Consider the following 72,089-nt stretch of genomic DNA (forward strand, 5'->3'; position numbering starts at 1 on the left):
CAGACAGAGAGAACACTTCCCGCACATTACAGTCTATGCCTTGTATGCCCAGTGTACACAGACAGGGAGAGCACTTCCCGCACATTACAGTCCATTTATTGGATGCCCAGTGTACAGAGATGAGAGCACTTCCCGCACATTACAGTCTATGCAATGGACGCCCAGCGTACACAGACAGGGAGAACACTTCCCGCACATTACAGTCTATGCCTTGTATGCCCAGTGTACACAGACAGGGAGAGCACTTCCCGCACATTACAGTCTATGCATTGGACGCCCAGCGTACACAGACAGGGAGAACACTTCCCGCACATTACAGTCTATGCATTGGACGCCCAGCGTACACAGACAGGGAGAGCACTTCCCGCACATTACAGTCCCTGTATTGGATGCCCAGTGTACACAGACAGGGAGAGCACTTCCCGCACATTACAGTCTATGCATTGGACGCCCAGCGTACACAGACAGGGAGAGCACTTCCCGCACATTACAGTCCATGTATTGGATGCCCAGCGTACACAGATGAGAGCACTTCCCGCACATTACAGTCCCTGTATTGGATGCCCAGTGTACACAGACAGGTAGAGCACTTCCCGCACATTACAGTCTATGCATTGGACGTCCAGCGTACACAGACAGGGAGAGCACTTCCCGCACATTACAGTCCATGTATTGGATGCCCAGCGTACACAGATGAGAGCACTTCCCGCACATTACAGTCTATGCATTGGACACCCAGTGTACACAGACAGGGAGAACACTTCCCGCACATTACAGTCTATGCATTGGACGCCCAGCGTACACAGACAGGGAGAGCACTTCCCACACATTACAGTCTATGCATTGGATGCCCAGCGTACACAGACAGGTAGAGCACTTCCCGCACATTACAGTCCCTGTATTGGATGCCCAGTGTACACAGGGAGAGCACTTCCCGCACATTACAGTCTATGCATTGGGCGCCCAGTGTACAGAGACAGGGAGAGCACTTCCCGCACATTACAGTCCATGTATTGGATGCCCAGCGTACACAGATGAGAGCACTTCCCGCACATTACAGTCCCTGTATTGGATGCCCAGTGTACACAGACAGGGAGAGCACTTCCCGCACATTACAGTCTATGCATTGGACGCCCAGCGTACACAGACAGGGAGAGCACTTCCCGCACATTACAGTCCATGTATTGGATGCCCAGCGTACACAGATGAGAGCACTTCCCGCACATTACAGTCTATGCAATGGACGCCCAGCGTACACAGACAGGGAGAACACTTCCCGCACATTACAGTCTATGCATTGGACGTCCAGCGTACACAGACAGGGAGAACACTTCCCGCACATTACAGTCTATGCCTTGTATGCCCAGTGTACACAGACAGGGAGAGCACTTCCCGCACATTACAGTCTATGCATTGTACGCCCAGTGTACACAGACAGGGAGAGCACTTCCCGCACATTACAGTCTATGCATTGTACGCCCAGTGTACACAGACAGTGAGAGCACGTCCCGCACATTACAGTCTATGCATTGGACGCCCAGTGTACAGAGAGAAGGAGAGCACTTCCCGCACATTACAGTCCATGTATTGGATGCCCAGCGTACACAGATGAGAGCACTTCCCGCACATTACAGTCTATGCATTGGGCGCCCAGTGTACAGAGACAAGGAGAACACTTCCCGCACATTACAGTCTATGCATTGGACGCCCAGTGTACACAGGGAGAGCACTTCCCGCACATTACAGTCTATGCATTGGACGCCCAGTGTACACAGATGAGAGCACTTCCCGCACATTACAGTCCCTGTATTGGATGCCCAGCGTACACAGACAGGGAGAGCACTTCCCGCACATTACAGTCCATGTATTGGATGCCCAGCGTACACAGATGAGAGCACTTCCCGCACATTACAGTCTATGCATTGGGCGCCCAGCGTACACAGACAGGGAGAGCACTTCCCGCACATTACAGTCCATGTATTGGACGCCCAGTGTACACAGACAGGGAGAACACTTCCCACACATTACAGTCTATGCATTGGACGCCCAGCGTACACAGACAGGGAGAACACTTCCCACACATTACAGTCTATGCATTGGACGCCCAGCGTACACAGACAGGGAGAACACTTCCCACACATTACAGTCTATGCATTGGACGCCCAGCGTACACAGACAGGGAGAACACTTCCCACACATTACAGTCTATGCATTGGACGCCCAGCGTACACAGATGAGAGCACTTCCCGCACATTACAGTCTATGCATTGGACGCCCAGTGTACACAGGGAGAGCACTTCCCGCACATTACAGTCTATGCATTGGGCGCCCAGTGTACAGAGACAGGGAGAGCACTTCCCGCACATTACAGTCCATGTATTGGATGCCCAGCGTACACAGATGAGAGCACTTCCCGCACATTACAGTCCCTGTATTGGATGCCCAGCGTACACAGACAGGGAGAGCACTTCCCGCACATTACAGTCCATGTATTGGATGCCCAGCGTACACAGATGAGAGCACTTCCCGCACATTACAGTCTATGCATTGGGCGCCCAGCGTACACAGACAGGGAGAGCACTTCCCGCACATTACAGTCCATGTATTGGACGCCCAGTGTACACAGACAGGGAGAACACTTCCCACACATTACAGTCTATGCATTGGACGCCCAGCGTACACAGACAGGGAGAACACTTCCCACACATTACAGTCTATGCATTGGACGCCCAGCGTACACAGACAGGGAGAACACTTCCCACACATTACAGTCTATGCATTGGACGCCCAGCGTACACAGACAGGGAGAACACTTCCCACACATTACAGTCTATGCATTGGACGCCCAGCGTACACAGATGAGAGCACTTCCCGCACATTACAGTCTATGCATTGGATGCCCAGCGTACACAGATGAGAGCACTTCCCGCACATTACAGTCTTTGCATTGGGCGCCCAGCGTACACAGACAGGGAGAGCACTTCCCGCACATTACAGTCTATGCATTGGACGCCCAGCGTACACAGACAGGGAGAACACTTCCCACACATTACAGTCTATGCATTGGATGCCCAGCGTACACAGACAGGGAGAACACTTCCCGCACATTACAGTCTATGCATTGGACGCCCAGTGTACACAGACAGGGAGAGCACTTCCCGCACATTACAGTCTATGCATTGGACGCCCAGTGTACACAGACAGGGAGAACACTTCCCGCACATTACAGTCTATGCATTGGACGCCCAGTGTACACAGACAGGGAGAGCACTTCCCGCACATTACAGTCTATGCATTGGACACCCAGTGTACACAGATAGGGAGAACACTTCCCGCACATTACAGTCTATGCATTGTACCGCCAGTGTAAATGAGAGATGTGAGCACCTTGTCCCAGAGATTCCCACCATTCTGACCTTCCTACAAGTGGGACTTTACCAGAATTTGGCCATAAAGTTTTATTAAACCCCAAAACATAAATGGTCATATATCGCAGCTTACCAATCATTAGATGTGGCGGCTCCATTAGTTTTCTTTTTTTTTAATGTTTTCCCCTCTGTTTTCACCTGGTGATCTGGCCAGTAAATCTGTTACTTTTTAAATACCTTTATGGCTTCCTCACACCATGGTGCCGAGATGTCAGTTTCTCTGCATTGTGTCTCTGACACAAGGAAATCAATTGTCCTGTTCACACCACAACATGGCTATCCTGCGGATTCATGTGTATAAAATCCATGAAGTGCTCATGGAAACTGATGTCTCTGCAAGTGCAATCTGCATGTCAGTTCCCATCAGTTGTTCTGTACGGTGTGAAGGAGCCTGAAAGTGGGACAGGCAGGGCATGCAAATCCTCTAGTGCAGGAATGTACACCTACCTGCCTACTCACAGTCCTCCGCGGAACGTACACCTACCTGCCTACTCACAGTCCTCCGCGGAACGTACACCTACCTGCCTACTCACAGTCCTCCGCGGAACGTACACCTACCTGCCTACTCACAGTCCTCCGCGGAACGTACACCTACCTGCCTACTTACAGTCCTCTGCGGAACGTACACCTACCTGCCTACTCACAGTCCTCCACGGAACGTATATCTTCCTTCTTACTTACAGTCCTCCGTGGAATGTACACCTACCTGCCTACTCACAGTTCTCCGTGGAACGTATACCTACCTGCCTACTCACAGTCCTCCGTGGAATGTACACCAACCTGCCTACTTACAGTCCTCCGTGGAATGTACACCTACCTGCCTACTCACAGTCCTCCGTGGAATGTACACCAACCTGCCTACTCACAGTCCTCCGTGGAATGTACACCTACCTGCCTACTTACAGTTCTCCGCGGAATGTACACCTACCTGCCTACTTACAGTCCTCCGTGGAATGTACACCTACCTGCCTACTCACAGTCCTCCGCGGAATGTACACCTACCTGCCTACTCACAGTCCTCCGCGGAATGTACACCTACCTGCCTACTCACAGTCCTCCGCGGAATGTACACCTACCTGCCTACTTACAGTCCTCCACGGAACGTATACCTTCCTTCTTACTTACAGTCCTCCGTGGAACGTACACCTACCTGCCTACTTACAGTCCTCGGTGGAACGTACACCTACCTGCCTACTTACAGTCCTCCGTGGAACGTACACCTACCTGCCTACTCACAGTCCTCCGTGGAACGTACACCTACCTGCCTACTCACAGTCCTCGGTGGAACGTACACCTACCTGCCTACTCACAGTCCTCGGTGGAACGTACACCTACCTGCCTACTTACAGTCCTCCGTGGAACGTACACCTACCTGCCTACTTACAGTCCTCCGTGGAATGTACACCTACCTGCCTACTTACAGTCCTCCGTGGAATGTACACCTACCTGCCTACTCACAGTCCTCCGTGGAATGTACACCTACCTGCCTACTTACAGTCCTCTGTGGAATGTACACCTACCTGCCTACTTACAGTCCTCCGTGGAATGTACACCTACCTGCCTACTCACAGTCCTCTGTGGAACGTACACCTACCTGCCTACTTACAGTCCTCCGTGGAATGTACACCTACCTGCCTACTCACAGTCCTCCGTGGAATGTACACCTACCTGCCTACTTACAGTTCTCCGCGGAATGTACACCTACCTGCCTACTTACAGTCCTCCGTGGAATGTACACCTACCTGCCTACTCACAGTCCTCCGCGGAATGTACACCTACCTGCCTACTTACAGTCCTCCGTGGAATGTACACCTACCTGCCTACTCACAGTCCTCCGCGGAATGTACACCTACCTGCCTACTCACAGTCCTCCGCGGAATGTACACCTACCTGCCTACTTACAGTCCTCCACGGAACGTATACCTTCCTTCTTACTTACAGTCCTCCGTGGAACGTACACCTACCTGCCTACTTACAGTCCTCGGTGGAACGTACACCTACCTGCCTACTTACAGTCCTCCGTGGAACGTACACCTACCTGCCTACTCACAGTCCTCCGTGGAACGTACACCTACCTGCCTACTCACAGTCCTCGGTGGAACGTACACCTACCTGCCTACTCACAGTCCTCGGTGGAACGTACACCTACCTGCCTACTTACAGTCCTCCGTGGAACGTACACCTACCTGCCTACTTACAGTCCTCCGTGGAATGTACACCTACCTGCCTACTTACAGTCCTCCGTGGAATGTACACCTACCTGCCTACTCACAGTCCTCCGTGGAATGTACACCTACCTGCCTACTTACAGTCCTCTGTGGAATGTACACCTACCTGCCTACTTACAGTCCTCCGTGGAATGTACACCTACCTGCCTACTCACAGTCCTCTGTGGAACGTACACCTACCTGCCTACTTACAGTCCTCCGTGGAATGTACACCTACCTGCCTACTTACAGTCCTCCGTGGAATGTACACCTACCTGCCTACTTACAGTCCTCCGTGGAATGTACACCTACCTGCCTACTTACAGTCCTCCGTGGAATGTACACCCCAGATCTGCCTACAATTACCTGTGTGTCTATGTCACCTCTCACCTGACAAGCCGTCCAATGTCTGGTGTCATGGATGATCACATGTGCAGCAACATGGCAACTACAGATCACACAGAGGCTAAGATGGCCACTTCTTTGACTGTAAAGGTGAGGAGGGTTTAGTTCCACTTGAAGAAGTGTTAGCTGGAGTTTGGCTTTCATACTTTCACACTGCTGCAGTGCAAAAACACGGTGCTGGTCTAACACTCCCCTCCCCCCGACTGATAATGCTGCTGTCCAGAGGTGTCCCCGTTGCTCCTCCATCCAGAGAGGAGACACCATAAGTCCGAAAATGTGTTACTGACCAGATCACTGGGAGAAAATACAGGAAAGAAAAGCCTGAAAAACAAATGTAGTCATCAAATAAGTCAATGACACTCCTGGGATATGGATCTGGTCAGGGAAGTCGCAGAGGGGGTTGTTCATCAGTTTCAGCTACTTTGGTGTTCATGAAATTACCAACAGGGGCACTAGATGGGCAACAATAAGGCAACCCCCAAAACAGGAATGGTTTTACAGGTGGAGGCCACTGACATATTTTCCCTCCTCATCTTTTGGTTTTGCATTTGGCTCGGGTCAGTGTCACTACTGGTAGAATGAGGCCATACCTGGACCCTACAGAGGTTGTACAGGCAGCCCAACTCCTCCAGGATGGCACATCAATACGTACCATTGCCAGAAGGTTTGCTGTGTCTCCCAGCACAGTCTCAAGAGCATGGAGGAGATTCCAGGAGACAAGAGCATGGAGGAGATTCCAGGAGACAGACAGTTCCTCTAGGAGGGCTGGACAGGGCTGTAGAAGGTCCTTAACCCATCAGCAGGATCGGTATTTGCTCCTTTGTACAAGGAGGAACAGGATGAGCCCTGCCAGAGCCCTACAAAATGACCTCCAGCAGGCCACTGGTGGGAATGTCTCTGACCAAACAATCAGAAACAGACTTCATGAGGGTGGCCTGAGGGCCCAATGTCCTCTAGTGGGCCCTGTGCTCGCTGCCCGGCACCATAGAGCTGGATTGGCATTGGCCATTGAACGCCAGAATTGGCAGGTCCACCACTGGCACCCTGTGCTTTTCACAGATGAGAGCAGGTTCCCCCTGAGCACATGTGACAGACGTGAAGGGTCAGGAGAAGCCATGGAGAATGTTCTGCTGCCTGTAACATGGTTCAGTATGACTGTTCTGGTGGTGGGTCAGTGATGGTCTGGAGAGGCATATCCATGGAAGGACACACAGACCTCTACAGGATAGACAATGGCACCCTGACTGTCATTAGGTATGGGGATGAAATCCTTGGACACAATGTCAGACCCTACGCTGGTGCAGGGGGTCCTGGGTTCCTCCTGGTGCAGGGGGTCCTGGGTTCCTCCTGGTGCAGGGGGTCCTGGGTTCCTCCTGGTGCAGGGGGTCCTGGGTTCCTCCTGGTGCAGGGGGTCCTGGGTTCCTCCTGGTGTGGTGTGTCCTGGGTTCCTCCTGGTGCAGGGGGTCCCGGGTTCCTCCTAGTGCAGGACAATGCCCGGCCACATGTGGGGAGAGTATGCAGGCAGTCCCTGGAGGATGAAGGAATTGATACCATTGAATGGCCCCCACCCTCGCATGACCTAAATCCAATAGAACACCTCTGGGATGTCATGTTTCAGTCTATCCGACGCCACCACCTCAGACTGTCCAGGAGCTCAGTGATGCCCTCATCCAGATGTGGGAGGAAATCCCCCAGGACACCATCCGTGGTCTCCATAGGAGCATGCCCCAACATTGTCAGGCATACATACAAGCACGTGGCGGCCATTCAAACTACTGAGTTGCTGCAATGAAATTTCAGCAACATGGACTCACCTGCTGCATAATTTCTTCACTTTGATTTTCGGGGTGTCTTTGAATTCAGTCCTCTGTAGGTCGATCATTTTCATTTCCATCAAACGATGGGGTGTCCTTATGTTCCTAACACATGACCCCGTCCATGTCAGTATAGAGATCCAGAAGGAGATTTCTCCCCATTGAGATCTGATGTTTTTTCAAAGTGTTCCTTTAATTGTTTGGAGCCGTGTGTTTCATTTTTGGGGTTTAATATCAATTGAAGTATTCTCAGGGAACAGGCTGGCCTTGTCCAGTAATTCCAAAGGCCTCTGGTTGGCTTCATTTTCCTGTGTAAAAACCTTTATTGAAGGTGTTTCTCGTATTAGACAACCATTACTATGTGCTTCCCTGGGATCCTAATTTGGTTCTCTGCAGAATCCACCCTCTGAATCCACCAGGGAACTCTCTTTGGATGATCTTCCCTGTGGAGCGGCCATCACATCTATTAGATGCGTCTCTGAACTATCGGCTCTCTACTGCAAGGAGCCATTCCTGATCCTTCACAAAGACAAAGTAGTCTTACACCCAAGACCATCCATTCTGCCTCATGTGGTGTCCAACCTCCACCTCTGTCCTTGTTTGTGCCCCACTCCTAAGCCCCCCAAAGAGATTGCTCTTCATTGGACGTTCTCAGAGCTATCCAAGTTCGTCTACGAGCCGCAGCTTCTAGAAGAAAGACAGATTCTGTCAAGACCTTGCAAAGGACTTCCTGCTCCAGAATCACTATTGCTATGTGGATTAGACACTCATGTTGTTGTTGTTGGGTCTGTTGACCCCTTTTGTTGTTGGGTCTGTTGACCCCTGTTGTTGTTGGGTCTGTTGACCCCTGTTGTTGGGTCTGTTGACCCCTGTTGTTGTTGGGTCTGTTGACCCCTGTTGTTGTTGTTGGGTCTGTTGATCCCTGTTGTTGGGTCTGTTGATCCCTGTTGTTGGGTCTGTTGACCCGTTGTTGTGTCTGTTGATCCGTTGTTGTGTCTGTTGGCCCCTGTTGTTGGGTCTGTTGACCCGTTGTTGTTGTTGGGTCTGTTGACCCCTGTTGTTGTTGGGTCTGTTGACCCCTGTTGTTGTTGTTGGGTCTGTTGACTCCTGTTGTTGTGTCTGTTGATCCGTTGTTGTGTTTGTTGACCCCTGTTGTTGGGTCTGTTGACCCCTGTTGTTGTTGGGTCTGTTGACCCCTGTTGTTGTTGTTGGGTCTGTTGACTCCTGTTGTTGTGTCTGTTGATCCGTTGTTGTGTTTGTTGACCCCTGTTGTTGGGTCTGTTGGCCCCTGTTGTTGGGTCTGTTGGCCCCTGTTGTTGGGTCTGTTGACCCCTGTTGTTGTTGTTGGGTCTGTTGGCCCCTGTTGTTGGGTCTGTTGGCCCCTGTTGTTGGGTCTGTTGACCCCTGTTGTTGTTGCTGGGTCTGTTGAACCCTGTTGTTGTGTCTGTTGACCCCTGTTGTTGTCGGACCTGATGGCACAGTCCCTTTGCCTAGTTGTTGCCCACCCGTCTCATTCATTGCTTGGGGGCGTCCAGGGTCTATGAACACCCAGCCGTTGTCCTGTTCTGTTCCTCACTGTATGTAATCTACAAGGAAAGTGAAATTCCTCCTATTTATTATTATTACAGATATACATAATAGGAAGCAGCTCACCTACTAGCAGTGTGGGAGGAAACCGGAGTGCTGGCAGGAAAACCATGCAGAATGAATATGCAAACTCCATGCGGGTGGTGTCTTGGTCGGGGTTCAGATTCAGGATCAAGGTACTAACCACTTAGCCATTGTTCAGAGGAAAACAAAGTACCGCCTGATGGTTACAATCCACAAGGGCAATTTTCCCCACAGCTCCCCATGAATTACCTAGCTTCTCCCCGGCTTCCTGCCTGTCAGGAGAGATGTGGCTGATTTTGGGGGCTTTCGATATGGGGGGGGGGGCAGCACCCTACATGACACCTCTGGCAGAACCCTAATGTGTGTCTCCATGACGAGGGAGCCGGAAGGAGCAGTTTTCGGTTGGTAATGTCACCAGAGAATGATCTGTAGAAAGGTGACAGATTTAGGACCATTTCTGGGGTCACATGATCCCATATTCTGTATATTCAGAGGTGACCCCACATTTTCCCTGAAAAAATACAGAAACTACAACAGAGATTTTGTTCTAAAACTTCAGCATTTTTATTGTCGCTGAACATCTTCATGTACATATTATCTTTTCTAACGTTTCACAAAAAGGAACACTTGGGGGTCGAGTTATAACATTTTCTGGACACAGTCATTCGCCCCGCTGTCACCAATTCTCGCTGTATTTTGTCTAACATGATTATTTCCTATCACCATCAGTGCCATCTAGTGACCATAATTTGGTATTTTCCTCAACCAAACTACAGTGAAGGAAATGCGTATTTTCTCCCATGCTGATGTTGAATGTTCGCCCACTCAAAAATAAATGATCGGTCTAACAATGGAATGTTCCCCCTCACACAGAAATGATCGGTCTAACAATGGAATGTTCGCCCCTCACACAGAAATGATCGGTCTAACAATGGAATGTTCGCCCCTCACACAGAAATGATCGGTCTAACAATGGAATGTTCGCCCCTCACACAGAAATGATCGGTCTAACAATGGAATGTTCGCCCCTCACACAGAAATGATCGGTCTAACAATGGAATGTTCGCCCCTCACACAGAAATGATCGGTCTAACAATGGAATGTTCTCCCTCACACAGAAACGATCGGTCTAACAATGGAATGTTCGGTGTAACACTGAGTGACAGAATACAACAACAAATTCAGCAGAAATGCGTCTAACAAATGACGGATCTGCATGTTCATGAGGGAAAGAAGGATTTGATCCCCTTCACAAAACATGACTTAGTACTTGGTGGCCAATCCCTTGTTGGCAATCACAGAGGTCAGACGTTTCCTGGAGTTGGCCCCCAGGTTCGCACACATCTCAGGAGGGATTTTGGCCCACTCCTCTTGGCAGATCCTCTCCAAGTCATTAAGGTTTGGTGGCTGACGTTTGGCAACTCGAACTTTCAGCTCCTCCACAGATTTTCCATCGGATGAAGGTCTGGAGACTGGCTAGGCCACTCCAGGACCTTAATGTGCTTCTTCTTGAGCCGCTCCTTTGTTGCCTTGGCCGTGTGTTTTGGGTCATTGTCATGCTGGAACACCCATCCACCACCCATTTTCAATGCCCTGGCTGAGGGAAGAAGGTTCTCCCCCAAGATTTGAGGGTACATTGCCCCGTCCATCGTCCCTTTGATGCGGTGCAGTTGTCCTGTGCCCTTAGCAGAAAAACACCCCCAAAGCAGAATGTTTCCACCACCATGTTTCACAGTTGGGATGGTGTTCTTGGGGTCATAGGCAGCATTCCTCCTCCTCCAAACACGGCGAGTTGAGTTGATGCCAAAGAGCTGGATTTTGGTCTCCTCTGACCACAACACTTCCCACCAGTCCTCCTCGGCATCATTCAGATGTTCAGTGGCAGACTTCAGACGGCCTGGACATGGGCTTTCTTGAGCAGAGGGACCGTGCGGGCACTGCAGGATTTCAGTCCTTGTTGGCGTAGTGTGTTACCAATTGTTTTCTTGGTGACTGTGGTCCCAGCTGCCTGGAGATCATTGACAAGGTCCTCACGTGTAGTTCTGGAATGATTCCTCACTGTTCTCATGATCATTGACACTCCACGAGGTGAGATCTTGCATGGTGCACCAGACCTAGGGAGACTGACACTTGTTTTGTGTTTCTTCCATTTGTGAATGATTGCACCAACTGTTGTCACCTTCTCACCAAGCTGCTTGGCCATAGTTTGGTAGCCCAGTCCAGCCTTGTGTAGGTCTACCATCTTGTCCCTGACATCCTTGGACAGCTCTTTGGTCTTTGCCATGGTGGAGAGTTTGGAATCTGATGGTTTGATGGCTCCTGTGGACAGGTGTCTTTTATACAGGTAACACAATGAGATTAGCAGCACTCCCTTTAAGAGACTGCTTCTAATCTCAGCTAGTTACCTGTATGAGAGACACCTGGGAGCCAGAAATCCTGCTGAATGATAGGGGATCAAATCCTTCTTTCCCTCATGAACATGCAGATCCGTCATCATTTGTTAGACGCATTTCTGCTGAATTTGTTGTTGTATTCTGTCTCTCAGTGTTACAATACACCGAACATTCGATTTTTTAGACCGATCATTTCTTTGTGAGGGGCGAACATTCAACATCAGCAGGGGAGCAAATACGCATTTCCTTCACTGTAGATGGTGTTGACCATAATTCATAATCAGGAGAATACACCTAAAATTCGTTACGGCTGGGCGAATGTTTGTGACGTTCATCCAAGGAAGTTCTTTATAAACAGACACCTTTGAGCAGGTTTGGATTTAAATTTATAAATGTTTCTTTTTATAACAATTTATAGACACATACTAATGAAGGAATCCCAGAGCTCTGCTATTGGCCACAGCATCACCATTCCAGGGACGCCCCCTACTGAACCCCAAGAGCTATCAGCAGAGACCAGACTGCTGGAATACACCCACTTTCCTGACTCTCAGCTACCATTGTCTAATGTGGCCAGATTGTAGCCAAAACTCTTTAATTTCATTTTCGATGGAACAAGGAAGGGTTTGTCAGGTCATTACTGCTGTGTCCCCGATGGGAAGATCTGTAGTCACTTCCTGTCCTAGTGAGCACACAGGAAATCTTCCCAACAAGGACATAGAGACAGGTTGTGACCATCCTGGCTCCATCCATAAAAGTCAAGTCTTATGTCTGGAATTCTACTTTCATATTTGAGGGTAGCTTTAAAGGAAACCTGAAGTGAGAGCATATGTGGTCGGCCATTTCTGACTCCTGAGAATGCTGGTTGCCTGGCTGTTATGACCCTGAAGCTTTGATGTCTGCATTACCTGATCTGAATCCAATGTGCAAATCAGTTCTGGGATGTAAATGAAGGCATGCTTGTTCCAGGTCAGCCAGTCCGAGCTGAACACAAAGGCAGCCAGGGAAGTTCTCCTCTGCATTTCTCCCAGCACTGGTATCCCTTGTTGTGGCCACAGATGGCAGATCTGTTGAATGGAAGATTGAAGTAGCTGCTAGTTTTATATAATGATCCACACATAGTAGCGGTGGCAGAAAATTCTCTCCACAATGTTCCTTCTGAATGGACATTCCACATTCATGAATGGACCTACCATTATCATGAATGGACCTATCTATATTTATAATTGGACTGTAGCATGTTTATGAATGGAGTGTACCGTATTCATGAAAGGAGTGTACCATATACATGAATGGACTGTACCGCATTTACGAGTGGAGTGTACCGTATTTATGAATGGAGTGTACCATATACATGAATGGAGTGTACCATATTTACAGTCAGGTCCATAAATATTGGGACATGGACACAATTCTAACATTTTTGGCTCTATACACCACCACAATAGATTTGAAATGAAACGAACAAGATGTGCTTTAGCTGCAGACTGTCAGCTTTAATTTGAGGGTATTTACATCCAAATCAGGTGAACGGTGTAGGAATTACAACAGTTTGCATATGTGCCTCCCACTTGTTAAGGGACCAAAAGTAATGGGACAAATGGCTTCTCAGCTGTTCCATGGCCAGGTGTGTGTTATTCCCTCATTATCCCAATTACAATGAGCAGATAAAAGGTCCAGAGTTCATTTCAAGTGTGCTATTTGCATTTGGAATCTGTTGCTGTCAACTCTCAAGATGAGACCCAAAGAGCTGTCACTATCAGTGAAGCCATCATTAGGCTGAAAAAACAAAACAAACCCATCAGAGAGATAGCAAAAACATTAGGCGTGGCCAAAGCAACTGTTTGGCACATTCTTAAAAAGAAGGAACGCACCGGTGAGCTCAGCAACACCAAATGACCCGGAAGACCACGGAAAACAACTGTGGTGGATGAGCGAAGAATTCTTTCCCTGGTGAAGAAAACACCCTTCACAACAGTTGGCCAGATCAAGAACACTCTCCAGGAGGTAGGTGTATGTGTGTCAAAGTCACCAATCAAGAGAAGACTTCACCAGAGTGAATACAGAGGGTTCACCACAAGATGGAAACCATTGGTGAGCCTCAAACACAGGAAGGCCAGATTAGAGTTTGCCAAACGACATGTAAAAAAGCCTTCACAGTTCTGGAACAACATCCTATGGAGAGATGAGACCGACATCAACTTGTACCAGAGTGATGGGAAGAGAAGAGGATGGAGAAGGAACTGCTCATGGTCCTCAGCATACCACCTCATCAGTGATCATGGTGGTGGTAGTGTCATGGCGTGGGCATGTATGGCTGCCAATGGAACTGCTTCTCTTGTATTTATTGATGATGTGACGGCTGACAGAAGCAGCCGGATGAATTGTGAAGTGTTTCGGGAATATTATCGGCTCATATTCAGCCAAATGCTTCACAACTCATTGGACGCTTCACAGTGCAGATGGACAATGACCCAAAGCAGACTGCAAAAGACACCAAAGAAGTGGAATGTTCTGCAATGGCCAATCACCTGACCTGAATCCGATTGAGCATTTCACTTGCTGAAGACAAAACTGAAGGGAAAATGCCCCAAGAACAAGCAGGAACTGAAGACAGTTGCAGTAAAGGCCTGGCAGAGCATCACCAGGGATGACACCCAGCGTCTGGGGATGTCTATGCGTTCCACACTTCAGGCTGTAATTGACTGCAAAGGATTTGCAACCAAGTATTAAAAAGTGAAAGTTTGATTTATGATTATTATTCTGTCCCATTACTTTTGGTCCCTTAAGAAGTGGGAGGCACATATGCAAACTGTTGTAATTCCTACACCGTTCACCTGATTTGGATGTAAATACCCTCAAATTAAAGCTGACAGTCTGCAGTTAAAGCACATCTTGTTCGTTTCATTTCACATCCATTGTGGTGTATAGAGCCAAAAATGTTAGAATTGTGTCGATGTCCCAATATTTATGGACCTGACTGTATGAATGGAGTGTACCATATACATGAATGGACTGTACCGTATTCATGATTGGACTGTACCGTACTCATGAATGGACTGTACCGTACTCATGAATGGACTGTACCGTATTTATGAATGGACTGTACCGTATTTATGAATGGACTGTACCGTTGTCATGAATGGAGTGTACTGTAGTCCTGAATGGAGTGTACCGTATTTATGAATGGACTGTACCGTAGTCATTATTATTATACAGTATTTATATAGCGCCAGAAGGTTTGCTCAGCGCTGTACAGTATAGTGGGAGACAGTACATGAGACAATACAGTAACATACAATACACGAGGGGTTGCCCTGCTCTTTCAAGCTTACAGTCTAAGAGATGAATGGACTGTACCGTATTTATGAATGGACTGTATTTATGAATGGACTGTACTGTATTTATGGAGTGTACCATATTCATGAATGAACTGTACTGTATTTATGAATGGACTGTATTTATGAATGGAGTGTACCGTATTTATGAATGGACTGTACTGTATTTATGAATGGAGTGTACCATATTAATGAACTGTACCGTATTTATGAATGGACTGTATTTATGAATGGAGTGTACCATACTCATGAATGAACTGTACCGTATTTATGAATGGAGTGTACCATATTCATGAACTGTACCGTATTTATGAATGGAGTGTACCATATTCATGAACTGTACCGTATTTATGAATGGAGTGTATTTATGAATGGAGTGTACCATATTTATGAATGGAGTGTATTGTATTCATGAATGGACTGTACCGTATTTATGAATGGAGTGTATTGTATTCATGAATGGACTGTACCGTATTTATGAATGGAGTGTACCATATACATGAATGGACCGTGCCATATTATTGCCCATCAGTGGAGATTTCTGTGGCTGTGTGCAGTCATTGCTCATCCACGTGTGGCTCTAGCAGCACATCACGTATGTCCTAGGATAACACGTTTCATTCATCCTGGAATGTGTGCACCAAGACCACCGATTGCCCTTTAGTTGAAGAATAATCTAGAAGCAGCTGGAGTCTCTCTTGTGAATTTTGACGTGGCGGTTGAAGTGACTTTTACTGCCGAAGCGTTTTCCGCATTTGGCGCAGGAATAGGGGCGCTCCCCGGTGTGAATGCGGTTGTGTGTGGTGAGGTTGGATTTTTTGGTGAAACATTTGCCGCAGTGGAAGCAGACATAAGGACGCTCCCCCGTATGAATCCTCTGATGTGTGACCAGGGTTGAGTTGTGCGCAAAGCGCTTCCCGCAATGGAAACAGGCGTAGGGGCGCTCTCCCGTGTGGATCCTCTGATGCGTCATAAGATGCGTGTAGTATGCAAAGCATTTCCCACAGTAGGCGCACACGTAAGACGTGTCCTTGGCGGGGGTGCGTGGATGCACAAAGAGAGACGACGCGTCGGTGAAGTCACATCTGTACGGAGAAAACGGCTTTATCTGGAGTTTTTCTGCTTTGACAGACTTGGCGCTGAAATAGAATTGATTTCCACATTCGTCGTATTGTCCTCCTTGTGTGCGATCCAACACTCTATACACGTCTGGGAAATGATCTTCTTCTCCAGACAAATGCTCCTCCTTACATGTCGATAAGTAGTCTGCCGGAGTGTAGACATCGTTGTCCTCACATGAGACCAAGGCCCCGATGTACATTGAGGAATATCTGGTCTGGCTATACATGTCTGAGAGCGGATTGTCTTCCTGCATCCTATGGCCAGGATACTGGGTGAGATCTGTAGGGATGGAGCAATCGTTATCTGTCAGATTTTCCTCTTCACATGAGATGGGTTCCTCCTTAATATACACCAACCGACATGGTGTGTCTTCTGGAGATGGCGAATTATAGGTATCCGATAGGTTATCCTCTTCACAAGTGTCGTCATATGTCATAGCGGAGGTATACATGACAAGATTGGTAGGTGTGTGACCATCCAAGTCCATCGATGTAGATTGTGTCAGGGACAAAGATACGTCTTCTACTGTCCTTTCGTTCCTCGTGTCCCGGACTTCTGCTCCTCGCTCCCCCTCGGATTCCTTGCTTGTCCACATCGGAGGTAAAACATCTCTATCTGGTGTCACCTCCCTCTGATATTTGTCGGTGATGGAGGAAGGCGATCCCACCGGTTTACCTCTGGACAGACATTTATCTGGAAGAGAAATGAGACTTGTGATTGGTCTGTAGAGAGAATATAACAGTTCTGACTTACCAGGAAAATCCATTTCTTGGAGTCAAGTCCAGGACATGAGATCTTCAACCTTTCCACTGGGTTATATGCATCTACCTTCCAGGGACTGGATGCTGGAAAAGAAAGAAAGCTGCAGGAACATCCCCACCATCGCCCTTCCCACTCCCAGCAGGGACATCCCATATATAGCCCCTCCCACTCCCAGCAGGAACACCCTCTCTATAACCCCTCCCACTCCTAACAGGAACACCCTCTATAACCCATCCCGCTCCCAGCAGGGACATCCACTATATAACCCCTCCCACTCCCAGCAGGGACATCCACTATATACTCCCTCCCACTCCCAGCAGGGACATCCACTATTTAACCCCTCCCACTCCCAGCAGGGACATCCACTATTTAACCCCTCCCACTCCCAGCAGGGACATCCACTATTTAACCCCTCCCACTCCCAGCAGGGACATCCACTATTTAAGCCCTCCCACTCCCAGCAGGAACACCCTCTCTATAACCCCTCCCACTCCCAGCAGGGACATCCACTATATACCCCCTCCCACTCCCAGCAGGGACATCCACTATTTAAGCCCTCCCACTCCCAGCAGGAACACCCTCTCTATAACCCCTCCCACTCCCAGCAGGGACATCCACTATATAACCCCTCTCAGCAGGGACATCCAGTTTATAACCCCTCCCACTACCAGCTGCAGGGGGACCCCTTCTATAACCCCTCCCACTCCCAGCTAGCCTTAGTTTTGTAGCAACCAATAGGAAGATAAGATAGAGGGGAGGGACTTGTGTCCTGTACAGTGCTGCAAGAAATGGATTTTACTGGAAAACATTTTATTATCTTTGTTGTAAGGTACAGGATCTTCCCCATTGGAGGTCCAAAAGTAGTCCAAGTGACGGGTGGTCACCAAAGGAAATTGGGAAAACCTAGGAGGCTGTATTCAGGCCAAAAGGAAGGGCGACAAATTGATAATGCTGAACACCTACTTTAAAATGCAGATGTCAGGGAAATAAGCAAGTAATCCCAGGACATCTATTGAGGCCATAAAATCTCCTGGAAGGAAGGAGATAATGACCGATCTCACCAATTCCATGGAGAAATTTTGAACCCACTGAATAGCAGCAAAAAGATCTGCCTGAATCTGTGGGGAGAGAGGCAAATCTGAGGACACAAAGCAGGGAAGAGGAACAGTCCGAAATTCCAGTTTGAGGTCCATAAGAGCAGACAGACATCTCCCCGCTCATTCTTCATTGGGAAGAGGACTTGGAGGACCACGTCTTCTGACAAAAGGTTTTTCCAGACCTTGGCTTGGAACTGAAGGCCTCAGAGGGATGAAACGTCATTTTTCTAGTCTAAAGAGTAGCAGATCTCCTTGGAGAAGTCTTTCTGAAAAAGAAAAACACTCTTACATCCCATGATCTCCTTTATATACAGTCAGGTCCATAAATATTGGGACATGGACACAATTCTAACATTTTTGGCTCTATACACCACAATGGATTTGAAATGAAACGAACAAGATGTGCTTTAACTGCAGACTGTCAGCTTTAATTTGAGGGTATTTACATCCAAATCAGGTGAACGGTGTAGGAATTACAACAGTTTGCATATGTGCCTCCCACTTGTTAAGGGACCAAAAGTAATGGGACTATTGGCTTCTCAGCTGTTCCATGGCCAGGTGTGTGTTATTCCCTCATTATCCCAATTACAATGAGCAGATAAAAGGTCCAGAGTTCATTTCAAGTGTGCTATTTGCATTTGGAATCTGTTGCTGTCAACTCTCAAGATGAGACCCAAAGAGCTGTCACCATCAGTGAAGCCATCATTAGGCTGAAAAAACAAAACAAACCCATCAGAGAGATAGCAAAAACATTAGGCGTGGCCAAAACAACTGTTTGGAACATTCTTAAAAAGAAGGAACGCACCGGTGAGCTCAGCAACACCAAAAGACTCGGAAGACCACGGAAAACAACTGTGGTGGATGACCGAAGAATTCTTTCCCTGGTGAAGAAAACACCCTTCACAACAGTTGGCCAGATCAAGAACACTCTCCAGGAGGTAGGTGTATGTGTGTCAAAGTCACCAATCAAGAGAAGACTTCACCAGAGTGAATACAGAGGGTTCACCACAAGATGGAAACCATTGGTGAGCCTCAAACACAGGAAGGCCAGATTAGAGTTTGCCAAACGACATGTAAAAAAGCCTTCACAGTTCTGGAACAACATCCTATGGACAGATGAGACCGACATCAACTTGTACCAGAGTGATGGGAAGAGAAGAGTATGGAGAAGGAACTGCTCATGGTCCTCAGCATACCACCTCATCAGTGATCATGGTGGTGGTAGTGTCATGGCGTGGGCATGTATGGCTGCCAATGGAACTGCTTCTCTTGTATTTATTGATGATGTGACTGCTGACAGAAGCAGCCGGATGAATTGTGAAGTGTTTCGGGAATATTATCGGCTCATATTCAGCCAAATGCTTCACAACTCATTGGACACTTCACAGTGCAGATGGACAATGACCCAAAGCAGACTGCAAAAGCCACCAAAGAAGTGGAATGTTCTGCAATGGCCAATCACCTGACCTGAATCCGATTGAGCATTTCACTTGCTGAAGACAAAACTGAAGGGAAAATGCCCCAAGAACAAGCAGGAACTGAAGACAGTTGCAGTAGAGGCCTGGCAGAGCATCACCAGGGATGACACCCAGCGTCTGGTGATGTCTATGCGTTCCACACTTCAGGCTGTAATTGACTGCAAAGGATTTGCAACGTATTAAAGTATTAAAGTATTAAAAAGTGAACATTTGATTTATGATTATTATTCTGTCCCATTACTTTTGGTCCCTTAAGAAGTGGGAGGCACATATGCAAACTGTTGTAATTCCTACACCGTTCACCTGATTTGGATGTAAATACCCTCAAATTAAAGCTGACAGTCTGCAGTTAAAGCACATCTTGTTTGTTTCATTTCAAATCCAGTGGTGTATAGAGCCCAAAATGTTAGAATTGTGTCAATGTCCCAATATTTATGGACCTGACTGTACTTATCCAAGGTGGAACCAAACAGATATTTTCCTTGAAAGGGCCTTTCTTGAATGGAAGGTCTGCTGACTAGCATGTGAACCAGAGAATCCTCTGCATATGGAGGGAGAAGAGGCTCATTCTGGAGATCTGCTGAAGAGATCCACCAAGCTGTTTACGCATAAGTGTAACACCACAGGTTATAGCTGGTGAATGGAGGGATCTCTTAAGACACAGCTAGGGTCTTGGGTCATGTGCTCAGTCCAGACATCAAGGGTGTGGCAGACAGCCATTTGAGCAACTGTAGGTGGCAAGGTGCGGCATGACAGGGCAAAGTGGAATTCAGACATTGCCTAGAGAAGCAGGAGGAAGGCTGTGCAGGCAAAGGATCAAAGGAGCTGAGAGGGAGGCATGTATTCAGACTGGGGGCAACTGTCCCAATAAAGGGTACTGGGGCCCCATGGAGATAGACTTCCATCCTGCCCTCCCTGGATCCATGTCTTGCCTTAAGCTTGTGATCTGCCATATGTAGTGCAAGAATGTCCCCAAAGGGGTATACACATGTGCAGTGAAGTGGCTGAAATGTAGCGCAAAATATGACAGATTTGTACCAAAACACGAGAAAACATCATCAAAAAGCTGGCAGTCCTCCCATGCCATGGCTGTGACATCATTATTTACTCTGCATTCACACTTGAGAGATTTGTAGCTCGAATCTCCAAAAATGTTCAAAGTTAAAAAAATCAGTTCTCTCTGGTGTCTGTTAGCACGATCAGGTGTGAACAGGCACCAGAGGGAACAATTGATTTTTTTAGGTTTGAGCGTTTTTGGAGATTCAAGCTTCGCTCAAGTGTGAATGCAGCCTTAAATGTTTCAGCCAGCGCTCCTCTGAAGCCTAGGCATAGCAGTGCCAGCACCCTGGGAAAGAATTCAAGGGAACTTACTGTGGGAATGTCTTTGTGGCAGGATATAAGAGATTGGACCCCATACTGGCTTCGCTCACCATGCTGGAAATACCCCCTGAAGGTGTCTTCAAAGACATATATTCCACTGCTAGCAGACCATGAGTCTGGACCTGAATAGCACCCTGTGGCTAACTCAATATGATGCACCACATGCCACTGTGAGTGCTGCGCAGGATCCAGTGCGCAAAGCAACGCTACAGGCTGGCCCCACATCTTCATCCCTGTGTGGTCAAGGTACACTCCTCTGGGTCTCACTCAAGGAATCAACCATTCTAAAAGCTGCAAGTAGCCACAGTGGTTCGGTGGAGCCAGGAATCTGGATAAAAAAAAACATCTGAGAGAAAAAACAGACAGAGGAGGTCCTAAGGACACTAGCAAAAACATTAGGCTAGCAGGGAGTGGGAGGAAATATAGAGGGGATGTCCCAGGAACTTTCTTTTTCACCAGTGTCTAAGCACCTGAAGGTAGCTGGATAGAACCCACGGTCGAAGAATAAAGATCAAGTGTCCCGTACAAATGACTATTTCTGAATCTACAAATCAGAAGAAAGTCAGTGTTAAGAAGGGTTAGGAGTCTGCAATCTCTGGATCAACCCTAAAATGGCTTCAGATCTGCCCTTCTGATCCAGACTTAGGACCCCACTAGCTGCATGCTAATTCCAGGTCGAGGACTCCTTGATGCTTACACATTTCAACAATTAGTTAATAAATGCAACAGCCATGATTCCTTCTTTACCGGTTCTCCCACTAGAATGAGGAATTTAATGAATAATCAAGAAGCAGCATAAGAACCTCAAACACTTGTATCTATTGTACAGAAATATTGTGTTTCTGAAGGGTACTATGTGAGATCTGCATGAAGGGAACAATTCCTAATCTGTGAGGGATGAAAATATCTTCATAAGTACATAACCCTAACCCTACCACAAAGGAAAAATAGTTCTTACCTGGAGCCGGGAGAGTCTGGTGATCCTCCATCATGGTGTCCTTGTAGAGATCCTTGTGTCCTTTCTGGTGGTCCTTCATCATGACGTCCTTGTAGAGATCCTTGTGTCCTTCTAAATACTCCCACTCCTCCATGGAGAAATAGACAGTGACATCCTGACACCTTATAGGAACCTGACACACACAATGATATAGTCACCATCCAGACACATCCCTTGTCTGTTACTGGAGAATGTCCCAGAATTCCCGGCACCGCTCACCTCTCCTGTCAGCAGCTCCATCATCTTCTTGGTCAGTTCCAGGATCTTCTGGTCATTCTTTCTTTTACAAGGTTTATCCATAGCCGGGCCCTGAGTCCTGCATTCTCCTACTGATCTAGGTGGGCGGTTTCTGTTGTAGTCGAGTTTCTTTACAACAACATAATCCTGAAAATATATATCAAGAAAAATAATATGTTTGTGGTGGCCTTGGACTTCATGGCTTGGTTTGTGCTCTGACACGCACTGTTATCTGTGGAACCTTCTATAGACAGGTTTATGCCTTTCCTAATCAAGTCCAATCAACTGAATGTCCCCACAGGTGGACTCCAATCAAGTTGTAGAAACATTTCAAGGATGATCAGTGGGAACAGGATGCACCAGAGCTCAATTGTGAGTGTCATGGCAAAGGCTGGGAATACTTATGTACATGTGTTTTTTTTTTTCATTTTGTATTTTTAATAAATTGCAAAGATTTCAAAACAATTTTTTTTCACGTCATTATGGGGCATTGTTTGTAGAATGTTGAGGAAAAAACAAATTTCATCCATTCTGGAATAAGGCTGTAACATAACAAAATGTTGCAAAGGTTAAGCGCTGGGAATACTTTCTGGATGTACTGTAGTAGCAAAACAAAACCGAGAGCAACATCAGAAACACACGGGACAAGTGTCCTTCAATGGACTTCAGGAAAATGATTTACGGTGAGAACAAAAATCCTACTTTCTCTCTCACCCGTTGAGGGACATGCGAGTCTTCCACTTTAGGGACATCCGAGGGCTGAGGGACACAACAAACAACCACTAACAGGCCCAATGTAAATATAAAATCTGGGATACTTGCAGCTCAAGAGCCGTCAGAAGGACTGTACATCCAAAGGTGGCACCAGATGAGGCCGCAACTTTCCCCTATCAAAAAACATGGGGACCTTCAAAGGGAATCATGCCTGAAAAGCCAGAAGATCAAGTAGTGTCTTCACAGGCAACAAAAAAATCAATAAGACCATAGAAGCTTGTTTACCTGATTCAGTCAAAAGGGTGGAATGTACCCCGAAATAGTCCATAACTAGGAGATATAGACCTACTGCCTGAACTGTGGCCAAGCAAGGAAAAGAAGGCCCTCTCAGAGTTTGAAAAAGAAAGAATTACCAACTGGTGGTTCCTGAAAATGTGCAGAAAACCTAGGATTCCATCCCAAAAAGCCACAAAGCACAAACACAATAAAACATATGAACTCCACAAACCGTAAGGCACACGGGGACTCCCCATACCGTAAGGCACACGGGGACTCCCCATACCGTAAGGCACACGGGGACTCCCCATACCGTAAGACACACGGGGACTCCCCATACCGTAAGGCACACGGGGACTCCCCATACCGTAAGTCACACGGGGACTCCCCATACCGTAAGGCACACGGGGACTCCCCATACCAAAACCCTGAGGCTCACCAATACGGGTCCAAAAGTTTTAATGAACAATCACATAGTTACAGCAAGGCAACGTTTCGTTGCCTGATAAAGAGGTCCTGCGAGACTCCGAAACGTTGCCTTCCTGTAACTATGTGATTGTTCATTAAAACTTTTGGCCCCATATTGGTGATCCTCGGTGTGCTGGTGATATTTTCCCTTGCTGATTCTGTTCGGTTCCAGCCGACGGTTGCTGAAGCACCCACTTATACACAGAGCCATTTTTCATGCAGGAACGTGTGCGTTTGGATTGTACACTTGCATCCCCATACCGTAAGGCACACGGGGACTCCCCATACCGTAAGGCACACGGGGACTCCCCATACCGTAAGGCACACGGGGACTCCCCATACCGTAAGGCACACGGGGACTCCCCATACCGTAAGGCACACGGGGACTCCCCATACCGTAAGGCACACGGGGACTCCCCATACCGTAAGGCACACGGGGACTCCCCATACCGTAAGGCACACGGGGACTCCCCATACCGTAAGGCACACGGGGACTCCCCATACCATAAGGCACACGGGGACTCCCCATACAAGGTGTAGGCAAGGGTTAGAAAGTTAACTTTATTACTAAGAAATAACAAAGAAGAATGCAGACTTAATATTTGGATAATCCGGAGCAGGGAAGATCACCAGAAAGCTATCCAACAACTTGTCATGCAGATGAGGAAGAAGCATTAGTGGAGGAAAGGCCTGTATCTGGGTGCCTACAAAACATTCAGAAAGTATTCAGACCCCCTTCGTGGTTCTCAATGTTGTTATGTTGCAGCCTGATACTACAGTTGTTTCATTCATTTTTTGTTTCATTAATCTTCACTCCGTAATGACAAAGTGAAAACAGAATTTTAGAAATGTCTGCAAATGTATGAAAAAACTGATCACATTGGCATAAGTATTCAGACCCTTTGTAACATAAATTTGCAAACATTTCCACAGTTCTGTGTTCACTTTGTCATTATGGGGTACTGAGTGTAGATTAATGAGAAAACAATTACTGAAACAACTGTAGTATCAGGCTGCAACATAACACTGAGAACAGCGAAGGGGTCTGAATACTTTCTGTATGCTCTCTAGATCCCGTGGAGTCACCAGAGCGTTCCCCGCCACCTATAGAGGATCACTGTACTTGGACATTAGCTTGTTCAGCATGCTGTTGAAACCAGGATGTCAGGAGGCCACGTTCAGCATCCTCCACCTGCAACACCAGAGTGTATGGACTGCTCCCCCATGTCCAGAAATCAGTTGGGGAATCCTGACCTCTGATTGGATGAATCTGAGAAGAACACAGCAAATGGGACTGAAATGAAGTTTTGCCCACATCAGGATCCAGACTACCTCTCTTGTCGCACCAAGAACTCCTGTTCCTCGTTGAGGGTAGAGGATCACCAGCATTGTGGCAATGTTCAGCTGGATCCAGGTCAAGTGGGTGATCCAAAAGGTGTAACAGGTCTCTGATGATGGGATCTTCCAGAAGACTTTCCAAACTCCAGAGCTGTGAGACTGATACAGCAGGCCAAGAACTACCAGATCACCATGGTCAGGCAATTCCGTCTATTCAGAAACTGAGTCAACATGTCCCACAACAAGATTGGGGACAGTCTGGGTAGAGACCGGTGAATAACGGTGGCCTTGGAGTGGGTTATCCATTGACACATGGCTCTGCCGCAACAGCTGAGGAGGTTGTAACTCTCGGACCAAACGACAAGGACCCGAGAGTGGATATACTGTAGATTCTTCTACAGGAGGTCTGAGCTGTCTGCTGGCAATGAGTGGATTCCTGTGCAAATCTTTGATGATTCTGGACAATCAGAGAGCCCGCTCCAGCTGTTTCCTTCACAGGAGGTCACCTATGTATCCCATAATGAGGATGCCATGAAAATGAATTAGGACCAATGCTGGAGCTAGAGAATACTCCATGTGCAGGGCCAAGAATGAAGCATCAGAGCACTGTAAGCACAGCAATCTGTAGGTAAGTGCCCTAGGTAACCACAGAGGCCAGAGAGTCCCCCACAAAAAGTGAAGGAATGGTAGACCTGGTGGATCCTGTGTAAAACATTGAGGCATACAGGCCCCAAAATAGGCAGATGTTCCTCTGGGAAAGAACAGTGACCAGGTTGGAATACAACCCCTGAGACTGACATGAGAGCTGGGACAAAGACACCCTGCTCATGGAGACCCCCAAAGGGCAGAGGTAAGTCTGGTAACACAGGAGGGTTTAAGGTGAGGAGTTGAAGCTGGAATTGGTGGTGAAGGCTCCGCATGTATCCCTGGACTATCATTTTCTGCACTGCCTGAAGGGCAAACTAACCAAGAGTCCACAAGAATTAGCAAAGGTCCACCCACTGTGGAAAGTGGCCCCCAGATTCTAAATGCTTCTTACCCTATACCTTGCTAGTGGCCAGTGAACCAAGACCTTTTCCTTGACTTTTTACACCAAGGCAGGTAGGTGCTGTTACCTCCACTGACATCCATGATAATAACATGAAGGTTTAGTCCAAAGAGAAGATCTGCAGACCAGCACCATAACCAGAGTGCTCTACACATGTGTATGGACAAAAGCCTAATACGAGACACCAGCTGAGATTCTTCCAGCTGATACATGAGGCTCCACACACTCTACCAGTGAAGGATCCAATGACGCAGTCAAGAGATCTTTAAGGAATTTTGACTTTCACATATTAAGTTCACAGTGGGAATAAGGGAAAGGACCATTTAGAGATGAGGCACTGGAGTCATACAATCTGAAGACTGGTCAGAATGTAATAAGGCATAGTGTCTCTGGTGAAGAAAGTCTCAACAAAATAGAGTGTCCCTCAAACAACGGGCCTAGATTTAAAGATTCACTTCTACAAATTCCAATGAGAAAGCCAAGCAAACAGTCCAAGAGTTCAAAACCTTTATTATTAGCATTGATTCACAAATGGCATCGCAGAACAGCCACTACGTTTCAGGAGCTCAAAGATTTCAAGGTTAAGAATTTTGTTAGAGTGATGTCATGTGACTTCCCAGAATCCTCTTCACCTCTCCGGCCAGGTCTGTGTTTTATTAATAGAGATGAGAGTGATGTCATGTGACCTCCCAGAATCCTCCTCACCTCTGCGGTCAGGTCTGTGTTTTATTAATAGAGATGAGAGTGATGTCATGTGACCTCCCAGAATCCTCCTCACCTCTCCGGTCAGGTCTGTGTATTATTAATAGAGATAAGAGTGATGTCATGTGACCTTCCAGAATCCTCCTCACCTCTCCGGCCAGGTCTGTGTTTTATTAATAGAGATGAGAGTGATGTCATGTGACCTCCCAGAATCCTCCTCACCTCTCCAGTCAGGTCTGTGTATTATTAATAAAGATAAGAGTGATGTCATGTGGCCTCCCAGAATCCTCCTCACCTCTCCGGTCAGGTCTGTGTATTAATCAATCAATAAATTCCTTCAATTCCCACCAAAAAGTCACACTTTCTCCCTAGAAAGTACACAATCCAACATATCCTTTTTGTGAAAAACAATCTAAATCCCACATACAACCCTAAAATAAATTCTACAAATACTTAATTCATATACAAATAAATATAAATAAAATAATATAAAAATACAAATATGTAATTTGTGTCCAAAAATCCACTTTCAATAATGTCCCAAAAATCCAAATCAAATTGTGTCCAATGTCCAAGTCCCAAACTTTCACTTTAATCCTCAATATTCCATGCTAACCTCAAAATAAAAAGAAAAAAAAAAAATCCATAGTGCATTAAGTTTTTAATTATATATACTTCACTCAGTGTAAGATTCAAAACCACCCTTCAAATAGTGATAAAAAAAAAAAAAAACAACTTGTGTAAATATTTATAAATATATCCTTACTTTTTGCAATATATAAATTAATAAATCAAACCCAAAACGTGAAAAACTTTGTGATCACTTCAAACATATATAAACACTCTGTGATCAGCCACTTGTGACTTGTGATACTAGGTACTAGTACCCTCTATATTCCAGCCAAAGGTGATACCAGGTACTTACCCTTTTGTAGTTGTTTTCAAGCACAGGCTATCTTAAGGACTCCATTTTTCCCAATAGTTCACATCAGGGGCACTTCTCCAGAATCCTCATAGAGATAAACAAGCTCTTAGGCAAAATTCGTATCAAAGAAACAATTTTAATCCAAACTTACATTAAAAGACAGGAAAATCCAGCTCACAGCATTACTCCTTCCATGGCTCTATACTAACTGATCAAACAATTGGTTGAAAACCGCATGTAGACAACCAAAAAGGCCTTCAGACGAAGTCCGGAAGTGACGAAACGCGTCCAAAAAATAAGGATATATTTATAAATTTTTACACAAGTTGTTTTTGTTTTTTTTTTTCTTCACTATTTGAAGGGTGGTTTTGGGTCTTACACTGAGTGAAGTATATATAATTAAAAAACTTAATGCACTATGGATTTTCTTTTTTCTTTTTCTTTTGAGGTTGGCATGGAATATTGAGGATTAAAGTGAAAGTTTGGGACTTGGACATTGGACACAATTTGATTTGGATTTTTGGGACACTATTGAAAGTGGATTTTTGGACACAAATCACGTATTTGTATTTTTATATTTTATTTTATTTGTATATGAAGTATTAGTAGAATTTATTTTAGGGTTGTATGTGGGATTTAGATGGTTTTTCACAAAAAGGATATGTCAGGTCTGTGTATTATTAATAGAGCTAAGAGTGATGTCATGTGACCTCCCAGAATCCTCCTCACCTCCCCGGTCAGGTCTTTGTTTTAATAATAGAGATAAGAATGATGTCATGTGACCTCCCAGAATCCTCCTCACCTCTCCGGTCAGGTCTGTGTTTTATTAATAGAGATGAGAGTGATGTCATGTGACCTCCTAGAATCCTCCTCACCTCTCCGGTCAGCAGGTAGAGTATCTCCAGGGCGAGGTCTACGGTGGTCCCGTGATGCATGCTGACTCGTGTGAATGGAGTCGGCTCCTAGATGTAATCCGCTTGTTGCAGGGAAGCTGTATGAAGATGAATTAATATATGTATTAGAGGAGAGGTGTATGTAGAATATGATGTGCATATAACAACCCAAGCCAAATACACACTATGTGAATGTAAATGGAGTTGCTATCTCATAAATCTTATCAAACCATATACACCAGACAGCGCTTGCAAACAGATAACAATATATACCATATGTGTGCTAATTAGAAAAGAATTCCTTTTTCTGCTGGAAGAAAAGGTGTGGAGAAGTCCCTTGTCTCCAGATACACATTCTCGCCCTTTTCCTCAACCCATGTGGTCAGCATTCCACTTCCAAACTATAGACATTAGCAGAGCCTTGAGAGAAGACGTATGGAGAACAACAGCAACCAGATCTTTCTACACTTTTCACACTACGACGGGATCCCTTCTTTGGATTACTGGCCATCCAAGCCATTGGAGTATCGTTCTTCCTGTAGACAAGGAGATGACATCACACATGGAGCCACATAGGAGCTTCCATCCACTCCTTTGTTGGCCACAAAGCGAAGTCGGACTTTTCTTGTTATATAACGAGGAGGCGATTGCAATCTGGGGGTGCGGAGTGTCTTCCATCACACATGCTGGAATATTAACAAGCACTGTCTTTGGATACAAGCGTTCACTTTCTATGGACTTCCATTTATGGTTGGACTCTGATAATCATTCTTTTGGGCTTTGCACATTTATAGATGTATGGGATAGAAAAAGGAGGAATTCTTTTCTAATCAGCACATTTATGCTATATATTGTTTTCACATATTGGTAATTGGTCGCAAGAGCTGTCCGGTGTATATCATTCCATATATAATCTGAGCATTATGTATGGTAGTATATGGATATATATATATATTTAATTTTTTTTGGTAAATTTTTTTATTAGCATTCAAAAGGAATTATTATTAGAACCCGTCTCTGAGAAGGCATTCCTTGCAGTAACACACAATATATGCATAGTATACATAAAACCAGATCATCTTCTACTCAGAACCATCCTATCTTCCTCTCTCAGAGGTGCCACATAAAGCAATACCCTGAAAATGTGACCCCAGACATGAGAAATGTGACCCCACACACGGGAAATATAACTGTCAGGGAGCGAGGAGCCAGACACACAAGGAGGTGCAATTAAAGGTAGGTTTATTGTACAAAAACAAGACAGAGTCTATGCAGGTCCAACAGCAACAGCGGATGACTTGGTAGGACAGAAGCCAGGAAGGATGGTCGCCAGAGCCGGGGTCAGAAGCCAGGAAGGATGGTCGCCAGAGCCGGGGTCAGAAGCCAGGAAGGATGGTCGCCAGAGCCGGGGTCAGAAGCCAGGAAGGAGTCTTGCCAAAGCCGAGTCGGTATCCAGGAGAGCAATGAGAACTAAACAGGAGCTTGCTGCTGTGCAACAGACAGGACACGAATGCAATGGACAGCTACAAACAGCAGACTTACAGTCAGGTCCATAAATATTGGGACATCGACACAATTCTAACATTTTTGGCTCTATACACCACCACAATGGATTTGAAATGAAACAAACAAGATGTGCTTTAACTGCAGACTGTCAGCTTTAATTTGAGGGTATTTACATCCAAATCAGGTGAACGGTGTAGGAATTACAACAGTTTGCATATGTGCCTCCCACTTGTTAAGGGACCAAAAGTAATGGGACAGAATAATAATCATAAATCAAACTTTCACTTTTTAATACTTGGTTGCAAATCCTTTGCAGTCAATGACAGCCTGAAGTGTGGAACGCATAGACATCACCAGACGCTGGGTGTCATCCCTGGTGATGCTCTGCCAGGCCTCTACTGCAACTGTCTTCAGTTCCTGCTTGTTCTTGGGGCATTTTCCCTTCAGTTTTGTCTTCAGCAAGTGAAATGCTCAATCGGATTCAGGTCAGGTGATGGACTTGGCCATTGCAGAACATTCCACTTCTTTGGTGTCTTTTGCAGTCTGCTTTGGGTCATTGTCCATCTGCACTGTGAAGCGTCCAATGAGTTGTGAAGCATTTGGCTGAATATGAGCCGATAATATTCCCGAAACACTTCACAATTCATCCGGCTGCTTCTGTCAGCCGTCACATCATCAATAAATACAAGAGAAGCAGTTCCATTGGCAGCCATACATGCCCACGCCATGACACTACCACCACCATGATCACTGATGAGGTGGTATGCTGAGGATCATGAGCAGTTCCTTCTCCATCCTCTTCTCTTCCCATCACTCTGGTACAAGTTGATGTCGGTCTCATCTGTCCATAGGATGTTGTTCCAGAACTGTGAAGGCTTTTTTACATGTCGTTTGGCAAACTCTAATCTGGCCTTCCTGTTTTTGAGGCTCACCAATGGTTTCCATCTTGTGGTGAACCCTCTGTATTCACTCTGGTGAAGTCTTCTCTTGATTGGTGACTTTGACACACATACACCTACCTCCTGGAGAGTGTTCTTGATCCGGCCAACTGTTGTGAAGGGTGTTTTCTTCACCAGGGAAAGAATTCTTCGCTCATCCACCACAGTTGTTTTCCGTGGTCTTCCGGGTCTTTTGGTGTTGCTGAGCTCACCGGTGCGTTCCTTCTTTTTAAGAATGTTCCAAACAGTTGTTTTGGCCACGCCTAATGTTTTTGCTATCTCTCTGATGGGTTTGTTTTGTTTTTTCAGCCTAATGATGGCTTCACTGATAGTGACAGCTCTTTGGATTTCATCTTGAGAGTTGACAGCAACAGATTCCAAATGCAAATAGCACACTTGAAATGAACTCTGGACCTTTTATCTGCTCATTGTAATTGGGATAATGAGGGAATAACACACACCTGGCCATGGAACAGCTGAGAAGCCATTTGTCCCATTACTTTTGGTCCCTTAACAAGTGGGAGGCACATATGCAAACTGTTGTAATTCCTACACCGTTCACCTGATTTGGATGTAAATACCCTCAAATTAAAGCTGACAGTCTGCAGCTAAAGCTCATCTTGTTCGTTTCATTTCAAATCCATTGTGGTGGTGTATAGAGCCAAAAATGTTAGAATTGTGTCGATGTCCCAATATTTATGGACCTGACTGTTTATGTGATAAGCCGCCACCTCCTGGGGGAGGAGCCGCAGAGGCTGAAAGCATAAAGGATCCCACAATGCTTTGCAGACACCTAAGATGGATGCCAGCACATGGAGCAGCACAAGCCCTGAGGAAAGGTAGGACCTTGACAATAACCCCACACACAAGAGTGAACACGTGACTCATTGACAGCCTGTATATATGCCAAGTATACAAATCATACTGGGGTGCTGTGTATATAGTATATATGGAGTGTACAGGGCGGATTTGTATATGGTATTATATAGAGTCGTATTTACATACATGTTATATATGGGGTGTATACTGTATATGGGTGGTATTTATAGACATGGTGTATATATAATATATGAGTGGTATATATGTCCTCAGCCAAATGGAACACAAAGTTATCGGATAAAATGGTGCTGCCATCAAGGCATTCAAGCCAAGTGACAAATTCCCACTAGTGATCTAACCTTCATTGCTGCCTTCAGAAAATGAATGACCAAATGGTTAAAGGCCCATCTTTTACTTGCCATGGCCAAGAGGACTGAAACTGGAATTTGACACCAATTATAAGCTAGGCCGCTTTAAACTGCTTTGCAGGAATCTAAGAACATTAGATACTGAGGGAGTTGAAGCATTCCAATTTTTTCCAGAAGAGAGCCCCAAAACAGGTTTTCCATACCCGATGGAAGGTCGAAATAGTTGACTTTTTCCTAGCTTGCAACAAGGTGTCAACTACCCCTACTACCTTTGATAGCTCCAGATGTCTTAGAGAGCACCTCTCAACTTCCAAGCCATTAATTTCAATTTTGTGGGGTTCAGATCGAACACCCCGTTCTGAACCAGGAGGGAGGCTGCCAAGAGGCCTACAGCAACATGAAAGGAGCTGCAGGAATATCTGGCAAGTCCTGGCTGTGTGGTCCATGTGACAACAATCTCCCGTATTCTTCATATGTCTGGACTATGGGGTAGAGTGGAAGACGGAAGGCTTTTCTTACGAAGAAAAACATCCAAGCCCGGCTACATTCTGCAAAAACACATCTGAAGTCTCCCAAAAGCATGTTGGGAAATGTGTTATAGTCTGATGGAACCAAGGATGGACTTTCTGGTCATAATTCAAAAAGATATGTTTGGTGCAAAAACAACTGTCCATCACCAAAAGAACACCATACCCACAGTGAAGCATGGTGGTGGCAGCATCATGCTTTGGGGCTGTTGTTTTTCTTCAGTTGGAACTGGGGCCTTAGTCCAGGTAGAGGGAATTATGAACAGTTCCAAATACCAGTCAATATCGGCACAAAACCTTCAGGCATCATGAAGAGGAACTTCATCTTCCAGCATGACAACCACCCAAAGCATCCATCCAAGTCCACAAAGGAACGGCTTCACCAGAATGGCCCAGCCAGAGCTCAGACCTGAACCCGATGGACAATCTGTGGGGGAATCTGAAGAGGGCTGTACCAGGAGATGGCCTCACAGTCTGACAGATTTGGAAGAGCAGGCAAATATTGCCGAGTCAGGATGTGCCGTGCTGATAGACTCCTCCCCAGAGTGCCGGAATCACATCAAAAGGGGCTTCACCAAAGGATCAGTGTAAGGGTGTGAACACTTATGCAACCAGATTATTTCAGTTTTTTATGTTTACTTCTCCCCACCTAAAAGATTTCAGTTTGTTGTTCAGCCGAGTTGTACAAATTATAGGTCACATTAAAGGTGGAAGAAGTTCTGAAAAAAATTATCTTTGTCTCATTGTTTCACATCCTAGAAACCGGACATTTTACCCGGGGCGTGAAGACTTTTTATATATTGTACTTAGTATACAGGGTATATATAGGTGGTGTATACATACAGTACATACGACGTGTATACAGGGTATATATAGGTGGTGTATACATACAGTACATATGACGTGTATACAGGGTATATATAGGTGGTGTATACATACAGTACATATGACGTGTATACAGGGTATATATAGGTGGTGTATACATACAGTACATATGACGTGTATACAGGGTATATATAGGTGGTGTATACATACAGTACATATGACGTGTATACAGGGTATATATAGGTGGTGTATACATACAGTACATATGACGTGTATACAGGGTATATATAGGTGGTGTATACATACAGTACATATGACGTGTATACAGGGTATATATAGGTGGTGTATACATACAGTACATATGACGTGTATACAGGGTATATATAGGTGGTGTATACATACAGTACATATGACGTGTATACAGGGTATATATAGGTGGTGTATACATACAGTACATATGATGTGTATACAGGGTATATATAGGTGGTGTATACATACAGTACATACGACGTGTATACAGGGTATATATAGGTGGTGTATACATACAGTACATACGACGTGTATACAGGGTATATATAGGTGGTGTATACATACAGGACATACGACGTGTATACAGGGTATATATAGGTGGTGTATACATACAGTACATATGATGTGTATACAGGGTATATATAGGTGGTGTATACATACAGGAAATATGACGTGTATACAGGGTATATATAAGTGGTGTATACATACAGTACATATGACGTGTATACAGGGTATATATAGGTGGTGTATACATACAGTACATATGACGTGTATACAGGGTATATATAGGTGGTGTATACATACAGCACATATGACGTGTATACAGGGTATATATAGGTGGTGTATACATACAGGAAATATGACGTGTATACAGGGTATATATAGGTGGTGTATACATACAGTACATATGACGTGTATACAGGGTATATATAGGTGGTGTATACATACAGCACATATGATGTGTATACAGGGTATATATAGGTGGTGTATACATACAGGACATACGACGTGTATACAGGGTATATATAAGTGGTGTATACATACAGTACATATGACGTGTATACAGGGTATATATAAGTGGTATATACATACAGTACATATGACGTGTATACAGGGTATATATAGGTGGTGTATACATACAGTACATATGACGTGTATACAGGGTATATATAGGTGGTGTATACACACAGGATAGGGGCAGTGCAGACATTTCTGTAAATACGGCCAGACTCTGTAGTAATAGAAAGGCTCATCATTTACCTTCTCACTCATCTGTTTTACTGCCTCTCCCCGCAGCCGGAAATGACTTGCGTCTCAGCACTGTCAGCTCTGCGTTCCAGCAGCCGGAAGTGATGTCGCGATAATGTGGCGGTGTGAGATGAGATCGCGCCCTCTAGCGTCTGGCTGTGTTACCGCCCTGAGCTATATATATATATTTAGACGGATCGGGCGATATTATCGGCGATGAGAATCGTCTGGTCGTTGTGTTATCTCTGCTTCCTCCGACATATCCGGTCACGGGACCTCGCACACAGCACAGAGATGTTGGTGGCAGGGCTTCAAGAAAATGGCGGCTAAAGACGGCAAGTGCTGCATTACCCAGAGATCCCTGCGCTTCTTCCCATCATTCTCTGCTCTGGGGGCGGGGAGGAGTCTGTACGATGTGGAGCCAGATCTGCAGCTGGAAGAGGTAAGTAGTGTGTGTCACCCAACCCCCCACAGCCTGACCTCTTCCTGATCTCTGTGTGTGCCACCCCCCCCCAGCCTGATCTCTGTGTGTGCGCCACCCCTCCCCCACCACAGCCTGACCTCTTCCTGATCTCTGTGTGTGCCCCCTCCCCCACAGCCTGACCTCTTCCTGATCTCTGTGTGTGCCCCCTCCCCCTGAGTTTGACATCTTCCTGATCTCTGTGTGTCACCCCTCCTTCCCTCCCCCCACACAGCCTGACCTCTTCTCTGTGTGTCATCTCCCCCCCATGCAGCCTGACCTCTTCCTGATCTGTCTGTGTGTACCCTCCCCCCCGCAGCCTGACCTCTGCCTGATCTCTGTGTGTTTAATCCCCCTCCCCTCCAAACAGCCTGACCTCATCCCTCTGTCATCCTACTCCTGGTCTCCTACCCCCATAGCCTGGTCTGTATTCCCAGATCTCAGCCCAAACTCAAGTTCTTATTATTTATGATCCCACCTAGGAATTGCCCAGTGTAACTTGGGTCAAGCGGACTAATAATTATCCATAGGAGGTTAGGCCAATCACGTTACTGGACACCAACAAACGCCGACGATGTGTGTGCTGAGGGCCGGTTCTGGCTGTCCCTCGGTGATGGATGACCGGTCTTTGCTTAGGGCGGGTTCTGGATGTACCTGGGTGATGGATGACCGGTCTTTGCTGAGGGCGGGTTCTGGATGTCCCTCGGTGATGGATGACCGGTCTTTGCTGAGGGCGGGTTCTGGCTGTACCTTGGTGATGGATGACCTGTCTTTGCTGAGGGCCGGTTCTGGATGTACCTCGGTGATGGATGACCGGTCTTTGCTGAGGGCGGGTTCTGGATGTCCCTCGGTGATGGATGACTGATCTTTGCTGAGGGCCGGTTCTAGCTGTCTCTTGGTGATAGATGACTGATCTTTGCTGAGGGCCGGTTCTAGCTGTCTCTTGGTGATAGATGACTGATCTTTGCTGAGGGCCGGTTCTGGCTGTCTCTTGGTGATAGATGACTGGTCTTTGCTGAGGGCAGGTTCTGGCTGTCTCTTGGTGATAGATGACTGGTCTTTGCTGAGGGCAGGTTCTGGCTGTCCCTTGGTGATAGATGACTGATCTTTGCTGAGGGCCGGTTCTGGCTGTCCCTTGGTGATAGATGACTGATCTTTCCTGAGGGCCGGTTCTGGCTGTCTCTTGGTGATAGATGACTGATCTTTGCTGAGGGCCGGTTCTGGCTGTCTCTTGGTGATAGATGACTGGTCTTTGCTGAGGGCAGGTTCTGGCTGTCCCTTGGTGATAGATGACTGGTCTTTGCTGAGGGCAGGTTCTGGCTGTACCTTGGTGATAGATGACCGGTCTTTGCTGAGGGCAGGTTCTGGCTGTCCCCTGGTTATAGATGACTGGTCTTTGCTGAGGGCAGGTTCTGGCTGTCCCTTGGTGATAGATGACTGGTCTTTGCTGAGGGCAGGTTCTGGCTGTACCTTGGTGATAGATGACCGGTCTTTGCTGAGGGCAGGTTCTGGCTGTACCTTGGTGATAGATGACTGGTCTTTGCTGAGGGCAGGTTCTGGCTGTACCTTGGTGATAGATGACTGGTCTTTGCTGAGGGTAGGTTCTGGCTGTACCTTGGTGATAGATGACTGGTCTTTGCTGAGGGTAGGTTCTGGCTGTACCTTGGTTATAGATGACTGGTCTTTGCTGAGGGCAGGTTCTGGCTGTACCTTGGTGATAGATGACTGGTCTTTGCTGAGGGCAGGTTCTGGCTTATATCTACAATACTTCTAGAAGATTGAGGACTACGCTTTGTTCCTCACCTGGAGGAATCCCTCCTCATTCTGGCAGTATTGATGCCACAGTATAATTGCTGCTTTGGGATCATCCACTCTTCGGCAGCACCTTGGGAAGCCATCGCTGGACTCCACCATATGGAAGACACAGGGCTTGCCTATAATGTTGCCTCTGAACTCTGCATGCGGCACTCTCCCTAGGGGGGGTCATGTCCATAAGCATTGCATGCACTACTTTTCACCTAGCTAGGAGAGTTAGACCCAAGTTCTGCAGCACATTGGTGTGTGAGTTGGCCCGTTCTGTGTGCATAGCCCCACCTGGTGTGGAACTCGCTGTCAGTGGAGTTGGTAGCAGACCGAGGATGCAGAAACTTCCAGTGTGTGATGTGGGAAGTGTGCTACCTTCGGTCTGCTACCAACTCCATTGACGGCAAGCTCTGCACCGCCTGAGGAAGATGCGGCTTACCCCGGCTGTATCCGCTCGGATCATAGGACACCACCACCGCTATTACAAGCACATTCCACACGCCATCTCCTGGTATCTCTGTCCTCCGCTCCGCCAACCCAGCCGCAACCCTGCCAAGCTGTGCAGTCCTCAAGTGGATGTTTTTATGCTTTTACCTTCCTAATAAATGTGAGTGCAATCTCTGTTTCTATCTCTTTTGGATGTATAATACTACTCTTAGTTGGTGGCGCGTCTTGTGTTTTCCTTCACATCTCTAGGTGGATTAGGTTATCACAAAGACTTATGCCTTGAAGGATTGGATTCCTCCTTTTCCTCTTCAGGCTCCCTTGACTTGTTCTGTTGGCACCCTTTTAGACTTTTCAGCACCGGGTATCTGTTTATTGATCACCAGGCCACCACTTGGACCAGTTTTACCAGATGGATGTTCAAGCCTCTGTTGATGACAGCTTCAGCCATAAGGTGCTTTAAGATGCTGTATAGGTTGAGAACCTTATTTCCTTCTTTTGGCTTTGTTGGCATTGGGTGTTATGTTGACCACCCCTTGGGGACACTCCTTGGTCAAGACTTATAGAAGCCCCTGTCCTGTACTCTATGATAAATAAGGATTTTGTCTTGTGTGTAAAGTTCCTTCTCTTGGCGAACAGTTGAGGACACTGGATACGCTTCCCTTTGTCCTGGCTTTCTGTAAACTGAGAAATGCTAGGAGTGGGAGGGTTTATATGGGCTTGTTTGCCAGTGTCCTCACCTGAAGGTGTCATTCTGTAACCTGTGGTCAAGTCTTGAAGGAGCTTGTGACCAAGAAAAGGACTTTACAGGTAAGTCAGAGCTCCGTGCAGATATAAAGCAGAATGTTAGTTTGTATGTTGCAGCACTAATATGTGTGATCCGCCTCAAAAGATCTAGTTATACATGTTTTCACGTGTATCTCTTTGTGTACAAGGCTGCAGTAACCACGAGATACAGAATTACCAGAAACCCTGGCGGCGTCCAGCGTATGACCATCGCAGCATGGACAGCGACAGCAAGAAGATATTGCACCTCACCCTAGAAATCCTCTACCTGTTGACTGGAGAGGTGAGGAGGATTCTGGGAGGTCACATGACATCACTCTCATCTCTATTAATAAAACACAGACCTGACCAGAGAGGTGAGGAGGATTCTGGGAGGTCAGATGACATCACTCCTAAATCTATTATTAAAACACAGACCTTACCGGAGAGGTGAGGAGGATTCTGGGAGGTCAGATGGCATCACTCCTAAATCTATTAATAAAACACAGACCTGACCGGAGAGGTGAGGAGGATTCTGGGAGGTCACATGACATCACTCCTATCTCTATTAATAAAACACAGACCTGACCGGAGAGGTGAGGAGGATTCTGGGAGGTCAGATGACATCACTCTTATCTCTATTAATAAAACACAGACCTGACTGGAGAGATGAGGAGGATTCTGGGAGGTCACATGACATCACTCTTATCTCTATTAATAAAACACAGACCTGACTGGAGAGATGAGGAGGATTCTGGGAGGTCACATGACATCACTCCTAAATCTATTAATAAAACACAGACCTGACCGGAGAGGTGAGGAGGATTCTGGGAGGTCAGATGACATCACTCCTATCTCTATTAATAAAACACAGACCTGACTGGAGAGATGAGGAGGATTCTGGGAGGTCACATGACATCACTCCTAAATCTATTAATAAAACACAGACCTGACCGGAGAGGTGAGGAGGATTCTGGGAGGTCAGATGACATCACTCCTATCTCTATTAATAAAACACAGACCTGACTGGAGAGATGAGGAGGATTCTGGGAGGTCACATGACATCACTCCTAAATCTATTAATAAAACACAGACCTGACCGGAGAGGTGAGGAGGATTCTGGGAGGTCAGATGACATCACACAGACCTGACCGGAGAGGTGAGGAGGATTCTGGGAGGTCACATGACATCACACAGACCTGACCGGAGAGGTGAGGAGGATTCTGGGAGGTCAGATGACATCACTCCTATCTCTATTAATAAAACACAGACCTGACCGGAGAGATGAGGAGGATTCTGGGAGGTCACATGACATCACTCCTAAATCTATTAATAAAACACAGACCTGACCGGAGAGGTGAGGAGGATTCTGGGAGATCAGATGACATCACTCCTATCTCTATTAATAAAACACAGACCTGACCGGAGAGATGAGGAGGATTCTGGGAGGTCACATGACATCACTCCTAAATCTATTAATAAAACACAGACCTGACCGGAGAGGTGAAGAGGATTCTGGGAGGTCACATGACATCACACAGACCTGACCGGAGAGGTGAGGAGGATTCTGGGAGGTCACATGACATCACACAGACCTGACCGGAGAGGGTGATTGGGGTGTGCTTATATGGAGGGTCTCTCTCTCTATAACATAAGTCGGGTGTTCTCGTTGTGTATTATAGGATTACATTGTGGTGAAGAAGAATGGGGGTCATGTCACTCCTCTCAGGAAGAGTCTTCTGGGCTCCAAGCCTCTGCCAGTTATTTCTGAGACAAGCAGTGAGCAGAAAATCCTCGAACTGATTCAGAAAATCACAGAGCTGCTGACAGGACGGGTAAGTGACGTATCATTGTGTGTAATGGATGGATGGATGGGAGTGATGGGATGTATCATTGTGTGTGATGGATGGATGGGAGTGATGGGAGTGATGTATCATTGTGTGTAATGGATGGGAGTGATGTATCATTGTGTGTAATGGATGGATGGGAGTGATGGGATGTATCATTGTGTGTAATGGATGGAAGAGATGGGATGTATCATTGTGTGTAATGGATGGGAGTGATGTATCATTGTGTGTAATGGATGGATGGGAGTGATGGGATATATCATTGTGTGTAATGGATGGATGGATGGATGGGAGTGATGTATCATTGTGTGTAATGGATGGAAGAGATGGGATGTATCATTGTGTGTAATGGATGGATGGGAGTGATGGGATGTATCATTGTGTGTAATGGATGGAAGAGATGGGATGTATCATTGTGTGTAATGGATGGGAGTGATGTATCATTGTGTGTGATGGATGGATGGGAGTGACGGGATGTATCATTGTGTGTGATGGACGGATGGGAGTGATGGGATATATCATTGTGTGTAATGGGTGGATGGATGGATGGGAGTGATGTATCATTGTGTGTAATGGATGGGAGTGATGTATCATTGTGTGTAATGGATGGATGGATGGATGGGAGTGATGGGATGTATCATTGTGTGTAATGGATGGATGGATGGATGGGAGTGATGTATCATTGTGTGTAATGGATGGATGGATGGGAGTGATGGGATGTATCATTGTGTGTATTGGATGGATGGATGGATGGATGGCTGGGAGTGATGTATCATTGTGTGTGATGGATGGATGGGAGTGATGGGATGTATCATTGTGTGTAATGGATGGATAGATGGGAGTGATGGGATGTATCATTGTGTGTGATGGATAGATGGGAGTCATGGGATGTATCGTGTGTAATGGATGGGAGTGATGGGATATATCATTGTGTGTGATGGATGGATGGGAGTGATGGGATGTATCATTGTGTGTGATGGATGGATGGGAGTGATGGGATATATCATTGTGTGTAATGGATGGATAGATGGGAGTGATGGGATGTATCATTGTGTGTGATGGATAGATGGGAGTGATGGGATGTATCATTGTGTGTAATGGATGGATGGATGGGATGTATCATTGTGTGTGATGGATGGATGGGAGTGATGGGATATATCATTGTGTGTGATGGATGGATGGGAGTGATGGGATATATCATTGTGTGTGATGGATGGATGGGAGTGATGGGATATCATTGTGTGTGATGGATGGATGGGAGTGATGGGATATATCATTGTGTGTGATGGATGGATGGGAGTGATGGGATATATCATTGTGTGTAATGGATAGATTGGAGTGATGGGATGTATCATTGTGTGTAATGGATAGATTGGAGTGATGGGATGTATCATTGTGTGTAATGGATGGATGGGAGTGATGGGATGTATCATTGTGTGTGATGGATGGATGGGAGTGATGGGATGTATCATTGTGTGTAATGGATGGATGCCATCTTCAATGTCATTCATCCTATTCATGACTCTTTGTATCTTTCTAGGGATCTTTTGATGCCCAAAATGAAGTGACTTGTCAGCGCCCCCTTCTGTCACATGGTAGGATGAGGTTTATTGTGTCATTTTTATATGTTTGGAGTAGCAGTTATATTTTGTCCCTCATCTACAAGAAAAGGATCACCACAATCCCAGAAATATTCACATGGAATTCTGTATTGGTGCAGTTATAGTGTAGTCCCCGGCACCATCTTCCACCCATCGGGCTTCACACCCCCATCCTGTCCTATGGGTAGTCAGATCCGAGCCCTGGCCAGGCCCATGTATGTGCTCTGCACCCCCATCCAGTCCTATGGACAGTCAGATCCGAGCCCTGGCCAGGCCCATGTATGTGCTCTGCACCCCCATCCAGTCCTATGGACAGTCAGATCCGAGCCCTGGCCAGGCCCATGTATGTGCTCTGCACCCCCACCCAGTCCTATGGGTAGTCAGAATGGAGTAACTCCATCCTTGTCCAGCTATCTCCTGTGTATTCCTCTGCGCTTTACCAACAGAGCTTACACTCTTGTTTCAGTATCTGTTGAAATATTTAGGCCAGCTAGTCTATCCTGCACATCAGATCCAAACCACTAACCCTAACCCATCACATCAGACCCTAACCACTAACCCTAAACACCAACCCTGACCCATCACATCAGACCCTAATCACTAACCCTAAACACTAACCCTGACCCATCACATCAGACCCTAACCACCAACCCTAAACACCAACCCTGACCCATCACATCAGACCCTAATCACTAACCCTAAACACTAACCCTAACCCATCACATCAGACCCTAACCACTAACCCTTCACATCAGACCCTAACCACCAACCCTAAACACTAACCCTAACCCATCACATCAGACCCTAACCACCAACCCTAAACACCAACCCTGACCCTTCACATCAGACCCTAACCACCAACCCTAAACACCAACCCTGACCCTTCACATCAGACCCTAACCACCAACCCTAAACACCAACCCTGACCCTTCACATCAGACCCTAACCACCAACCCTAAACACCAACCCTGACCCATCACATCAGACCCTAACCACCAACCCTAACCCTTCACATCAGACCCTAACCACCAACCTTAACCCTTCACATCAGACCCTAACCACCAACCCTAAACACTAACCCTAACCCATCACATCAGACCCTAACCACCAACCCTAAACACTAACCCTAACCCATCACATCAGACCCTAACCACCAACCCTAAACACCAACCCTGACCCTTCACATCAGACCCTAACCACCAACCCTAAACACCAACCCTGACCCTTCACATCAGACCCTAACCACCAACCCTAAACACCAACCCTGACCCATCACATCAGACCCTAACCACCAACCCTAACCCTTCACATCAGACCCTAACCACCAACCCTAAACACTAACCCTAACCCATCACATCAGACCCTAACCACCAACCCTAAACACTAACCCTAACCCATCACATCAGACCCTAACCACCAACCCTAAACACCAACCCTGACCCTTCACATCAGACCCTAACCACTAACCCATCACATCAGACCCTAACCACCAACCCTAAACACTAACCCTAACCCATCACATCAGACCCTAACCACCAACCCTAACCCTTCACATCAGACCCTAACCACCAACCTTAACCCTTCACATCAGACCCTAACCACCAACCCTAAACACTAACCCTAACCCATCACATCAGACCCTAACCACCAACCCTAAACACTAACCCTAACCCATCACATCAGACCCTAACCACCAACCCTAAACACCAACCCTGACCCTTCACATCAGACCCTAACCACTAACCCATCACATCAGACCCTAACCACCAACCCTAAACACCAACCCTGACCCTTCACATCAGACCCTAACCACTAACCCTTCACATCAGACCCTAACCACCAACCCTAACCCTTCACATCAGACCCTAACCACTAACCCTAACCCATCACATCAGACCCTAACCACTAACCCTAACCCTTCACATCAGACCCTAACCACCAACCCTAACCCTTCACATCAGACCCTAACCACCAACCTTAACCCTTCACATCAGACCCTAACCACCAACCCTAACCCATCACAGCAGACCCTAACCACTAACCCATCACATCAGACCCTAACCCATCACATCAGACCCTAACCCATCACATCAGACCCTAACCCATCACATCAGACCCTAACCACTAACCCTAACCCATCACATCAGACCCTAACCACCAACCCTAACCCATCACATCAGACACTAACCCTAACCCATCACAGCAGACCCTAACCCTTCACATCAGACCCTAACTACTAACCCTGCATATCAGACCCTAACCACTAACCCTAACCCTTCACATCAGATCCTAACCACCAATCCTAACCCATCACATCAGACCCTAACCACTAACCCATCACATCAGACCCTAACCCATCACATCAGACCCTAACCCATCACATCAGACCCTAACCCATCACATCAGACCCTAACCCATCACATCAGACCCTAACCCATCACATCAGACCCTAACCCTTCACATCAGACCCTAACTACTAACCGTTCACATCAGACCCTAACCACCAACCCTAACCCTGCATATCAGACCCTAACCACTAACCCTAACCCTGCATATCAGACCCTAACCACTAACCCTAACCCTTCACATCAGATCCTAACCACCAATCCTAACCCTTCACATCAGACCCTAACCACTAACCCTAACCCTGCACATCAGACCCTAAACACTAATCCTAACCCTTCACACCAGACCCTAACCCATCACATCAGACCCTAACCCTTCACATCAGACCCTAACCCTTCACATCAGACCCTAACCCTTCACATCAGACCCTAACCCTTCACATCAGACCCTAACCCATCACATCAGACCCTAACCCTTCACATCAGACCCTAACGACTAACCCTAACCCTTCACACCAGATCCTAACCACTAACCCATCACATCAGACCCTAACCCATCACATCAGACCCTAACCACCAACCCTAACCCTTCACATCAGACCCTAACCACCAACCCTAACCCTTCACATCAGACCCTAACCACTAACCCAGCCCATCACATCAGATCCTAACCACTATCCCTAACCCATCACATCAGACCCTAACCCATCACATCAGACCCTAACCCATCACATCAGACCCTAACGACTAACCCTAACCCATCACATCAGACCCTAACCCATCACATCAGACCCTAACCCATCACATCAGACCCTAACCCTTCACATCAGACCCTAACCCTTCACATCAGACCCTAACGACTATCCCTAACCCATCACATCAGATCCTAACCACTATCCCCTAAGGTTTATACATCAGTCCTGAGTACTGGAGGTAGAGGCTCACCAGATGGCCCATAGGGTGTCTCCTAAAGCCCACTCCACTGATCTCTTTCCTGTAGGTGGGGTCCTCATCGTGTTCTGCTTGTGTCACTCTTGTCTCTGTTTGCTCTACATTCTGACATTACATAATGTGTATGGAGGATAGAGATCATAGTGTGTGAATGTGTGGAGGATAGAGAGCATAGTGTGTGAATGTATGGAGGATAGAGAGCATAGTGTGTGAATGTGTGGAGGATAGAGAACATAGTTTCTAACTCTTCACACCTTCTGTCCTTCATGTCTTCACAGATCTTATCCTAGGTGGTCCACCCATAGAGCCCATACTGTACAACAGATCTTATCCTAGGTGGTCCACCCATAGAGCCCATACTGTACAACAGATCTTATCCTAGGTGGTCCACCCATAGAGCCCATACTGTACAACAGATCTTATCCTATGTGGTCCACCCATAGAGCCCATACTGTACAACAGATCTTATCCTATGTGGTCCACCCATAGAGCCCATACTGTACAACAGATCGTATCCTAGGTGGTCCACCCATAGAGCCCATACTGTACAACAGATCTTATCCTATGTGGTCCACCCATAGAGCCCATACTGTACAACAGATCTTATCCTATGTGGTCCACCCATAGAGCCCATACTGTACAACAGATCTTATCCTATGTGGTCCACCCATAGAGCCCATACTGTACAACAGATCTTATCCTAGGTGGTCCACCCGTAGAGCCCATACTGTACAACAGATCTTATCCTAGGTGGTCCACCCATAGAGCCCATACTGTACAACAGATCTTATCCTATGTGGTCCACCCATAGAGCCCATACTGTACAACAGATCGTATCCTAGGTGGTCCACCCGTAGAGCCCATACTGTAGAACAGATCTTATCCTAGGTGGTCCAGTCCATAGAGCCCATACTGTACAACAGATCTTATCCTAGGTGGTCCACCCATAGAGCCCATACTGTACAACAGATCTTATCCTATGTGGTCCACCCATAGAGCCCATACTGTACAACAGATCGTATCCTAGGTGGTCCACCCATAGAGCCCATACTGTACAACAGATCTTATCCTAGGTGGTCCAGTCCATAGAGCCCATACTGTACAACAGATCTTATCCTAGGTGGTCCAGTCCATAGAGCCCATACTGTACAACAGATCTTATCCTATGTGGTCCACCCATAGAGCCCATACTGTACAACAGATCTTATCCTATGTGGTCCACCCATAGAGCCCATACTGTACAACAGATCTTATCCTATGTGGTCCACCCATAGAGCCCATACTGTACAACAGATCTTATCCTAGGTGGTCCAGTCCATAGAGCCCATACTGTACAACAGATCTTATCCTAGGTGGTCCAGTCCATAGAGCCCATACTGTACAACAGATCTTATCCTATGTGGTCCACCCATAGAGCTCATACTGTACTACAGATCTTCTCCTAGGTGGTCCACCCATAGAGCCCATACTGTACAACAGATCTTATCCTAGGTGGTCCACCCATAGAGCCCATACTGTACAACAGATCTTATCCTAGGTGGTCCACCCATAGAGCCCATACTGTACAACAGATCTTATCCTAGGTGGTCCACCCATAGAGCCCATACTGTACAACAGATCTTATCCTAGGTGGTCCACCCATAGAGCCCATACTGTACTACAGATCTTATCCTAGGTGGTCCACCCATAGAGCCCATACTGTACTACAGATCTTATTCTAGGTGGTCCACCCATAGAGCCCATACTGTACTACAGATCTTATCCTAGGTGGTCCAGTCCATAGAGCCCATACTGCACTACAGATCTTATCCTAGGTGGTCCACCCATAGAGCCCATACTGTACTACAGATCTTATCCTAGGTGGTCCACCCATAGAGCCCATACCGTACTACAGATCTTATCCTAGGTGGTCCACCCATAGAGCCCATACTGTACTACAGATCTTATCCTAGGTGGTCCACCCATAGAGCCCATACCGTACTACAGATCTTATCCTAGGTGGTCCACCCATAGAGCCCATACTGTACTACAGATCTTATCCTAGGTGGTCCACCCATAGAGCCCATACCGTACTACAGATCTTATCCTAGGTGGTCCACCCATAGAGCCCATACTGTACTACAGATCTTATCCTAGGTGGTCCACCCATAGAGCCCATACCGTACTACAGATCTTATCCTATGTGGTCCACCCATAGAGCCCATACCGTACTACAGATTTTATCCTAGGTGGTCCACCCATAGAGCCCATACTGTACAACAGATCTTATCCTAGGTGGTCCACCCATAGAGCCCATACTGCACTACTGATCTTATGTCTCTTTTTGCCTTCAGGTGATACTGTGTCCAAGGATCACTGCAGCTTCAATTCTTCCTCAGCATCTTCCGGATGTTCCCCTTGTCCTGTTGATGGAGGAGAAGAGTTCCCTGGGGCACACAGAGATCGCACACAATGCCTATCCAGTATGGAAGGACCATTTGAAAGTGGGAATCTCACAAATGCTGATCTTTTTACATCAAGATATGGTGCCCAGTATAAAACTGTACCATTCATAGAGGAACCCTTCTCACATGGGGATCTCAGCCCCTCTACATCTTTTATTAAGGAGGAGCTTGAGACTTCAGGGGAAGGACATCTTAGGAAAGACCATCCTACATTGTGTAAGGAGGAGGTGCTCAGCACCAGGCAAGAAAGCAGTGTGAAGGAGGAAGTATGTGAGGATGAAATTGTAATAACGTGTATAAAAAAAGAACCGGACTCCTGGGAGGAATCTGGGATGTCTGATGTAGATGTCAGTCCATCTGCCCATAACTCCCACCCTGCATCTTGTGATGGAGAAAACGTTTCTGACACTACAGTGAGGATTCTGGACCCTGGATTGTACAAGGAAGGAAATCTTGGCCCCATGAAGAAGTGGCCTTGTACCAGGCAACGTGTCGGCAATCCTTATACAAATGACAGTAAGAACAGCATGGATCCCGCTGTGGCTGGTACATCTAAGAAGGATCACCATAGGACAAGTACACCTAAGATAGACCATTCCAGGAGCCGAGCACGGGACAGGATTCCCACTACGGCTGACACACAAAGCACAGAATATTCTCTGAATAACGTGTATAGTTGTCTCTTCTGTCAGCAGCATTTCACTAGTTTTCTAGAACTTTCCAGACATGAGAAGATCCACAGTGCGGAGGAGCCGGCTGTGTGTTCAGAATGTGGGAGAGGCTTTGACAGCTACTCCCTCCTCCTGGCGCACCAGAAGCTCCATTTTGGTGCGCGGCCATGGACATGTACAGAGTGTGGGAAAGGCTTTTTCCGGAAGTCCCGTCTGGTCATCCACCAGAGGCGGCACACTGGGGAACGACCGTTTTCATGTGCACAATGCGGGAAGGGCTTTTCATGTAAGGCGCATCTGGTGACTCATGAAAAGATTCACACCGGTATAAAACCGTTTCAGTGCGCACAGTGCGGCAAAGCGTTTATCCGGAAGCCGGACCTCATTATACACGAGAGAACTCATACAGGAGAGAAACCATTTGAATGTTCTGAATGTGGGAAGCGTTTTGTGTGTAACTCACATCTGGCCTCCCATCAAAAGGTGCACAGAGATCGCAGCAGCCTGACCTGCACCATGTGTGGGAAATGTCTGAGAAGTGAGTCTCTGTTACGGGAACATGTCAAGGCCTGCTCGATGGAGATCCCAAATTTCCTCCCCAGAGGATCCATGCCAATGGAAACACATTCCAAGGTTTGTCATGGGGGCAGTTATTTCCCATAAGATACCACTGGCTCCCACCAATGAAGGTCTCTGCTACTTGGGTAAAGGTGGTTTGTGTGTCTACTGCCCTTGGTGACCTAGCTGAGCATTCACAGAGACATTACTTCATGTGCTGTAAGTGGAAGAGTGCTCAGCTGCTAGCGCCATCAGGAAGACCACAATGCGATGAAAGCGCCATCAGGAAGACCACAATGCGATGAAAGCGCCATCAGGAAGATCACAATGCGATGAAAGCGCCATCAGGAAGACCACAATGCGATGAAAGCGCCATCAGGAAGATCACAATTAGATGAAAGCGCCATCAGGAAGATCACAATTAGATGAAAGCGCCATCAGGAAGATCACAATTAGATGAAAGCACCATCAGGAAAATCACAATGCGATGAAAGCGCCATCAGGAAGATCACAATGCGATGAAAGTGCCATCAGGAAGATCACAATTAGATGAAAGCGCCATCGGGAAGATCACAATTAGATGAAAGCGCCATCAGGAAGATCACAATGCGATGAAAGCGCCATCAGGAAGATCACAATTAGATGAAAGCGCCATCGGGAAGATCACAATGCGATGAAAGCGCCATCAGGAAGATCACAATGCGATGAAAGCGCCATCAGGAAGATCACAATGCGATGAAAGCGCCATCAGGAAGATCACAATGCGATGAAAGCGCCATCAGGAAGATCACAATGCGATGAAAGTGCCATCAGGAAGATCACAATTAGATGAAAGCGCCATCAGGAAGATCACAATTAGATGAAAGCGCCATCAGGAAGATCACAATTAGATGAAAGCGCCATTAAACCAAGAGCAAACAATTATATTGCAGCTTACCAATTCTTCAATGTGATGGCTGCATTCATTTCTGTTTTTTTTTCTTTTTTTTTCTTTAGGCTTTCTTTCTTCAATTTCCACCTGGTTATCCAGCTACAGTGTCTGCTGTTTTTCAACAGAACAATCTGTCCTGCAGATGTAGCAGTTAGAGGGATGGGACAAACCATTTATAACTGACCAGGGTGCTTACAATGATCTGCTTTTATATATTCATGTAAAACCTTAATCCCAAAACGAAAGAAAACGGTTCCTGTAATGGATTTTAAAGTGTGAACCGGAGTTTGGCTTCAATGTGTTAGTGTATCTAAATCTGCTAGTCCATCTAACACTCCCCTCCCCCCAGACTGACAATGCTGCTGTCCAAAGATTTTCCCTGTGCTCCTTCATCCAGAGTGGGTGCGCTCTAATACAGGAGGGATGCTACCGGCCAGATCACCAGGTACAAGCAGAGGGAAAAAGCCTAAAAAAATGAATACAGCGGCCACATGTGATTGGTAAGGTGTCATGTGACGTTTTTGGGTTTATTGCTGCCTCAGGTAGCCAGCATATCCATAGTGTACATAGTGTGGCCTTTGATTTGCAGATCTCTCCGACTTGCACCAGAACCTCCACCTACTTGTGCAATGGTTGCCTTGCTGTAGATGCAGCTCATATCTTCTGACGAAGGCAAACTTCTTCAGTGATTCCTCAGCCCATGCTTGTATCCTCTGCTGAGAAGCCCTGCCCTGACCTCCAGCAATTCCAATCTGGTCACTGTCCAAGGTAGAGACATACTGAATGATGAGGAACGTGTCCCACCAATCTGACTACATCTCCATGAAAAGAGATCAGAAAACCTACTGAAGGGTGACCACGGTTTGGTAGACACAAGATTGTGATGACTTCTTCCTTTTTATTTTCACAGTTTTTCATCTTTTGAATAATGACATTTGGTGAACGGAGATTGGAATGATACAAATCTGACTTATGTGAAGAGGAAACCTTAGACCACATTGTCTTCTGTTATTTGACTTTTTGATATTTCATCTGTTTGTGAAGGATTTTCACTATGGATGGTCCACAATTAGGATGAGTTATATATTTTCTAATCAATCTTCCGTAATATACCAATAAAGTTACAATTGAATCCTGGAAATGCATCGTACATTCAGTGTTTATTCCATGTCTTTGGTTTCATCACCATTTGTAGCTATTTTACCTCAAAGAGAAGTAAAGCTCTCTTGGCCATTATTCTGTTGTTGGTCACAGGGGTGTATTTACACGCACTCTCCTGTGACCAAGACAGCTGACTTCACAGAACTGATCCAGGCTCTGGAAGGATCCTGACAATAATGTTGGGATCCACTCATATGCCTGATCAGCAGCTGGTTAAGACTCTCAGCGCGAGGCTGAGCTAGCCACTCCCACCACTTTCCCATCCCAGTGCTCCAGAGAGCTCAGCTCCAAGTGATTATCAGTCATGTGATCTCTCAGTTCTCAGGCTTAGAGCCGGCGGAGAAAAGCTGCAGCATCCGGCCAATGCTGCAGCAGGGAGGTAATAAAGGCCAGAAAGAGTATAAATGCACTTTGTTTACCAAGTGCTTTTCCAAACCCAGATATTACTTTGTGAAAAGTATGAGTGACATCATCACTATGCAGAACATATCCTGTGCAGGCCAGAGCTGTGGGAGGGGCCAAGATGACACCCAAAGCACACCAAGATTCAAGAAGACACATGTCCAATAAATGTATTACCTTGGGTTCAGATTTAGGGTAATATTCAGGTTGTTCTATGGTTCTAGATCAGGGTTCCTTCAGAGATCACCAGGGGTTGTTCAGCAATTTCTGCCTCTCAGATAAGTTCTCACTTACACCATTGTACTCTTTAGCTATCTATAAGGGGGGAAATTCTTCCCAATGACTACAAGTTTGAGGATCGTTCTTCCCACTGATAGCGGAATGATATCCCAGGAGGTGTCTGTAACATGAAGCAGGATCTGGTATTGCTGGAAGATTGGTCAGAGAAGTGGAAACTACAGTTCAGAGTTTCACTGAGGGAAAGGAATCCCTTCAGAGAGTACAACATTGGGGGTGCAGTGTTAGCCAGCACTACAGAGGAAAAGGATTTGAGGGTATTTATTTCAGATGAGTGCAAAATGAACAAACTGTGGCCAGGCAGTGAGGAAAGGGAATAGAATTCCAGGATGCATCACTAGAGGGGTCCCTGGTGGGAGGAAAGAGGTCCTGAGTCCTCTATATAGATCCTATCACTAGAGGGGTCACCGGTGGGAGGAAAGAGGTCCTGAGTCCTCTATATAGATCCTATCACTAGAGGGGTCACCGGCAGGAGGAAGGAGGTCCTGATTCCTCTATATAGATCTTTATATCACTAGAGGGGTCACTGGCGGGAGGAAGGAGGTCCTGATTCCTCTATATAGATCTTTATATCACTAGAGGGGTCACCGGCGGGAGGAAGGAGGTCCTGATTCCTCTAAATAGACCCTATCACTAGAGGGGTCACCGGCAGGAGGAAGGAGGTCCCGATTCCTCTATATAGATCTATCACTAGAGGGGTCACCGGCAGGAGGAAGGAGGTCCCGATTCCTCTATATAGATCCTATCACTAGAGGGGTCACCGGCAGGAGGAAGGAGGTCCCGATTCCTCTATATAGATCTATCACTAGAGGGGTCACCGGCAGGAGGGAGGAGGTCCCGATTCCTCTATATAGATCTATATATCACTAGAGGGGTCACCGGCAGGAGGAAGGAGGTCCTGATTCCTCTATATAGATCCTATCACTAGAGGGGTCACCGGCAGGAGGAAGGAGGTCCTGATTCCTCTATATAGATCCTATCACTAGAGGGGTCACCGGCGGGAGGACGGAGGTCCTGATTCCTCTAAATAGATCCTATCACTAGAGGGGTCACCGGCGGGAGGAAGGAGGTCCTGATTCCTCTATATAGATCCTATCACTAGAGGGGTCACCGGCAGGAGGAAGGAGGTCCCGATTCCTCTATATAGATCCTATCACTAGAGGGGTCACCGGCGGGAGGAAGGAGGTCCCGATTCCTCTATATAGATCCTATCACTAGAGGGGTCACCGGCAGGAGGAAGGAGGTCCCGATTCTTCTATATAGATCCTATCACTAGAGGGGTCACCGGCAGGAGGAAGGAGGTCCCGATTCCTCTATATAGATCCTATCACTAGAGGGGTCACCGGCAGGAGGAAGGAGGTCCCGATTCCTCTATATAGATCCTATCACTAGAGGGGTCACCGGCGGGAGGAAGGAGGTCCCGATTCCTCTATATAGATCCTATCACTAGAGGGGTCACCGGCAGGAGGAAGGAGGTCCCGATTCCTCTATACAGATCTATCACTAGAGGGGTCACCGGCAGGAGGAAGGAGGTCCCGATTCCTCTATATAGATCTATCACTAGAGGGGTCACCGGCAGGAAGGAGGTCCCGATTCCTCTATATAGATCCTATCACTAGAGGGGTCACCGGCGGGAGGAAGGAGGTCCCGATTCCTCTATATAGATCCTATCACTAGAGGGGTCACCGGCAGGAGGAAGGAGGTCCCGATTCCTCTATATAGATCCTATCACTAGAGGGGTCACCGGCAGGAGGAAGGAGATCCTGATTCCTCTATATAGATCCTATCACTAGAGGGGTCACCGGCGGGAGGAAGGAGGTCCCGATTCCTCTATATAGATCCTATCACTAGAGGGGTCACCGGCAGGAGGAAGGAGGTCCTGATTCCTCTATACAGATCTATCACTAGAGGGGTCACCGGCAGGAGGAAGGAGGTCCTGATTCCTCTATATAGATCTATCACTAGAGGGGTCACCGGCAGGAAGGAGGTCCTGATTCCTCTATATAGATCCTATCACTAGAGGGGTCACCGGCAGGAGGAAGGAGGTCCTGATTCCTCTATACAGATCTATCACTAGAGGGGTCACCGGCAGGAGGAAGGAGGTCCTGATTCCTCTATACAGATCTATCACTAGAGGGGTCACCGGCAGGAAGGAGGTCCTGATTCCTCTATATAGATCCTATCACTAGAGGGGTCACCGGCAGGAGGACGGAGGTCCTGATTCCTCTAAATAGATCCTATCACTAGAGGGGTCACCGGCGGGAGGAAGGAGGTCTCGATTCCTCTATATAGATCCTATCACTAGAGGGGTCACCGCAGGAGGAAGTAGGTCCCGATTCCTCTATATGGATCCTATCACTAGAGGGGTCACCGGCGGGAGGAAGGAGGTCCTGATTCCTCTATATAGATCCTATCACTAGAGGGGTCACCGGCGGGAGGAAGGAGGTCCTGATTCCTCTATATAGATCCTATCACTAGAGGGGTCACCGGCAGGAGGAAGGAGGTCCCGATTCCTCTATATGGATCCTATCACTAGAGGGGTCACCGGCAGGAGGAAGGAGGTCCCGATTCCTCTATATAGATCTATATATCACTAGAAGGGTCACCGGCAGGAAGGAGGTCCTGATTCCTCTATATAGATCTATCACTAGAGGGGTCACCGGCAGGAGGAAGGAGGTCCTGATTCCTCTATATAGATCCTATCACTAGAGGGGTCTCCGGCAGGAGGAAGGAGGTCCTGATTCCTCTATATAGATCTATCACTAGAGGGGTCACCGGCAGGAGGACGGAGGTCCTGATTCCTCTATATAGATCTATCACTAGAGGGGTCACCGGCAGGAGGAAGGAGGTCCTGATTCCTCTATATAGATCCTATCACTAGAGGGGTCACCGGCGGGAGGAAGGAGGTCCTGATTCCTCTATATAGATCCTATCACTAGAGGGGTCACCGGCGGGAGTAAGGAGGTCCCGATTCCTCTATATAGATCCTATCACTAGAGGGGTCACCGGCGGGAGGAAGGAGGTCCTGATTCCTCTATATAGATCCTATCACTAGAGGGGTCACCGGCAGGAGGAAGGAGGTCCTGATTCCTCTATATAGATCTATCACTAGAGGGGTCACCGGCAGGAGGAAGGAGGTCCTGATTCCTCTATATAGATCTATCACTAGAGGGGTCACCGCAGGAGGAAGGAGGTCCCGATTCCTCTATATGGATCCTATCACTAGAGGGGTCACCGGCAGGAAGAAGGAGGTCCTGATTCCTCTATATAGATCCTGTCACTAGAGGGGTCACCGGCAGGAGGAAGGAGGTCCTGATTCCTCTATATAGATCTATCACTAGAGGGGTCACCGGCAGGAGGACGGAGTCACATGATATGGAGGGGATTGGAACACCTGAATCGCATGATTGGAGGGGATTGGAACACCTGAATCGCATGATTGGAGGGGATTGGAACACCTGAATCGCATGATTGGAGGGGATTGGAACACCTGAATAACATGATATGGAGGGGATTGGAACACCTGAATCACATGATATGGAGGGGATTGGAACACCTGAGTCACATGATAGAATTATTTTTCTGAGAGTAGTTGATGCTTGGAATCGGCTTCCAGCAGAGGCAGGGAGTCAGTCAACAGTAGGAGGATTCAAACATGCTTGGGACAAACATAGATCTATACTCATTAAAAAAAATACAAAAGCATGTATAAATGAAAAAAACAGACTTGCTGGACCACTAGGTCTTTGATTCTGCCATCATATTTCTATATAGTAATGTTTATCAAGGTTTCTGAGACCAAAAAGTTATTTCAAGGTTTCCTCTGTGTTGAAATGGTTGGGAAAGGCTGTTGTAGACAGTTCAGAGGCAATACACAGGGTGATCTCTGGTTTATGGTGTGTCCAAAGCCAAAATACAGGATTTTACAGGTTACTGCAGCAATATACAACATTCTACTGGTTTGTGCTAAGGCAAAATACAGGGTGCTCTATAGGTTACTGTAGGTACCAAGACAATAGCCCTAACTCTTACCCCAAACCTGACCCTAAGCCCAACCCTAAACTCAGACCTAGCTCTAACTCTGTACTCAAACCGTAACCCCAACCTTAACACTGGCCAACACTGACACCTAACCCTAACACTTAATCCAAAATTCAGCCTCTATCCCTTATCTTAACCCCAGTCCTATCCTAACACCAACCCTAACCCTTAACTGTAAACTTTATTCCTACTCCTAAACTCTAATATTTAACCCTAACCCCTACCCTGACCATAACTCCAGAGCACTAATTCTATCACTCAACCCTCCCCCTAACCCTATGCTAACCCTAACCTCCCACAACCTAGAACACTACACCTGTGACCTCACGTAGTCTTTAACCACTTCCAGTCCGGACACTTTTACCCCCTTCCTGACGAGGGCAATTTTCAGCTTTCAGCGCTATCACACTTTGAATGACAATTGCGCGGTCATGCAACACTGTACCCAAATTAATTTTTTACCATTTTTTTGAGATAGATAAAGCTTTATTTTGGTGGTATTTATTCACCACTGGGATTTGTATTTTTTTTGCTATGTAAATGAAATCTCCAAAAATTTTGAAAAAAAAGTGTTTTTTTTATAAAATTTTGCAAATAAATAATATTTCATCATAAATCTTAGCCAAAATTTATTCCGTTATCTTTTTAGTAAAAAAAAAAAATCCAAATTAGTTTATAAGCAAAAATTATAATTTTTAAACATTTTTTTTTAACATTTTTATTTTATTTTTTTATATTATTTTTTATTTTTATTTTTTTTTACATACTGCCACCCTAGCAGTACACTATCACCATGGTGACACTGTACTACTTGTGGGGGGTGATGAAAAATTTTTTTTTTTTTTTTTTTACACTGATTGCTTTTACACCCATATAGGATGTAAAAGCAATCATTTCTCTTTCTCTCTGTCTGCATTCTTGCACTCATTGAGAAGAACTGAGTGAGCTGTGATTGGTCACAGCTTGTCACATGGTACAAGGCTTTTGTGAATAGCCTTGTACCATGTGACCTCTGTGATCATTCACAGATTTCACACATAGTAAGCAATGATGTCAGAAGTGACATCTTGCTTACTACTTTGCATGTGATCACTGATTGGCCAATCAGTGATCACATGATCGGGACCTCGCACAGAGGTCCCGTCCGACGATCGGTGTTTCACTGTGTCCGGAGGACACAGCGGGCACCGGATCGCGGTGCTGCACGCTCCCAGGGAGCGCGCACAAGCAGGGTGCGGGGAGGCCGTTTATAGACGGCCACCCGACCCTGCAGTGCCACCGTCCGGCCGTTTATATACAACGGCCGGTCGGGAAGTGGTTAAAATACTATATATTGCCTCTAACCCTATACACCCTATAGGCCTCAGAGCCTCCCAAGACCTATGGAACATCCTTTATATTGCCTTGAGACCTCTGATAATCTTTAGAAAATCCTATATATTGCCTCACGGCCTTACAAAAATCAAAGAAAACTGTATATTACCTTGAGAGTTCTCATAACCCATAGAACATCTTCATGTTGCCTCAGTGCCTAATCTGACATATAGAAACCCCTTGTATGCTGCCTTGGAAAACAACAAAACCTGTAGAACAGTCTACATATCCCTTAAGGACCTTCAGCACATAGAACACCCCATATTTTGCTTGAGGATCTCTCAAAAGCTGAAGAACACTGCTGAATTGGGATCTCTCATAAAATACAGAACACCCTTTAAATTGCCTCAAGAGCTCCCTAAACCTTTAGAGCACCTTTTATATTGACCTCCAAAAAACTATAAAACATCCTCTATGTATTGCCTTAGGACCTCCCAAAAATCTATAGAACATCTCACGTATTGCCTCAGAACCTGTGGTAACCTTTAGAACCCCTGTATATTGTATAAGTGATCTATATACAGATAATGAAATGGGGAGTCATACCAGGATCATCCACAAGGAGGCAGCAGGGTGTCTGTAATATTATCTGTGTAGTAACACAGGGGAGTCATACCAAGATCATCCACAAGGAGGCAGCAGGGTGTCTGTAATATTATCTGTGTAGTAACACAGGGGAGTCATACCAGGATCATCCACAAGGAGGCAGCAGAGTGTCCGTAATATGTGTATAGTAATGAAGGGGAGTCATACCAGGATCATCCACAAGGAGGCAGCAGAGTGTCTGTAATATTATGGGAGTCATACCAGGATCATCCACAAGGAGGCAGCAGAGTATCAGTAATATTACGGGTGTTATACCAGGATCAAGGGGGCAAAGCGGTTTTATGTTATTATTATTATTATTATACAGGACTTCTATAACGCCGACAGTTTGCTCAGTGCTTTACATTTTGGAGGGAGAAGTACAGTAACAATACAGTTCAATACAAGAGGGATTAGAGGGCCCTGATCCTTGGAGCTTACAATCTAGTTATGTTGATTAATCTTAAGAGTCATACTAATTCTGACCACAGGGCGGCAGCACTGATTATCGTTAACTCTACTGCACATGCCCATGCCGCCATTCTGGTCCTCAATAAGATGGCGGCTACAGCGGACAGGACGCAGTGTACAAATCTTCTCCACAGTTTTATTTACTTATATAAAATATAGATTGAGGTGCTCTTCACAAAAGGCATTCGTGTCGTCCTACAGATCCCACTATTTCCATCTCCGGGGTCCCGGTGTGAAGGATCGCATCTGTTTCCCTAAAGCAAAATGGCATCCAAGTTCAAAACATGTAATTATCTAATAGCTGTAGTGAGTGGCGGAGTCTAGTAACATTTTCCCGCACTTGTCATTACAAATACAGTTTCTATCAGTTTCGCTCAGCGCTCCCTCTGTCTCCTCTGTAGTTTGTTTTATCCAAAATAATGCCGAAACTTGGAGAGAATCTGTAACAGAAGAATGTCTGTGATGGCGGACATATTTTTGAAGACTATAAAAATGGCAGCTGCTCTCCCAGGAAACAAAATATTTCCGTCTGCCATGACTGCCATTTTCTTGAATATTTTTAATGTATTTCCTCTATAAAATGGCGTCAGACTGGGCATGCGTATTACGTCATACAGTTACTAAGCTGCCATCTGCTGGCCATTCCTGGAAGCGCTCAGCTCGATTTTTTATTCCATATAATTTTATAGGTACTTTGTCGCCTCCCTGTGGATTGATCTGGTAGCACACTATATGAAATTACTGTTCTGCCATCTGCTGGCTGATCCTGGAAATGCTCACAATAGTTTTTCTATAAATAGAATTTAATTGTGTAGTAACACAAAGGGAATCATACCAGGATCATTCACAGGGAGGCAGCAGAGTGTCGGTAATATGCGTATAGTAACACAGGGAGTCATACCAGGATATTCCACAGGGAGGCAGCAGAATGTCGGTAATATTATGGGTGTCATACCAGAATCATCCACAAGGAGGCAGCAGAGTATCGGTCATATTATGGGTGTCATACCAGGATCATCCACAAGGAAGCAGCAGATTGTCGTTAATATTATGGGTGTCATACCAGGATCATCCACAAGGAGGCAGCAGAGTGTTGGTAATAATATGGGTGTCATACCAGGATCATCCACAAGGAGGCAGCAGAGTGTCGGTAATATGCGTATAGTAACACAGGGAGTCATACCAGGATTATCCACAAGGGGGCAGCAGAGTATCAGTAATATTATGGGTGTCATACCAGGATCATCCACAAGGCAGCAGCAGAGTGCTGGTAATATTATGGGTGTCATATCAGGATCATCCACAAAGGTGGCAGCAGAGTGTCGGTAATAATATAGGTGTCATACCAGGATCATCCACAAAGGTGGCAGCAGAGTATCATTAATATTATGGGTGTCATACCAGGATCATCCACAAGGCGGCAGCAGAGTGTGGGTAATATTATGGGTGTCATACCAGGATCATCCACAAGGCGGCAGCAGAGTGTCAGTAATATTATGGGTGTCATACCAGGATCATCCACAAAGGTGGCAGCAGAGTATCATTAATATTATGGGTGTCATACCAGGATCATCCACAAGGCGGCAGCAGAGTGTGGGTAATATTATGGGTGTCATACCAGGATCATCCACAAGGCGGCAGCAGAGTGTCAGTAATATTATGGGTGTCATACCAGGATCATCCACAAGGAAGCAGCAGAGTGTCTGAAATATTATGTGTATAGAAACACAGGGGGAGTCATGCCAGGATATTCCACAAGGAGGCAGCAGAATGTTGGTAATATTATGGGTGTCATACCAGAATCATCCACAAGGAGGCCGCAGAGTATCGGTCATATTATGGGTGTCATACCAGAATCATCCACAAGGAGGCCGCAGAGTGTTGGTAATAATATGGGTGTCATACCAGGATCATCCACAAGGAGGCAGCAGTTTCCGTAATATTATGGGTGTCATACCAGGATCATCCACAAGAAAGCAGCAGATTGTCGTTAATATTATGGGTGTCATACCAGGATCATCCACAAGGAAGCAGCAGAGTGTCTGAAATATTATGTGTATAGAAACACAGGGGGAGTCATGCCAGGATATTCCACAAGGAGGCAGCAGAATGTTGGTAATATTATGGGTGTCATACCAGAATCATCCACAAGGAGGCCGCAGAGTATCGGTCATATTATGGGTGTCATACCAGAATCATCCACAAGGAGGCCGCAGAGTATCGGTCATATTATGGGTGTCATACCAGGATCATCCACAAGGAGGCAGCAGAGTGTTGGTAATAATATGGGTGTCATACCAGGATCATCCACAAGGTGGCAGCAGTTTCCGTAATATTATGGGTGTCATACCAGGATCATCCACAAGAAAGCAGCAGATTGTCGTTAATATTATGGGTGTCATACCAGGATCATCCACAAGGTGGCAAAGCGGTTTTATTATGTTGATTAATCTTAGGAGCTATACTAATTCTGGCCACAGGGCGGCAGCACTGTGATAATCGTTAATACTACTGCGCATGCCCATGCCGCCATTCTGGTCCTCAATAAGATGGCGGCTACAGCGGACAGGACGCAGTGTACAAATCTTCTCCACGGTTTTATTTCCTTATATAACATATAGATCGAGGTGCTCTTCACTAAAGGCGTTCTTGTCATCCGACAGATCCCACTATTTCCATCTCCGGGGTTCCGGTGTGAAGGATCGCATCTGTTTCCCCAAAGCAAAATGGCGTCCAAGTTCAAAACACGTAATTATCTAATAGCTACAGTGAGGGGCGGAGCCTAGTAACATTTTCCCGCACTTGTCATTGTAAATACAGTTTTCTATCAGATCGCACACATAAGAGTTTGTCTCCAATCACCTCTGTAGTTTGTTTTATCCAAAATAATGCCGGAACGTGGAGAGAATATATAAGTGAAGAATGTCTGTGATAGCGGACATATTTTTGAAGACTACAAAATGGCAGCTTCTCTCCCAGGACAAAAAACATTTCAGTCTGCCATGACCGCCATTTTCTCGAAGATTTTAACAATTTTCTACTATAAAATGGCGTCAGACTGGGCATGCGCATTACGTCATACAGATACTAAGCTGCCATCTGCTGGCCGTTCCTGGAAGCGCTCAGCTTGATTTTGTTTATACCAGAATATTAGAGGTACTTTGTCGCCGCCTTGTGGATGGATCTGTTAGCACATGATATGAAAATACTGCACTGCCATCTGCTGGCTGATCCTGGAAGCGTTCACATTAATTTTCCTATGAATAGACTATAACCGGTACTCTTCTGCCGCCTTGTGGATGGATGTGGTATTACCTCTAAGCACAGAACATGTCAGGACTGCGCTGCCATCTGCTGGCTGAGCCTGGTATGACTTCTACCGGAGGTCTGACACAGAATATTATTCCTCCCGATACAATTGGCCGGGAAGGAGAATTTCTCTGCAGTTTCCTCATTTTCTACAGTGGAAACATAACTGGGTATGTGGGGAAGGTTGTTCTTCGCAATTTGTCTACAGTGGCCACCATTTTGTTGAAGACCACGGACTTTTTGTACCTGTCATTGATGACGGCCCGGACATGCGCAGTAGTATGTATTGTAGTGCATGTATTAATTTGCATACTATATCTTTATTTGTATGTCTGATCACACACGTCTGTCAGGCCGCCATTGTACTGAAGATAATACAGAAAATGCCATCATTCCCTTCATGTCCGCCGGGGTTGTGCGGCTCCGCCCCCTATCTTCTGATCGGCTCATCTCTATTCTATGAGTTATCGTTTAGTACATAGGTAACGAATGATGGATGGTCATAGATGGGGGCGGGGAAAACGTGCCCTTTTTAGACAGCAGCCAATAAGAAGGTAGGGGGCGGGATCGCAAAACAACGTGGACTTGTTGGGAACCGGATATCATGCAGGGTGACGTCTTCTCCTTGTGTCCCACCCCCGGAAGTCGCACTGTGAAGTGGGCGGGGAAGTGATAATGGCGGGACTGGCGTGTTCTCTGGGTGTTGCTGAGGAGGATCGTGCCTGAGGTAAAAATGTGTTTTATGTCCGCCCTTTTCACTCTCTTCTCCTTCCTCTAGTCTATATTGTATCCCCCCTCACTTCCCTCTATATTGTACCCCCTCACCCCCTCTATATTTTGTCCCCCTCTATATTGTACCCCCTCTATATTGTACCCCCCTCACTTCCCTCTATATTGTACCCTCCTCGCCCCCCTCGCCCTCCTCTATATTGTGCCCCCCTCTATATTGTACCCCCCTCTATATTGTACCCCCCTCTATTTTGTACCCCCTCTATATTGTGTCCCCCTCGCCCCCCTCTATATTTTGTCCCCCTCTATATTGTGTCCCCCTCACCCCCCTCTATATTGTGTCCCACTCTATATTGTGTCCTCCTCACCCCCCCTCTATATTGTACCCTCCTCACCCCCCCTCTATATTGTACCCTCCTCGCCCCCCTCTATATTGTGCCCTCCTCGCCCCCCTCTATATTGTGCCCTCCTCGCCCCCCTCTATATTGTGCCCTCCTCGCCCCCCTCTATATTGTGCCCCCCTCGCCCCCCTCTATATTGTGCCCTCCTCGCCCCCCTCTATATTGTGCCCCCCTCGCCCCCCTCTATATTGTGCCCCCCTCGCCCCCCTCTATATTGTGCCCCCCTCGCCCCCTCTATATTGTGCCCCCCTCGCCCCCCTCTATATTGTGCCCTCCTCGCCCCCCTCTATATAGTACCCACCTCACCCCCCCCTCTATATTGTACCCACCTCACCCCCCCCCTCTATATAGTACCCTCCTCACCCCCCCTCTATATAGTACCCTCCTCACTCCCCTCTATATTGTACCCTCCTCACCCCCCTCTATATAGTATCCTCACCTCCCTCTGTATAGTATCCCCCTCACCCCCTCTATATTGTATCCCTCTCTATATTGTATCCCCCTCTGTATAGTATCCCCCTCGCCTCTCTCTGTATAGTATCCCCCTCGCCTCTCTCTGTATGGTATCCCCCTCGCCCCCCCCCTCTATAGTATTCCCCTCGCCCTCCTCTATATTGTATCCTCCTCTATATTGTATCCCCCTCGCCTCCCTCTCTATAGTATTCCCCTCGCCCCCCCCCCCTCTATAGTATTCCCCTCGCCCCCCCTCTGTATTGTATTCCCCTCGCCCCCCCTCTGTATTGTATTCCCCTCGCTCCCCCTCTGTATTGTATTCCCCTCGCTCCCCCTCTGTATTGTATTCCCCTCTATATTGTATCCTCACCCCCTCTATATTGTATCCCCCTCGCCCCTCCTCTATATTGTTCCCTCCTCGGAGGTAGCTGGTAATAGATTTTACTGGGGGAACTAGTTGGGGTGGGTTGTATGATGTTTCCAGTCATAGATGGACAGATGAGGACAGTGAGATAGAGGGGAGGGATGGGATTATGTACAGGCATGGAATAAGTTGTACTGGGGTCCTGACATTGGCCTGCTGGTACTATGGGTCCTGACATTGTCCTGCTGGTACTATGGGCCCCGACATTGTCCTGCTGGTACTATGGGCCCCGACATTGGCCTGCTGGTACTATGGGCCCCGACATTGTCCTGCTGGTACTATGGGCCCCGACATTGTCCTGCTGGTACTATGGGTCCCGACATTGTCCTGCTGGTACTATGGGTCCCGACATTGTCCTGCTGGTACTATGGGTCCCGACATTGGCCTGCTGGTACTATGGGCCCCGACATTGGCCTGCTGGTACTATGGGCCCCGACATTGGCCTGCTGGTACTATGGGCCCCGACATTGGCCTGCTGGTACTATGGGCCCCGACATTGGCCTGCTGGTACTATGGGCCCCGACATTGGCCTGCTGGTACTATGGGCCCCGACATTGGCCTGCTGGTACTATGGGTCCCGACATTGTCCTGCTGGTACTATGGGTCCCGACATTGTCCTGCTGGTACTATGGGTCCCGACATTGTCCTGCTGGTACTATGGGTCCCGACATTGTCCTGCTGGTACTATGGGTCCCGACATTGTCCTGCTGGTACTATGGGTCCCGACATTGTCCTGCTGGTACTATGGGTCCCGACATTGTCCTGCTGGTACTATGGGTCCCGACATTGTCCTGCTGGTACTATGGGTCCCGACATTGTCCTGCTGGTACTATGGGCCCCGACATTGTCCTGCTGGTACTATGGGTCCTGACATTGGCCTGCTGGTACTATGGGTGTTTTCAGGAAGTGAAGTTAGAACTCACAATCTGCATTCTTTGGGTTGGATGATCTGGAGATATGGAGGCGGTCCTTGGGGATGATAGCCAGGAGGCAGCAATTCCAGACACTGTGTTCAGCCTATCTCTGTCATCTCAGGGTTACTCCGTGTCTTATGATGGTTTTCTCTGACCCAGAATACTGTCACCTTTCAGCTGGTCTGTGGAGTGAAGAGCCTTCTGAGGACAGAGTAGAGAGAAGCTGTGATCTTCCTGCCAGATGTCAGAGACGTCCCTTCATCTACAGAGTACTTCTCCTGGGTTGGTCTATGGGAAGAAGTGATGGAGCAGCAAGGACACCCTGTGACTTAAGGTAGGATGACTTTACAACCACATATCAGATACCAACCTCCTCGCTGCTGATCTTTTTGAACTAGAAAATGGGACTGTGCAGCCGCTAGGATTTAGACTCTCACACATTCACACCAGATACCAGCCTCTTCACTACCGCTCAGTCTGAACAGGCAAAGATTGCAGCAGCTAAGACACTTGAATATCAGGCTGGAATTCAGGTGTATTTGTGGTTGCATGCAGCTGAGTAAAGCATTTGTAAAGGCTATTTAAAAAAAATTTACAAATATATTATACTTACCTGCTCTGTGCAATGCAGCAGCTTAGATGTTGCCTTTACTCAGCCACGTGCACAGTGGAATACCGGCCTCTACTGCTGCAAGCCATGTTTGCATGTTCAGAGACATTGGCTCAGCTTTACTCTGCCACATGCACACATCAGAACGGCTGCTTCTTTGTTGCTGCACAGTCCTGTTTGTTCAGATGCAGCAGCAAAAAGGCTGCTATTCTGGTGCATGCATGTGGCTAAATAAGGCCGGGACAATGTGTAATCTGCTGCACAGTCCTGTAGTTTGTTCAGATAGAGCAGCAAAGACTTGATCCCGTCCTTCCTCAGCCACATGCACACAATGGAATACCAGCCTCTGTGCTGCTGTCTCTGAACAAACAGGATTGTGAAGCAACTAAGAATCTGATATTTCATTGTGTGCATGTGTCTGAGGGTGGATGTACTAAATTTGCTGCTATATCTGAACAAGCAACAGGACTGTGCAGCAGACTAAACAATGTCCTGGCGTTAGCCACATGCACACATCTAAATACCAGCCTCTTTGCTGCTGTGCAGTCCTGTTTGTTTAGACACAGCAGCAATAAGGGGCTGCCATTCCATTGTGAAAAGCCAGGCCACTGTCTTTGCTGTTGCACATTGTTTGGTTAGGGTCAGGGTATGTGCTTATTGTGCGCGCTCTTTGTTGGCTTGTGGTTTTGATTGCTGTTGTCTTCTATTTGTTATTACATTTTTTTCTTAATGTTTTAAGGGTCCAGAGGTTAGGTGATAGGGTGGCAGCATAATGTTAGTAATACTGTGTGTATAGTAACACTGGAGGAGTCATACCAGGATCAAACACAAGGCAGCAGCAGAGTGTAAGTGATATGTGTATAGTAACATAGGAGAGCCATACCAGGATCATCCACAAGGAGGCAGCAGAATGTCAGTAATATGTGTATATTAACCTCTTGGGGGCGGCTGCATGTGAATGTGCAGCCTCCCAGTGTCGGCTTTGACACCGAGCGGCCGCACATTTGCATGCAATTAAGAAAAACGTTCTAGGAGCGTGCTCCCTGCATGCTCCCAGCACATGTTCGTTACTCACGGAAAGGTCCCGATCTCTTTTGATTGGGACCTTTCCCGATCATGTGACCGCTATTACGGCGTGTCACGGCCGTCACATGACCCTAAACACTGCCCCACCTCCCGGCCTCTGAAACCCTTAAAGAGCTTTTTTAGTCATGGACTTAATCATCCAGTGCTTATCTGTTCCTGTCCAAAATTTATGACGCTGTCCAGCTTGTGGAATGTGCGCACATAAAGAAACTCACACTGACACCTTTGGTCTGTGAAAACTTCTCTCTAATTTATTGAAATGAAACCGTGAGCTTATATATGAAAAATGATGGGAACATCACGTGATAACAGCATAAGCATTATATTAGTCTTTGATTGGTCACTTTACACGAAAACAATCTCCGTCATGGTATAGGTGTGATCTTCTTCAGTCTTATCTTAAAAAGAGAAAAACATTCTTTTGTCTTCCAAATCACACGATGGGAGGGGGTCTGTTCCTGTGAGCAAATATTTCTTAAGCAAGGATTTCTTAAAGTACCACAAAGCCCAGCAGGCAGAAAATATTCACACAACATATGTATTAAAGTATAAAAGTAAATATTTATAAAACTTATAGAAATAGCGTATATATATATATATTCAATAGGAAACAAAATAGGCATTTTACCAAATCCATCACAGTCCCCCCTTAAAATGACTATTTTACTCTGTCCCTATAAAACCTAGCTCATCTGTCCTTATGTACCTTGGAACTCTTTTGTGCTGTACGTTAGACAGGTGATGACTATTTCATCCCCCCCTTGCCACAGACTTTGTATATAAGGAAGTCAGATGCTATCCCTACAAAATTGTGAGATTACTATTGGCGGGGAGGAACCGTAATGGGGTATAAGGTTTTTCTTCATCCATCATGTGGGGATCCTCTTGCTCCTGGTTCAGGAAGGTACATGTTCTGTTGTCTATAGCTTTGCTCATCAATTTCCTCACACATGGTATAACACAGCATACAACTAGGACCAGGAGAATCAGAATTATTAGTACAGTTACCCCTATTTGGGCAATTATCTTTTGCCACCCACTCATCCAACGGAAATATTGATCCCACAAGTCTGTGATCCCTGAATTCTTTTTCAACTCAACTGACAGATCTTCCAATTTCTTTATAGACAGAGTAATTTTACCATTCGGGCCAGTATTGTCAGGAATATATGTACAACATGTTCCGGTTCCTTCTATCATTTTACAGACACCTCCTTTTTCTGCTAAAATCATGTCCAGAGCCATCCTATTCTGGAATGTCATGTAGGATGTAGGGGCTAGCTGGTCAACGATTCCTTGAAGGGCATCCCTGGTGTAATTCACAAACCTCTGTTGGTTGTAGTATATGTAATTTATCTAATCTACATTTTTATTAACAGCTATCATGGAAATGAGGGATTCAAAACCTGCTTTACTTGGTCTCTGGCTTTAAATTTATTAGACACCCCCCTTGGGACTCCAATGGCATCTATATACACATGTGGGTCAAAACTACCAGAAGGAGCTTTTCGTTTCCTCCTACGGCCAGGCGTTGGGTCAGGGGTATTCTCTGCTAGGATGTGGAGAGGCATAATGGCCTTTGCAAGGGCATACTCACCAGTCCAAATCCCTTCCAATCTTATTCTAATCTTTTGGTCCCCAGTAATCATCCATGACACATATGTATACCTGGTCACTACTATCAGAACATGCTCGTTGTGTCAAGATCATATAGATTACGGTCATAGCACCACATGGGATCTGTACTACAGAAATCAAAGGTGTAAATAGCTACATGAGTGTTGGATGAGTTGTACCAAAATATAGTGGTGCCACCTATTTCGGTGATATCCACCTCTTGAGCCTCTGTCAGACTTATAAGAAAAAGGATATACAACATAGTTGTCATGGTGTAGATGACGCCTTTCCCTCAGGGTTCGGGACTTTCTTGCAGTGGGCGGCGTGTATCCAAGTGTTCTTCCTGGCCACCTTGTCAGAAGGGGCTGTGGTCAGCAGAACTTGGAAGGGACCATCATATCTTGGCTCAAGGGAATGTTTCCTCATAAATGTCTTTACTAATACCCAATCTCCGGGTAATAGGCTGTGAGTTCCTGTATCTGACTCAGAATCTGGAATGGAGAAAACACTTGGACATGGATACGGGTTAATTCACGTAATAATACAGTCACATAATCAGTTAATACATCAGATTGTAATTACAACTGTTGTGGAAAATAACAACCAAATCTGGGGGCTGAGCTAAACAAAATCTCATAAGAGGATAGGGAGTGTTCTCTCTTGGTGTGTATCTGACACTAAATAGGGCAATAAGCAGACTGTCTGGCCAACTCACGCCAGTCTCTTGGGCTATTTTTTTAGCATTCTTTCTATTTTCCCACTACTTTGGGGGTGATAGGGGGTATGGAACGCCAGAGTGACTCCTAATGCCGCCCATATTTCTTTGGTTACTGAAGCTGTGAAAGCGGGGCCCTGGTCACTCTCTATTACCTCTGGAAGCCCATATCTGCATACAACCTCAGTGAGGAGTTTCTTCGCAGTTGTTTTAGCAGTCCTGTTAGTTACAGCAAAGGCCTCTGGCCAACTGGAAAACATGTCCAACACCACTAGGGTGTACTCAACCGCCCACTCTTTGGCATCTGGATATGATCAATTTGTATCCTTTGAAAAGGGTATAGGGGTTTGGCCAAGTGTTTCTGTGGTGTCTTCTCTGTGCGTCCCGGATTGCACTTTGCACAGATGGCACATGTTCTGCAAAAAATTGTTCGTCAATGTGGTGATTCCAGGTGCTATATAGTACTTGTTGATGAGAGAATTCATGAGGCTCTTTGACAGATGGGCTGCTCCGTGTGCCCACTGGACTACAGCTGGAAACATATTCTTGGGTAAACAAAGCCTCTTGTTGCACTCAAACAGACCGTCTTTGAGAATAGCTCCTCTCCGTCTCCAGCTCTCTTTTTCTTCTGGACTTGCTGCTTCTTGGAGTTCCTTGAGGTAGCTTCTGTCCACAGGTAAGGTCTGTAAGGTGAACATTGGTTCCCACTCTCCGGTCACCTCACCTTCCATTTCTGGTGGTCCCATGGCCGCTCGTTTTGTCGCCAAATCTGCCAGATTATTGCCTTTGGCTTCTGAAGAGTTTAATTTCCCATGAACTTTTACCTTCAGAATAGCCACTTGAATGGGTAGAAGGAGTGCTTCCAGCAGTCGTCCAATGGCTGCTCCATGTCTTATGGATGTACCTGCCGCAGTCATAAATCCTCTTGCCTTCCATATGGGTCCAAAGTCATGGGCCATCCCAAAGGCATATCTGGAGTCTGTGTAGATATTGGCCCTTTTTCTTTAATTCATCTGGCATGCTGTTGCGAGTGCTTGAAGTTCAGCTTCCTGTGCAGATATTGCTGCCGATAGGGCTCTTGCCTGTAGGACTGTGTCTGCAGTAGTGACCGCAAATCCTTTGTAATATATGCCTCCTTCATCTGCATATCTGGAACCATCAACAAAGAAAGTGAAGTCTGGGTCCTGTAGTGATGTTTCACTCACTGTGGGGAGATGGAAGATTTCCATTTTCATCACTTCAAGACAATTATGAGGCTCAGTGGCTCCATTATCCTCTCCACTTTCTTCATTACCTTCATTATCCCCCTCAGCAATTGGGAGGAGAGTGGCCGGATTCAGGGTTTGGCAACGTAGGAGAGTGACATTATCAGGAAGGTGGAGGGAACACTGTAGTCTAAGATGCTTCGCTGTGGACAAATGTTTAGGTTGGACTTGGTTTAAAATGGCAGCACTGGCATACGGTGCTAGAAGAACAAGTTCATGTCCCAGTACGATATCAGAGGTCTTATCCAGCAGAGCTTGAGCAGCGAAAACTGCACGCAGACACGTCGGTGCTCCTCTAGCCACTGGGTCCAAACGGCATGAGTAGTAGCCTACGGATCGTAGGCAGTCTCCGTGGGACTGGGCCAATACTCCTGTGCCATGGCCTTGGCGTTCAGACATGAACAGTTTGAAAGGTTTCTCGTAGTCTGGTAGACCTAGGGCTGGGGCTGAAGAAAATAAGCATTTTAGAGCCAAAAAAATTGGAGTCGGCCTCTTCGGACAGATGGAAGGGCTCAGACTTGAGAGCATCGTAGAGTGGTTGCATAAACCAAGAAGCATCAGGAATCCATGACCTACAGTAGGATATGAGGCCAAGAAAGGCATGGAGTGGCTTCTGGCCTAAAGGGAGTGGCAAGTTCTGGATGGCCTTAACTCTTTCCTCCGTAAGATGCCTTGTTCCATGTGAGAGACAGTGGCCCAAGAATACGACTGTTGTAGAGCACCATTGCAACTTCGGTTTAGAGGCCTTACAGCCTTGGTGTGCCAAGTAACATAGTAAACTCTCTGAGGCTTCTTCAGCCGTGGGCAGGTCATCAGCACAGAGGAAAAGTCATCCACATATTGAAGAAGGACCACTGCCAAATGTTCCTTTTGCCACGTGTCCAGTATGGTGGTCATGGCTTTGGCAAACTGGCTCAGGGAATTTTTCACCCCCTTGTGGCATAACTGCCCAGGTGTATTGCTGCCCCTCATGGATAAAAAATGAAGAAGTATCTGCAGGGAGGATACAAGGGAACGCTGGAGAATACATTTGCCAGGTCCATCACGGTGAAATACTTTGCTGTTGGAGATACCCCTGTGAGTAAAGTGTGGGGATTTGGAACGATAGGTGTCTCTAAGACAGTGGCTTCATTCACTGCTCGGAGGTCCTGTATCATCCTGTACTTCTCTGGTTCTCCTTTGGGTGTCTTCTTTTCTTATCGGGAACAAAAGCGTATTACATGGAGAGGTACAAGGTATGAGTGCACCATTTGCCACAAGGGACTTGACCTGCTTCGAAATGGCCTTGGATTGCGCTGGTTTCAGTGGGTACTGTGGTTTCCTGGGTAGGGGAGCTCCAGGCTTCAGTTCCACCATAATTGGGGGTACCTTTTTAAACGTCCAATATCTTCGGGTCCTGTGGACCATAGACAACTTGGGATTCTGCTCAGCACATCTGGTGCCACGTAGAATATACCATTGACTTGTAAGACCGGACACACTGGGTAGAGGCGGCTCACTCAAGGCATTGGCCTTCCATTTGTCTAATTTTGGTGTACCAATATGGCCGCCTCCAGGAAGTGTACTGGGCTGGGCAGGAAGGGACAAAACAGGAGCAGCAAGATGGCTGCCATCAGGAAGTGTACTGGGCAGGGCAGGAAGGGACAAAACAGGAGCAGCAAGATGGCTGCCTTCAGGAAGTGGGCTGGGCAGGGCTGGGGTGGTGGGCATAAAGTAGGCGTTAGATGAAGGGCAGTGCTGTCCCTCCCCTCCTCCACCCCACATTCCAACATAGGGCGGTGGTTTTAGCACACACTTCCATTTACAATTTTGTGATACAAATACATTATACAATTGCCATTTTCCTGAATTTCTTCCAACTATCCTTCTTTATACAACACTTTTCCAGTTCTGTACCAAACTTCTGTCACGTTCAGCAAACCTTTTTTCACATAACATTCCTCTCTGTTCCTACAATGATTTATGCCAGTCCTGACCTTCAGCTTACAAACTTTCGCTACTTTAGATAACTTTTTTTAACTGCTTCACTTCCTTCACAATATGACATGCCAGTAATCCTTTTCAATATTTTAACACATTAATGGTACACATAAACAGTTTTTTTTTTTTTCCCTGTAGCAATACCTGTTCTGTCCACTGCTCTTTGTGGATAACTTCGGCTACATTATACCAAACTTCTTGCTGTCTTCAGCACGTTTGTCAACTAAGACATCTTTCTTCTCTTTTTTTTTTTTTTTTTTTTCTCATACCTCCTTATCTTTGATTCCACACACTTTCTAACTTAACTAATCCCTTTAACATACTGCTCCCCCTCCCTCTGTGCAACCAGGTCACGTGCTAACATTCCTTTCTAGGGGTCTTATCAGCGTCTGACCCATCTCCTCCTGTCCCTGGTCCTTCCTAACAAATCTAAGACACTTCACAGGCTGCTGTCCAGACTTTCCTTAACCCTTAACAAACCCCAACCTTCTGTTATGAATGGCAAACATTAGCTTACAGACACACATTTAGGACATAACAT

At 46.5% G+C, this 72,089-nt stretch overlaps 2 protein-coding genes across 2 annotated transcripts; one reads left to right on the forward strand and one right to left on the reverse strand.

Annotated features, from left to right (window-relative positions):
- Window positions 1-15,023: 15,023 nt before the first annotated feature.
- On the reverse strand, window positions 15,024-35,167 carry LOC149461031 (uncharacterized). Its single transcript, XM_089678932.1, has 5 exons — window positions 34,907-35,167; window positions 28,616-28,731; window positions 22,252-22,416; window positions 21,994-22,165; window positions 15,024-17,011 (listed from the first exon to the last, which is right to left on the reverse strand). The coding sequence occupies exons 2-5, from the start codon at window positions 28,673-28,675 to the stop codon at window positions 15,873-15,875; spliced, it is 1,536 nt and encodes a 511-aa protein (XP_089535058.1). The 5' UTR covers window positions 28,676-28,731; window positions 34,907-35,167; the 3' UTR covers window positions 15,024-15,872.
- LOC149461032 (gastrula zinc finger protein XlCGF48.2-like) lies at window positions 35,099-50,855 on the forward strand. Its single transcript, XM_089678931.1, has 5 exons — window positions 35,099-35,336; window positions 38,537-38,670; window positions 40,049-40,201; window positions 41,754-41,808; window positions 47,444-50,855. The coding sequence occupies exons 2-5, from the start codon at window positions 38,605-38,607 to the stop codon at window positions 48,886-48,888; spliced, it is 1,719 nt and encodes a 572-aa protein (XP_089535057.1). The 5' UTR covers window positions 35,099-35,336; window positions 38,537-38,604; the 3' UTR covers window positions 48,889-50,855.
- Window positions 50,856-72,089: the final 21,234 nt, after the last annotated feature.

This window comes from Staurois parvus, unplaced genomic scaffold (genome assembly GCF_062004578.1).
Source record: "Staurois parvus isolate SC_StPar_1 unplaced genomic scaffold, SC_StPar_1.0 ptg000212l, whole genome shotgun sequence".
Classification (NCBI taxonomy): Eukaryota; Metazoa; Chordata; class Amphibia; order Anura; family Ranidae; genus Staurois; species Staurois parvus.

Excerpts from the sequence above, each read along its gene's own strand:
- LOC149461031 (XM_089678932.1), bottom strand. The coding sequence starts at position 28,675 with ATGCATCACGGGACCACCGTAGACCTCGCCCTGGAGATACTCTACCTG. Across the intron at positions 22,166-22,251 it reads TGGAGCTGCTGACAGGAGAG|GTTCCTATAAGGTGTCAGGA; the intron begins GTGAGCGGTGCC and ends TGTGTGTGTCAG. Across the intron at positions 17,012-21,993 it reads CCAGACTCTCCCGGCTCCAG|ATAAATGTCTGTCCAGAGGT; the intron begins GTAAGAACTATT and ends TTTCTCTTCCAG.
- LOC149461032 (XM_089678931.1), top strand. The coding sequence starts at position 38,605 with ATGGACAGCGACAGCAAGAAGATATTGCACCTCACCCTAGAAATCCTC. Across the intron at positions 40,202-41,753 it reads CAGAGCTGCTGACAGGACGG|GGATCTTTTGATGCCCAAAA; the intron begins GTAAGTGACGTA and ends GTATCTTTCTAG. Across the intron at positions 41,809-47,443 it reads GCGCCCCCTTCTGTCACATG|GTGATACTGTGTCCAAGGAT; the intron begins GTAGGATGAGGT and ends TTTTGCCTTCAG.